Source organism: Meleagris gallopavo, chromosome 1 (genome assembly GCF_000146605.3).
Source record: "Meleagris gallopavo isolate NT-WF06-2002-E0010 breed Aviagen turkey brand Nicholas breeding stock chromosome 1, Turkey_5.1, whole genome shotgun sequence".
NCBI classification, from domain to species: Eukaryota; Metazoa; Chordata; class Aves; order Galliformes; family Phasianidae; genus Meleagris; species Meleagris gallopavo.
The window spans coordinates 60,187,289-60,259,377 of NC_015011.2; the positions used below are offsets into that span (position 1 = coordinate 60,187,289).

The following is a 72,089-nucleotide window of genomic DNA, read 5'->3' on the forward strand; positions in this document are numbered from 1 at the left end:
TTCAGCTTCGGAGACTATTGGAAGATTCAAGAATCTCATGTTGGGAGAGGATCCCATCTCTGTTTTTCCTCAGTAGTTCTTTGTCCTATGAAAGCCACAGATTAATTTATGAACCAGATGAAATCTTGCCAGGGTTATTCCCTGACATAGGACAAACATATATAGGACAAAACTGGGGATTTGAGAACAACAGCTTTTTCCCCAAAGGGAAACTACCTGCCTTGCCCAATTCATTTCTCTGTGTTATTTTCCTCCAATTTATTGTTCGTGAATCGTGCAGTACCTTTGCACTTCCTTTTTTTAGTCAATCCTGGCAAGACTGCAAGCTCTCTACGGTAAATGTCAAGTACGGAGCCAGCATTTTGCACAGGCTCAGATGGAGCCTTGGGGAGGAGCAGCAACTCAAAAGAATCTACCGAGAAAGACACATAACACAGGGAATGAATTAATACATTTCTCAGAAAAATCTCCATTCTGGACTTCACACATCTTGTGCTTTTATAATCTGAAATACTATCTGTTTGCATTCAATCCTCTTTTCTAAACTCTTCAATTACTTCTATCTCCACAGAGTTGCTTGAGAACATGGCTATGTCAGATAAAACAACTCTATGGATACAACCGCATATCACATACAACAAAACACAGAGATGGAAGATGGGAACTCTTCTGCGGCAGTTCGAAGAAATGCAATGAACACTGAGTCAGAAATGCTGAATGTTCTCAAATTCCACTGCCATTAATTTGTAAGAAATATCTTGGAGGATAAGGTTTCTGAAGTTTGCTTGCAGTCCAACAAACACTATCAATGAGGTATACAGAAGAACACAAATGAGCTCTAAGAGCATTTTTGGCATCTCATTTTCTGTGGGTTTTTAATGTCAGATCGAGTTTCAGTTTTTTCTCAGAAGTTTCACCCTTGCCCTCTTCTATTCCATTAACTGCCTCTTTGTACTTCAGCTCCACTTCTCATCTCAGGGCCTCAGAATGTGCTACAAGTCTTAGCGTATTAAAACAAACCTATTTTGGAAGTAGGTAAGTACCGTATAGGCATCGCACAAGTCCAGACACAGTGATTAAATACCAGCAAGTCAGTCTCACAATAGATTAGTGGCAGTGCCAGAAACAGGATCCAGAATGCCCAACTCTTTCCTCTCCGCTTCACTTTTAAGTCAAGACAAAAGACTTTGAAATAAGAAAGGGGCTAAAACATGCCAGACACGAAGCGTCGTGATTATCTGGTTTACATGAGCAGTTGAGCAAAGGCACCTCCTATGAGATGCTCACAGTGCTCAGCACAGTGTGCTCTAAAGCAGAATGCTTAGTCCTGAGACATGCTGTTGGATGCTGCACATATGGAAATGGTAAGTCAATTAAGATATCCCATTTAATTAAGTGCAACTGATTTCTTTTGAGAGACATAGCCAAAAATCCTTTCTTTAATCCTGTACAAAATTAGTATCTAACCACTGTTAAGAATTTTGATACTGCACAGTATGAGATATACTAAACATGCCACTGGCAGCTCTAAGCTGACCTGCAGGAGTATCTTAAATGTAATTGTTGAGAGTTTGGAAGAAGTTTCAGGATTTTACATCTAGATATACCCACCCTTTAGAATTTAATTTCTAAGAAAAGTGTCTAGAAAACTGGTGGTAAGAGCCCAGCAGGACTGGGGAATTCCTGTCACTGCTTGTTCACATAGCATTACTTTGCATACTGCAGAACTGCGTGTTGCTTGGTAGCATCCCCTGAAACTTGATAAGCACATCCTCAGAGACAGAAAGGGTGATAAAACACCTAATTAAACAGAGACAAAAACATATTTGTTTGAACATAAATACATAACAGTCATCAACTGTCAATGCTTTTTTGATAAAATGACTCATCTTTCTCTCTCAGCCTCTAAGGGTTTTCCCAAGCCCTCAGGGAGCCTCAAATACTTAGTCATACTGGGAAGACACCAAATCTTGAATTTTGTTATGTTTGCATTTCCAGCTTGATCCATAATCCATTTCCAGTTTGATCCATAAGTAAGTTATCCAATGGTTGTGCACAGGATTGAAAACGAGATCAAACCTGAAGACAACACTACTGAAATTTGTCAGCAATGCACATACACCAATCTTTAATAAATAACAAGTAACTAAACTTTCTAAAAAAACGTGCCTTGGACTTCTACTACTGCTTCCAGCCTCAGTCCCCAAACTAAGGCAATTCTCACTAAGGCAATTCTTCCTAGCAAACTGGGGAACTAAACAGAGAAATAGGGAGATTAACGTGCACAGAAAAAAAGTTGTTTGATTTAAATACCCTCTAATGCAGAAGTACCCAACAGGGTTATTACAGAACCTGCACCTCAAAACCACTACCACGTACAGGAAAAACTGTTAGATAAAATATTCAAGGAATTCTGAAACAGATACTCTAGAAACAAACATGAGGACATAAGGTCTCCTCCACACATTCCGCAACCTCCAGCTACAATCAACTTCTCCATATCTCAGATACTGTCAGAAAACATGAGACCCAATCTCTTCGTAATTATAAAAGTGAACTGGACTAACTACAGAATGAAATCTATCTTACTAAGGCTTATTCAGGATTTTCCACCTGCTCCCACAGAGTGTGATTAAAATAGGTTTTTAGAGCTGTCAACACAGATGCTGACAAAATGTTGCTTCCTACAACAGTGGCAAAGCAGGAGCAAAACAGCTGCGTATTTGATCAATCTTTCCTTTCTTCATTTCCAGTAGAAGCCAGCAGACGGGAGTATAATCAATCAGTTTTATTTCCAGGTCATTATTACTTCACGCTTGTGTCTTGAAAGCAAGTCAAAATTCATCTGCAACTTCAATACCATCAAGTTACGTCTGAGAAATTCGTGGTGTTTTTCATATGCAGATGCATGAAGCTGTGTTATAAGGTAATGAAAGTTTAAAGCTCAGGAAATAGTTCAGTACAGAGAAGCTGTCTTCACTACAGCAGGGGTACAGAACAATCCAGGAGTGTATTTCTGGACTCCTGGAAGGAGTCCAGTGTTGCAGACAGTGGGTGGAGAAAAGGAACAGGGGAAAAGAGGTTATTAGGTCACCTAATCCGAGACCCAGTGAACACCGCTAAGCTTCACTCTTCTTAACACATCTCTTCTGGCACAGAATCTTATAATCTGCAAATTTAATTTTTTACTTCTGCTCAAACAAGTAACAGAGTTGTTTTTTTATTATTTAGTTAATTATCGGAGAGTCCGTTATCCAGGAATATTGGCAAATCAGTGACATATTACCTATCATTTTCCCTTTTGTTAGGAACATCTTGGATGTTTGAGCTCTCTCCAAATGTTTTGATCAGCTCTATCATTTGTTGCCTGGCCTTGTTTCTATTTTCTGGAAGAAGCTGAGTGTGGGAAGGCTGAAGAGCCCTTAAAGGATAATCTGGCTAAAGATAACATCACTTTGCAGGCATAACTTTTGTCCTGGAATCTATTAAAGGCATGTTACCTCAAAGGGCCACTGGGATGAGGCACACCCAGGAAATGGCCAGGAGAAAAAGGAGAGAAAGGCCACACTATGCTAAAATCACCTTGACTTTGGCTCTGACTTTCCCCCCTTTCTAACATGAAATACATTCTTTGTACTGTAAAATTCTGTAGATATTAATGTCTAAGAGTTGATCATCCAAAAGTAAGCCAAACAGCAACCACTTTTGTGTTAAGAAAGACAGCTACTTTCTCTACTACATAAGACTTCGGAGAGCTAATTCATCATGGCATCCAACTCTCAACATTCATTCCTAGCAGCCCTCTGGAATCCCTCATCTCAGCAGGAGGCATCAGACATGGTGGTTCCCAATGTGCACGTAACACAACAGTGAACCAAGGACACTTCCATCTAACAGCACTTGAGGAATCTATCAATAAAAATCATGTCTAGTTTCTTTGTTTTTTTTTAAAATCTGCTCTTCCAATCCCAGCTTGGATCCCAGAAAATGTTTTCATCATTAAAGAACAAATAACAAGGAACTAGAAATTTTATCATATATAATGAAAACGTTTGGAATACCAACTGTTTTCAGTTTCCCATTCAAATTGGGATCAATTTCAAAAGATAGCTTCCAAATGGATATCTTCTTTCATCTACTGAGCTAACCACTCTCTCTTCTGTTGCAATTTATTGCAGATTTTCATAATTACCGGATCTCAGGATATATTTAGATAATAACCACATTCTCATTTTTTTTTTTTTTCCTCCAAGAAGATGAAGTGCTGCAAATGGAACAGACTCAAATTTGAAGCCTGTGGTTACAAGAAAATATACTGGGGAATACTTGTCCTAGGTAAAAGTTCTATACTCTCCAGAAAACATCAGCATCTGTTCTCTCAATTCTTAGTGTCTGCATTTATCCCACATACTCTTGCTTAACTTGCAAAGCAACAGAATGTTCCAAGCAATTCAGAGCTTCATACCTTACTGCGAGTTTTTTTGAACCTAAGAAAATTCTGTTATATAGGTATATCTAGGATGGATTCTATCAACATCTAGGATGGATTCCAAAAGACATATATATGATTAAAATAGCTTACATATCAATTCTGGTGTTTTAAATCATCGAGTTACCGAAGTCTGAAAGTATCTGAAACATCTCTTGGGTAGAGAAGTCCTATTTTTGAACACTACTACCCCCAGGGCAATTAGATGAACTTCTGTAACAGTATATAGGACAGTTATGAAATTTTCCAAAGAAAAAAAAACACAGACTTCTGGGATGACAGCAACACGAGAAATGTCAGACTAAACATACATTTTTGAGAGGAGATGTAAGTAACTAAACAAAGCACCCAAGTGCTGTCTCATCCATAAAGAGCATCTGCCCTGTTTTCTTTGGAAAGCCTAAGCTAAGCTCTACATCCCCATGATCAGCTCAGCAACTGCTACTCCACCTTCTTCCATAAATATACTTCACAGAAGCAGGAGAATGGGCTCATTGTTGACTCAGTGGTATCCATTCCGTCTCTTCAAATATTTTCCATTTGGTTTTTGTTGTTGTTTTGGGTTGTTTGCTTGTTTTTTGTTTGTTTGGGTTTTTAATTTTCTTTTCCTCCCCCTGTTTTCCTTTTGTATTTGAAGATACAATATGAAGTGCATATCTTAGTATTTCACGCTGCCGCCCATAAGCAGATGGTTAAATCATTACTTTAATCATGGCTTTAATCGGTGCAGAGATGAGCATGTATTGACTCATACTTTTCACAGTATCTCATGCGTTCTCACCGTTGTTACAGAAATTAGAGGAAAAGATCTACATTACTTTCTACCTTATGAGATGAAGAAACTAAGTCTAACATATGAAAACTTGTACACAACCAGCTTTCTACACTACCCTAGTGGTGCGTGCTGCAAAGGAAATGGTCTATGCCAATGCTTCTCTTGACAAAACTGCTACCAAAATGATGAAGCAAGCTGTTTTTGGATGGATGCGTGGTGGAAAATACCTTAATATTCCTTAAAGCTTAACTCTTGCAATGAAGTTCCCAAACTCCTGCAAAGGCTAACTAGTTCACCTATTATGGAGCTAACCTGTTTCTCAAGGGAATGAAACATCCACATTTCCCACATACTGATCAATGGGCCAGTACCTCAAATGTATTAAAGTCATTCACACACCCAGTTATAATACATTGTTTTAAAACTAGTCCTTAATACAGAACCAGTTATATAGTGAAGTTGAATCCTCTGTTTTCAACTTTATAAATAAATAGAAGTAATTTAGCATCCACATAAGATTTTCTGTGGATTATTTATTGGGCGACTGAAAGTGAGGGTGATAATTACAAAGAAGTACATATGCCTGCTCATTTACCTTATCTGTAAGACATCATCTGAAATCTATTTAACAACTGCTACAAGTTCTAAATAATGCTAAAGACTCTCAAAAGTGATGGACGTAAGTTAGAGACTGTGTAAGTCAGGATCCTAGAATAGCATATTCTGAAAAATCGACATTTTCTCTTTACAGGACTACAGGCAAAGAAGCATTTACACTCAGCAAGAGCATGGCTCAACCCAAACCTACTTTTCTTCCTCATTTTCAAGCCATTTCATTTGCACAACAAAGGTTAAAAATAATCATATTTGACATAGTGTGTTACTTGGGGCTTTACTTACAGATTTTCTTCTAGAGTAAATAATTTTCAGGTAAATCTTAGGTTGACATGGGAGGGAGGAGGACGGGTGGTGGTGAAGAGAAAAATGCCTGAAAGAGGTTAATTTTGTTTCACAAACAAAACTAGGGTGTCTAACACAAAGTGACTTTGAGGTGGTGCTTTTCTCCAAAGAAGAAAACCTTAGTTGTAGCAGAATTGGCGTTTCATGTGTAGTTCTACAACCCACTGTTTAAACGTAACTATACAGGCCAAATCAACCCCTATGTTTCACAATTAGATGCTCAAAGGATAACTGACTTTCCATGCTCTCAGTTGCTAGTGGTGCACTAAGGAGCATGAGAAAGCATGAGATAAGACAGAATTATTCTCTAATGCAGACTCATCCGGTTTACCTTTGAGAACTGGAAAGCTCAGAACTATGATACAGCTCCACATGTTGGCCATGGGGATAACATAACAAAACAGTCTATCAGTGGTTTTGAGGAATGAAGGTCATTTCCTCGTGCCTGTCCTGAGAGGAGAGAGCCATCCAGATGGAACATAAGACACTGGATTTGGCTACAAGGCTCCACGTTTCCTCATTTTATGCCTTTCCATAGAAAGAAACACAGCTGCTGCTGTGCAAACAAGAGGAAACAAATCCTGCCAAAAAGCTTACCTGTCACACCAGATGCAAAGGCTATGCCTCCCTATTCCTCAGTGTTGGCTTACACTTGCTCACACTCTTCATCTCCCTCCTCTCCTCCCCTCACAGATGTATTTCACTGCCCTGTCTACAGAGAACTTTGGCCCGCAACAAGGTACACTGAACAAGCTCCCAAATCAACAAAAATCCATGAAGCCACAACACTGACAGCATTTCTACAGCAAAACAGTAGAACATTTAGTATGGGGGTCCTTAACAGCTTTTCTACGGACATGTGTAATGCTGTCTGGGCAGTGCATGCCCTGCATGTTGAGCAAACCACAACATGGCAGCAAAAGAAAAAAAATTAACATTTAATTTAGCCTGTGTCTGCCAGAGCTTAACTGCCCTTCTAAGTCTCTGTAGTACTCTGCAGTTACACGTGCCATGGAGCTCCCCAGGACGTCTTTGGAAGACTATTCAAGCTTGCTAGATCTATTCATTTCACTCTCCCCCAAACACTTATCCCCCACAGCATTCCTAACCTGAGCAAATGGAAGGAGGAGGGAGGTGACAAAGAAAAACTCAGAAACCTGAAGGTTGTTTGGAATTTATTCCCTTGAACATTTCACACAATTGAACAAATAATGTCTTGATTTCACAGCAACAAGAAAACCAAGTATTACATAATTTAAGGAGACACACACCCAAAACAAAAACAGGTTAAAAACAACTGCATAAATAAAAATCTTCAACGAAGCTATACAACGGAGACATGAAGCCTTTCTGAGCACTAATTATCTCACTTGAATATCAACTGTCACCAAGCCTACTTTATACAAACTCCCTCCGTTTCTCTGAGGGAAACTTAATCTCCTCAGAACTGTTATTTCTTAGAGTCTACTTTTCAAAACAAAACAAGCAAAAAAAAAAAAGACCCCAAAAAACAACCCACAGATGTTATAATTCTGTAATTAAAAAAAAAAATCCAACACCTTTACACAGCATTCTTTTTCTAAGTTTAATGAAACTCTTAAAAGTGCCCAGAAAAATTCATATCACCCTTCAGAAATTACACATACAAGCAATAAACAAATATTTCAGTGGAACAAGTCTACAGGTCTGAAAGCTAGAGAGAAAGGTGGAAGAGGGAGGTCTTTTACTCCCAAGAAAAAGTGTTCTTAGCAGGATCCAGCCACGAGCACAAACCAACCACATCGCTATTTTGCAAACCCTTTCTCGGTCCCCAGATCATTTTCTTGGGTTTTTCAGCGAAGCTCTATTAGGTCAGCTGCTTCTCAACCCCTTAGAACAAATAAACCAGCAATTCACATCTTTGCTTTTCCAAATTTTCTGGGCTTCAAATTCTCTTTTCATTTACACCAAAGCCACCCAAATCCTGATAAGAACACCGACAAGGAACATGATGGACTAGGAACAGTCAAGCACATCCCCCAAGAGAGCTCCCTGGCTTGCTATTGAGCAATGATTCATTGGGCACTGAACCTTGGTCCTAATCATGCAACCCACACACTCTCCTCAGCTTCCAAAAATACAGGGGTCTGATTCTTAAGTTTACATTTTAAATATTCCAGCTCAGAAAAATAAATCTAACATTAGATCTCTCTGGAGCCGTATGAGGCCCTGTGAAAGGGTTCATTACCATGTGCCCTGTCCTGCAGAACACAACTCCACTGTGCCTCCAAACAGAAAACTTCAAGGCACGGTAGAAGAGGAACTATCTTTCCTCTCAGTTTGGTGGTGCATCTTGAAACATGCTTTTTTTAATTATTATTATTTAATTATTTTGTGGAACAGAGGAGGAGGGGAAGGTGTATGGATGTGTTTGCAAATGCAGTTTAGCGATTTAAAATGAAGGCACCACAAACTAAGCAGTACGCCACAGAATTAGCTTACTGTACTGTCTGTAATGTAGTGCTTATGACACATCAATTTAAAACAAGTATGTAAAACAAATCTGAATAATAACGAAAAGGAGTGGCCAATTGGAAGCCTTCGTGAAGATAGATTTATATGCACAAGTAAACCGTTTTGCTTTGAGATGAAATATTTTCAGAAGGCACGTTCAATGTATATAGAACTGTAAAGGGACAACATCAATGAACAAGAAGCCAGTTTATATACAGAAATGCATAGAAAAATGATTTGTACTTCCTTAGGCATAGAAATATTTGCAAATAATACTGTATGCATTCATAAAGATTTGTGTAAACTCTATGGACAGTCATGATCCTTTTGAAAATGGGGCTCAGATATTACTTGAAAGGGCATAGCGTTCAGAGGAAGCAGCCACCCTTTTTTCGATCACCTGGTCACCAAAAGAGCTCTCATGTAACGTCCACTTCTGCTTATTAAATGCAACACATTACATGTTTAAGAGTCTACCACAAATGGTTTGCTCATAACATTGCTCCCTGAAAACGTTTAAGGCACATCCATAGGAGGATCCTTAACCTTTCGTGTTGCACCCATCTCATATATAGGATATACTTTTGAGACTGTAAAGCAGGAGACCTAATGCCTCTACTTTGTATTGAAATTTCCAGGTTTGCATACTACTTACAGTGCTCACAGTGAGTTTCTTACATTTTTTGCAGCTCAAGTAACTACTGCAAAGATCTCATGACTTGTATTTTATTGCTGAGCATTTTGAAGTATGAGTTTCCCTAGCAGGTCTTTCCTTTATGAAATTCCTACTGCTGATAGGGTCAGAAATATATTGCTGTGAGAACACAAGCCTGGAATAGGAAACATAACAAAACATCACCACCTAAAGTGCCCCAAAGAGCATTATCATAAAGCTGATATGAGTAAAGACTGTTCCAAGTCCATCTGTCAAGAAAGAGCTGAAAGTTTGAAAATGTGTTCTTACAGACCTTTAGAACAAACAGAAAAAAAAAGCATTTACATTAAAAGCACATTCAAATCATATAAAGTACTGTAAATAATATTCAAAAAAATCCAAGACACGGTGGTTACAGATTATGAAAGGGAGAGACAGTTGAGGAGCAAAGTGTTTTTTTCCCTTGGCAACAGCAGCAATTTTGGCACAAAGGCAAATGCAGAAGATAGAAAGAGGCAGACAGAGTACAAAGAATTACAGAATCTAAGACAAGCATGCCACAGTTGAGCAGAACCAAAAGCGAAGTACCAGCTTTCCCCAACTTCCCTTCCCAGGAGAGAATGGCATCAACCACTCAAAAGCTTGTTGCCACTTCCCCATCCAAGGGGGCTGATCAGTACTGCAGGAGCCAGTTAGAACTAAGCTCCCTGAAAACATCCCTCGTGACTCTACATAAGATGGGCTTCCTGGCAAACCAGGCAAACCTTCGTAAGAACGATGTTTCTAGAAGACTGCTAAAAAACTCAACTTGCTTCTCACAAATTGTACCCTATAATTACAGTCACTGCAATACAAGGGATAGAGAGCCAGTGAGGGACTGACATCTTTAGCAAAGTTAATGCATGCCTGTCAGGTTAGCACCGCATCACAAGAAAGTGCTTGTTGTGACCAACTGTACCTAAGCTGACCAAAGCTGCTGAACGTCATTTTGAGTTCAACCAGATTTTAATTATTAATCTGGCTACAAAAAGAAGAGGACAGATTTGGCGGTAAAGGAGGTACTGAATGTAGGGGGAAAACCTGGAAAATTTACATTTGTTTGGGATTCTGTGGCAACTAAGAAGCAGGCCTGCCACAGCTTGTCATAACAGTCACTGAACAAGCCAATTCAGGACTGAATTTAACTCAGAGGGTACAAAACTTAAAACCAGGGGGCTTTTGTCTTGTGCACTGATTAATTGATGTTTCTGCTGTACAGCTTCCTTTTGCATTCTAAGCTATTTTTAGAACTCCATCAAAAATTAAACCTACACATTTCACATTTAATCGTTTCAGAGGCAAATTACACTCCTCATCAACGTCTGCCTCACTAGTAAGACTGACTCAGATCTCAAGGTATGAAATCACTACTACCCAACCTCAGTCGCTGGTACTTGCCTTAAAAGAGGCCAAAGAGTTTTCAGATATACAACCAGTTCATGGTAAGTCTACCGAATGGGCAAAGCAGAGCGTGGGAAACTATCTCCAGTTCAGAGAGCTTTTTGCTTAAGGTATTCTTCTATACTTTACTGAAAGCAGAATGCCTATAGTTTCTCACTTAGAGAAGTTAATAAATTACAAGAAAGCATATATGCACATAGTTCAAAGTCAGTTGTTAAATAAAGATGCAATCTTAGAGACTCCCTTTGATTATTCAGAAATAGTATCTTATTCTTCCACTGTATCATGAAGCTTTGCAATTCAAAAGCTGAGGTATTGTGGGGTTTTTTGTTTGTTTTTTTTTTTCAAGCCATACAGAACTGTAAACACATTGCAAGTTTCCTCATCTACTGTGCAAGAACTGGAGCTAAAGAGAGGTACCTACAGCACATGACCGTTAAACTGACTAATGGAGAACTGGCCTGCCTTAATGACACTGTAGCTTGCTTTTAAAATATATGGCATTTAGCCTCCCCTCCTGCTTCTTAACCCTTGTTAATCCAGTAGTTTTAAAATATACTTACAACTTGCTTCATAAAGAAAATGAGATCTCAGCTATAAATGGTATTTTCTAGCAGAAAGAGGGAGACAACAGAAGCAGTAGGTAACTCTTCAACCATTAAAGGTGTTTCAATCATGCACACACAACAACATATTACATTGCCTTAAAGATGAACTAGTTTCATCCAGCTGAATATGCCCTAATGATGTACTTTGCACAGTACAAGAGCCAAAGCTTTAAAGCTCCAAAATATTTAAAAACAATGCTACAGTTAGGCACATCAAACTGGAGACCTAGATTTCAAGTCTTGCTGTTCGATAAAATGGTGTCTGTTCTACTTTTCTTCTCTAGAAATATTACAGCTCTTGTAACTGTGCCATCGCAGGTGCCAACTATGTCACCACTACATAAGGAAAGATAGAAATACCTGGCCTAACATTTGTCCTACTTACTGATCACGTAGATGCTGTCTGCTGAAGGCTCATCTAGAAATGCAAATAATTAAATTTGATCTGTTGGAAGGACTAAATCAAGGAAAGGAGACCGACAGCAACTGTACTGAAAAACTAATTGATATACACAGCTAAACTCTCTTTCTTCCACTTCTCATCACCAATAGCTTCAACCCATAAACCACTTTTCCTATGATATAGTCTGTGAATTAACAGCTCCAAGAAATATCTTTTTCACACATCTTAAAGAATATGCTCTATATTAAAAAAAATCATAAAACCAAAAGCTCTTCACCTTTAGAGTAAACAATTTTAACCCCGCCTACAGTACAAAAAAATGCTGTCATTATCCCACCTGTCAATGGCATTCTGGACCTGTCATTTTTCATTACATTTTTCTCTCCTTCATTCTGCCATATGGAAATTCCATGCCATTAACAAACAAAACAGCGAGTGTAACTACATTTAAAGAGTCAACAACACACAGTAAGAATGACTTTCTGTGTTCAGTTACCATCTTAGAAATGCTTGTAAGAATATTATGTCAAATATAAGCATGATTTTTATCTGCCTGTATTTTTTTAATGTTTTTTCTCAATTAGCATTGTGAAGACATTCATTTCTAAATTTTTCCTTTAAGTATGTTCTCCCTCTAAAAGCACCTAATTTCCTGTTTTCATAGCATTCTAGAACCAATATTAGAACCAAATCTCATTCTGACATCACTAAGTGAGCATGTAGGGGCTGGGCAAACGAGCATTTGTAGCAGAGTCACTTCTCCCATGTTAGAAGGAATTAGAATTTTAACTTAATAGGCAAAAATACTTCACAGTGAGACACACACATTCACTACCTCGTTCCCAAAGCCATGGCCAGGAGCAGCACAGAATCTGGCAGTAAGGGAAAAGCACCATGACCTGTCAGCACCACGAAATTCAAGAAGTTTAAGGAATCCCATCCCATTAGCTGTCACAGACACCCAGAATTCCAAAGGAGACACAATCCAGAGATAATGGGATCTTCCCTTTCAAGTACCAGATTAGTGAACAGAAATTTGGGAGAATGAGAAACCACTCCCAAATTTCAAGCAAACACAGAAATCCAATTTGAGAATTATTCCAGTGTATCAGAACTTGTAACTTGAGTCAACATTGTGGTACATACATTACAGACAAAGCTCTTTATCTGGGTCCACTCAGAGGAGACCCTTAACTGAGGATCTGTGTTTTCCTGGAACTATTTCAGACAGTGTCCTTTAAAGAAATGAGAATATCTAGGCCCCCAAAGCCACAATGCAAAATAACACATTGAGAACTTCACATAACACACGAAATTCACACGGCACCCCAATTCACAAGAGTTATACAGCTTATAAAGTTGGGTCACGTTAATTCTTAATGGTCAGCAGACTGGCCACAGAACTCCCCTAAGATCTGCACGAGAACTTCTGACTGGACATAGAGAAAGGGAACCCCAAAAGCCATCAGCTGACACATGAAAAAGGAGTCCAAAGGGTTCTGGGCTACCTGGTGCCCAATCCAGGAAACTGTGCTTTGCAGTCGCTGGCTTGCCACCCTAACTCTGTCAAAGAAGCCGAGAGAGTACTGCACCACCCTGCTAAAGAAGGAAGCGGAGCTACCTGGGGCCCTCTCTGCTGAGGAGGAGATGGAATTTGCCCGTCCACTTCCATCACTTGCCATGGTGTCCTGGAGAGGTCCTTTGGTTTCCTGGAAGAATGAGGAAGTGAATTAAATCCATACTAAAATTGCAAGCACCTTGAAAATACTCTTTTCGTATGAGGTTGTATGTACTGAACACAATGAACTAGGAAGACATCCTTTTGGCAATTAAGATACCCCTTGTTCACTGTATAAAGGCAAGGTCTGAATCAAACATGCTCCTTCTCAATAGGCTTAAAACCCCAAAAAACAAGCTGGATATCCAAGAAAGTCAAAGCAGTAGGATCCCTGAAGTCTGCTCATCTGGGATACATAACATGTTTCACTTTTGGTCTTTCCTTTTGGCTGGAAGAATGGCACAAATTTTGAGATGGATCCCTAGCCCTTCCAAAAATGTGCACAGTTCTAGCTTGTACTAACAAAACTTGACAGGCAAGCAGAAAGATCACCACCACCACCACCACAAAGGAAAACATCATCTAACAGGGAAAGTCAGTTTGTAGCATTCAATCTTAACAGAACTTCAATGCAAAGAGACTACCACAGAGCTTGCTCACATCGAGAATGCAAAAATTCTGAAAAGTGAGTTGAGGAGACAAATTAAGTCTAATATGCCCTGGATTATAAAGACAAAAGCAGAGACACCTTTCTGTATTACACTGTAGGTCTTGGGCCTATGTTTAAAACACAAATGCTTCCATTACAATAATATAGGGAAAAGGTTACCCTTTCTTTCCATACGAGTTCACACTGACAGACAGCAAACATTCAGAAAAGACAGAACATCATCTTTATAGTCTATGCAAGTGTGAGTTAGAACTTCAAGTTTCAGAAGAAATGCAAATAATTTGTTTAATCTTAAGGAAAAGCAAAACCAGCAACGTAAGTTATTTAGTCTCTACATGGACTAAATAAGCATTTCAGTATAACAAGAATACAAATGAAAATACTGTTCTGAGTGGATCAGTAATCGTTTTATAATAAGAACCATGAAAAGAGAAGTGATAGTTGCAAGCTTTTAATGAAAATTTATAGAACTGTAGGACATTATGACATAACAATGCCATTTGATGCATTCTGAATTTTTCTAGCTTCACAAAAAGAAAAACATATTTAGTCTTTCAGTGTTAAGAATCAACATGCCAGATGAAAAGAATGAGTTACCTTTCCTGACACTGCTGGCCTCTTCCTTTGAGCATAACCGGAGAGTCGGTAACAGTAGTGGGGCTTACAGTAGAATTTACCTGCAGACGGAACATTAATGATGGTCAACAATGAGAACACATCACCTTAACACAATATAAATGTCCATCTCACTGCAACTTATTTTCCGTTGTCTTTCCTTTCTCTAGTTTAATCAGTATGCACTGAGACAAGCACTATCTGAAGTTTTAACTCCAGCCCTCCTCTCTCCCCTGCCTAACTAGCTTCCCTTTCATTGGGTGCCTGACAGCCACTGAGCATAATATCCTATCAAACACCAAAGCAAAGCTGTGAGGCTTGTGTGGTATCACATGCTAACAATGCGGCAGTGTGTGAGGAACAAAGAAATCATCACATGAAAAGCTGGCAGAAGCACTTTTGGAAAAAGCAAGAATGAATACAACCAGCAGAGGAAAGAGGGAGAGAAGGGCATTAACTCCCAAAGAACCATCTCCGAAAACGGATCGTAGTTACTTGCAGAAAGGGCCATCGAGCAATGAGTCATTTTCACAAGTAAGACCTGTTGTGACACTAATGTTTTAGTAACACTCCAGAAGTCTAGATGGGTTTTCACCAGTATCTGAACACTATCCTAAAGACAAAGCAGCACTAGTGATACCCCAATGCAAATAATAATAATAGAAGCAAATTGATGACACAGTTATCTTCCCATGTACTTTTGCTACTGTATCCTGCTAAGTGTATGCAGCTCACAGCATACCTTCTAAGATCCTGTTCCTACAACCTTCCTAACACATTTCAAATCTATACTCTGACCTTTGCTGCCTTCCACAGTTTCTCTGAGCTGGTACTAGCACAATATTTTCTAATGATTTGTTTTATGACAGAAAGGTGGTAAATGCTATCTTTTCAAAACTGCCTGCTTAAATAAACATTTATTAATGTGGAGTCTTTCAAATTGTTTCAGGGGGAAACATCTGACAAGGGAAACAACAGCAAAACCCTTACATACTCAGGCTTTGAACCCGATGCTGACTGTAAAACACTACAGGACACTCTCAGTCGGAGGAGCTAGATGAACAGCAACTGCATGCATATATATTGTCTTTTCTTTCAAAACAAATCCAGAATGAAACATGAGCTACATTTTCACAATGATTAGTGACAATAACACATGTTTCTATGTGGTCACATTTGGTATGTATACATATGAAATCGTTAACCGGAATCAATGCTGTAGATGTGCTGAGACTCCAAGCTTTGTGTTTGTTTCATTGTGAGCTGTCTGGCCATAAGTGTGTACATAAGCTGGTCGGCGGAGAGAATCGCTAAGTCTGGTGGCAAAAACTGTTTCAGCACATACAACAGACAGAAGAGCTCAGCTTGCTACAGCACATTTAATCAGGTACCCCATGACTTCGGAATGCACAAAATAAGAGCAGTGCTCAATAACTGCCTTGTCCCAGCTTTGATAATTGACCAAGCTGTTGATTTTACACATAGATTTCAAAATTATCACTGGCCCCTTTAAACTTACAAGTCAAGTCCGCTGTCATTCTGGACAAGTAATAATGGGTTTTCTATTCCTTACTGGGTGCCTGGTTTGATGATTCTAAATTCCTCAATTCTTTGTGATCCAAGCCCATTACTAAAGGTCACTATATAATTCATCTTCAGTAGAAATATTATGTTGGTTCTGTTTGCCCCATAAGCCTAGCTGATGTATCCATGGCCACTGTCAGTATTTTCAAAAATATTCAACGCAGATATCCATCAATTTTAGAACTTTTCAGTCTGCAGAGAGTATTCTGAAGTTTCATCCTGCAGCATACAGCTTACAATTTTTACTTCATCTTTAACTCAATCAATGTGGAAAAATATCATTTTTTTGTAGTACTTTTTCCTGTTATTTTTATTTCTACATCATCATTTCTGGTGTAGAAGCCTCTCCATCTAATATCTCTCTAGTTTTACATCATTTTGTACATATTTTATTACCGAGATCAGAGCAAAGATAAATGACAGCTGTGAAAGAAGGTAAAAGTTATACTTCTTGATATACATAAAGTTTTATCTAAGACACCTTACTTCTTCAGAAAATGTGAATTTTCTGCTAACAAGCAACAAATATAACACTGCCACTCTTTGAAGGATGTTACTCTTCAAAAGTGACTTGCAATTTGAAATTATAATTTTCAACATGCTCATCTTCTGGGTGCTAAAGTAAGTTTCAACTGCTGCCATACTGTCTGGTTTCTCAGATCTGTTTTGTATATCTAATGCTTTCCTTTTAATCCTTTGAATATTGGACTTTCTTAACTGAGTCATCAATAAATTTATTAATTTGGTAATCATATTTCTTGCTCCTCAGTCTATCAGACACAGAAAGAAAAAATTATTTTTCTCAACTTTCAGTAACTAATTCTTTCTCCATATATTTAGCATTGACCTATCCCTACTCAACTTACATGTCCTATTTTTCCACACTAAAATATAACTTAGTCTGTAATTATCAATTATCATAGCTGATTATAATCATAGTTGATTATAAACTTCTTCTTTTGTTATATCTAAAATGTAGAATTTTACTGCTGTGTTCTCTTAAAAAGTAAAAGGTGATTATGTCTGCCTGCAACATGTTATGTTCTCTCAAACAAAACCAAACTAAATTTAAAACTAAACTCATTTAAAACTGTTTCTTCATTTAAATGTCATCGAAGGAATGAAAGGATCTAGCCTTAAAAGATAGCTGCTAAACCATTTTAAAGCCTTCAAATACTATTTGTTTCTTTCCATTCCAGCAGCTATTCTTACATTAACTCCTCACAGCTCTCAGCATTACCTGGCCACAGAGCTTTAACAATTTGAGAAGATATCTCTGGAACTGAAGTTACTCCATCTCTTAACTCACCAAATAATTTCTAAGCACACAGCGAGCTGTGAAATCACTTGACAAACTTCCAGGACAGTTAAGAGAATTCTTACAAAAAGGCAATTTCTCTTACCATCTTCAATATCATAGGCGTAAGATGACAACCGCAGAGTGGTGGCACAGTATTCACACTTGAAGCAACTGCGGTGGAAGAACTTGCCTTCAGCACTCAGCCTTTCCATCACATAGACTCGCTTGCGGCAGAAGTAACAGACATCACTGCCTCCCAGGTTCTGGGGGAACTCCTTTTTGAGTGAGCCCTAGACAGATACAGGCGTGATTAAATTTGTGTGTGTCCATTCTCAACACGAGATCATGGTCATATTTTCTCTTCATCTTTGCAGGCATGGGAGCATCTGGATGCTGCTGTTCTTTGACACATGGATGCTGCAGTGCTGTGACACAATTCAGATTTAGCCAGGAAACCAAAAACTGACCTTGAAGTCCAGTGAAGAAGGTCCTAGAATGTCATGCCTATATATGTGAGGAGTAAATTAGGCTCTGGATGGAAAAGTGGACACAAGTACTATTAACAGTGACCTTGAAATAAATGACTGAGGGAGGCATATGATAGAAAGGCAAAACCGTTAAGAAACCCTCAAACTGCAATTCTTAGACCAAAACTAGTACCTCCTCTAATAAACAACGTTAAAGTAGCCACAATGGAACAAATACATCTTCACAAATATGACCACCAGTTTGTCAACTGGTTGTAGCCAATCCTTGAGTGCTGAGATTAGATTTCAGCAATTTTGCAAGGAAAATGAGGACAAGAGAGAGGGTGGATGGAGAAAGGGAAGTTGAGTCTTTTACAAAGCTACTATGGATCCACCAGCTGTACTAACAACTGGACACTCACAGTACTTCAGATCTACAGTACATCTAATCACAAACACACATCATCTTCTGCACATCATCTTACCAGTTCCTTCTTGTCTAGAAGGGTTTTGGGTTGCTCTTTCCTTTGAAGCTGATTGGCTATCTGCTCAGCCAATGAGCTCACTCCGCCTGTGTACATCTTTATATACTTCTACCAGATGGATGGAGTAAAACAAAAGGGAAGTGAGAAAAGAAAAAGAAATAAAATTATAAAAATGACTAAAATGATAATAGGTTAGGTGGTGAAAAGGTGCAGAGAGGTGAAACCATGCCAAGACAGTGGACAATATGGAGTGACAAGTAGTAACAGCAATGCTAGTGTCATCAGTAATCACTGGAACAGTCCAATATCAACTGCAACTATGAAAAAGAAGGTTTGCGTTTTGCATTCTCTAAGTGCTCTAGAAATACTATGATGATGAAGAAAGCCAAGTTTTTTCTAGCTTATGGGGTACTTTGCACCTGGAAACCTGAGCAGATTCATTTCTCAAAGATGAAACCAAATATAGACAAAGATTTGAGGTTCCAGGTAAAATTGGTATCAGAATCAAAGATATTTTGGAAGACATGTCGTAGAGTCTAATGTAACATGCTGATTGCAACAGTTTATTTATATGATTAGCATCTGAAAAGAATTAATTTAAAGTGCATTCACAGAGTAGGAAGAAATCCTTAGCTCAGGAACTCACAGTCATTCAAAACTATCATTTTTCCAAAGTTAAAAATACATAGAAGTTTATATGGAAAATGATGGCAAGAATCTCATCCAACACTTTAAAGCCATACCTGCAAACATCTGGAACATGTATTCACTCAACACTGAACATGGCTTTATGATTCGGCTTTTCTCCATCACGGGTATTGACTGATGCAATAACTGCGGATAGCTAAAAACTCTCCAGTATTTTGAGAAACCTAGGCATGTTGGCAGTTACACTAGATGGTCTAAAATGAGTGTTTGCAAGCCATGTTCAGTCACTGCAGGAGCAGAGGAAGTGATTTTCAATGGAAATAATTTCAGCCATCATCAGTAATTACACGATTAAGAGAATTATGTGCTTACATCCGTGTTAGCTTAATCACACTGCAAACACCACGAATTTGACTCAGCAGAGCAGCAAAGAGCACGCCAAGCAATTTTCCTTTTCCAAACTAAGAAGTATTATGAATGTTCCTAGCTGGAGTCTCCTCAGGAAATGAAGGAGCAGAAAGACACTGCCTTCTGACAAGTGCAAAATCACTAGGATAACAGTATCTTGAAGTAAAAGACTGAACTCTTCTCTCAAAATTCCCATTACCATACTAGAACTAGTTATTTCCCATAACTAACAACGCAGTATATGTTTCACAAGTGTGGTTATTAGCCTTTTAGAAATGTTTAAGACCTTCATATATTCAGACACGAGAAAAGCAGGAAGCATCACAAAAATCTGAAATCCATCACAGAATGGTATTTCAGAGGGAAAAGGGTCTGAAAATGGCATGCTTGGCCATCAGAGATTGTAGCTGCTATCACTGAAGTCCTAATTCCTCAAGAGCTATGTCACTACAATAAAGGAGGTTTATTTCTGCCCACAAAGAATTTATACTCATTCCTCTTACAAGCTTGTCTCCTAAATCCAGCCCAAAATGTCGAGCACTTGCAGTACTTACGTATGCAAGTAATAACACAATTTGTCTTATAGAATTTTCAAACTTTTCCAGGGGAAGCAAGTGCTTTCAACAGACATTTTCTTTCAGTTGAAACTGCATTTCAACTAAACAGGTTCGATTTGAAACCTTCATCCAAGCTTAACTGCAGGTGCTTCAGGATCTTTAAATTTCTATCAGCACATATAAAGTTCTGTGCCTGAAAACTGATTATGCTAATCTTAACTCACAACATCTGAGACTATTTGGTGCTGGAAATGTAATTGCTCAAATTTTGATTTTAGGTTCTGTGATTCTGATTTCTCTATCTACACATGGCAACTGGTCTAATAGTGGATTTTAAATGGAGGATTTCAACTTTCCTTGGGAAAATGTCTTCAAGATATGCAACGTTCTGAAACATTTTCAACAGTGAGCAAAGAACCACTTCAGCTTAGGTCAAATCAAACTCCTTTTGTTTTCCAGCACGACAACTGCAACTAGATGACATTCCTAGTGATTTTTCAGCAAGCCAAAGTATTCTCTATTTCATACTATAGATGAAGCATATACACACAAGCCCATTCTGTACTTTGGCCCAGAATCTCAACAAAAGCAGCAAGCAAAACAAAAAAGCTTTATTCCAAAGCTAGACTATTAGTGCTCAAAAAAAAACAAAAACAAAAAACAACAAACAATTTGAGAGCAAGATGAACCAGAAGCTTTTACATTTGCACCAAAAGTTACATATACTTAGTTTCAAACTGCTTTATGGTTGACAACAAGCTATGCCACAGGCTGCCTGATTTCTCAGTTGTGCATGAATATGCACAGACATTGCATTTTGCAGGTGAAGTGTTGCAAGCCTAGCCATCTCTTGTGGTTTGTCCTTGGCCGGTGAGCCCAGGGTGGGTAAGTGACACAGCTGAGTGCACCTAGCAATGCTCAGGCCAATGCTACCTGTCGAAGAGAGTCAGATGAAGGTGAAGAAGGGCGATTAGAAGAACGGAGGCTAAGGGAGAGCTCCCACTGGTCAACAAAGAATCGGCGAGATGGCTCAGTCTCAGGCTAAAAAATAAAATGAGAATCACAACAATCATACATAGATATGAAGGAAAACCAGGTGAAAATAAAAACAAAAATTCAGGCCCTTCTGCCCACCACAAAAGAAAAAAAAAGAATTCTTAATGACATTTGTAGGACAACTTAGAAAAAAAATGTCCAGTGCATCTTCAATTTCTCCCTAGTGAGGCAGAGTATGTTATTCTTAATTTGTCCTTTATTATGTTTTAAGTCACTGAGGGCCATTTGGAAGCAGTTACCTACTTCCACAGATGTCCAGCCTTCTGTAACCCAACCAACTAAGCCACTGGCACAGATCCCAGATCAATTTCCTCTGTTCCTCCTGTATCTCCTGTTGTTCCGTATTACTGGCTCAAGACACTAGGATTCTATTTCAGGCCACATGAGACCTCTTCTACATTTTAACTATAAATGCAAAAAAAAAAAAAAAAGATCCTGCTCTCCTTGGAGGTGGGAGAAATTAACTTGTAACTGTTGCCAACAAGCATCACCAGATTTCCAGTATAAAATTTAATGTAGCAGATTTGAAACACCACAGTAAAAATAACTAAACAATATAATGTAATCTGCTATTTCTGTTTACCAAGTGGCAAATCTCTAACTGAGAATATCCATCCTTCTGAAATGGGCCCTTCACAGGAGGAAGAAGATATGGGCTCCTAACATACTCTTCTCATTACCTTTATGGCTAACTAATGCCCACCTTCCAATACACTTAATGTAAATAGGAAAAAAAAAAAAATGGTAGCGAGGTATATCAGGCAATACTGGTAGGAACTGTGTATTCCTTAAAATTACTATCTGGAAGAAAAAAATATGTAAATTTCAAACATTTGATTTCTTTTAAAAGAAAATTATGTTTTGCACTACAAAAAGGACAAAAATAAATGTCATGAAGCTACATGACTCACAAAAATAGTAATTTGTAGCCACTTAGAAAATTCTAGCTTGTTGATTAAACCTATTGAGCACAATAAAAAATAGGTGGGTTTTCAGAAATATAACAGTATATTAAAACACTGATCACAGAATCTGTGATTCTGTGATTTTCTGTACTTAAGATCATCCATATTTAATCAAATTGCTTTTCTGAAAATTTCCTACTTTCCCTGAGCTTTCTTAGTACTCTACTTTTTCTCGATTTCTTTCCCTAAATCCCACACTATGATCTGTCATTGTCTGCAGTGTTCCAACATCTGTTTCCATCTTAATCTCTGCCTTACTCTCTTTATCCTTTCCTCTACTTTGTGTTCTCCATCTTCACTATATTTTCTCTCCTCCTTAATTCTACACTGTATAGAATTAAGATTTTTTTCTCTGCAATGCAATACTGTTAATCTTCTCCACCCTCAAAATGAGCCTGAAAGTGCGAGATAGCAAGAAGGTAGGAAGTAGGTGTCTGGGTCCAGATGTTAACTTCTGTACCATTATTTCTACACAGTAATGAAACACATACGAGCATGCTATCCTCAGATCATGCCTGAGATCTTCATTTGTGTCACCCATTAACAAATAGATGCTGGTATGTTTAAAGCAGTCCCCTTACCAACACTTACATGGTTTCTTCTGTGTCTCCAACATCCTATCTCAAATCCAGCCAAAGGTTCACTCTTCCTTCCTGGAGAACAGCTTCACTGATTTTAATTATCAAATCAGCAAAGACTGCATCCCCAAAGAACAGCAGTTAAAAGTGACTTATTTGTTACACATTTCCCTTTGAGATGTCTTGGAAAAGTTATGTCCACCAGTAAAAGTTATAGGACTGTTTATACTCCTGTTCAAGAAGACAGTTTAATTTTGCATAATTAAATCAAAACCATAAATTCTGCAAAAAAAAATCAGTTAAGTTGATAGTGTTTTCTAAAAGTACTCTCCAGTTTGCCAAAGGCTGCTGAAGATAACCAAAAACAGAAATGGGGCAAGGAACGAGAACAAAAGAAGCCACAGTTCAAACTGGCACACTCCCATAAGTCTGAGAAGACAAACAGGAGAAAAAATTAAGCACAAAAACAAACCGAAAGTATACAGCTGAATCAAAGAAAATCGGCACAAGCCACCAACTCTGCTGTTGGAAATAATAATGCAGGAAGTATGGGCACAAAAGTCGTACTTCAGAGCCAGGAGTTATGCTTGGAAAAGGCATGTATTCTTGCTTCCAGCAGCAAATAAAATTGGGGAGCAACTGACTGGTAAACGAGCACTGTGAGATGATTTGATCTGGAGTCCAGCTCGTTTTTCAGCATGTGCTCTGAAGCTTGGAGGCTGCTTTTTACCCTATTGATTACACTGTTTTGTATAACAGAAGCATTCATCAAGGAGACTATTAAAGCTGTCAAGTCTGATAAAAAAATACTACACGAAATAAACTTGCTCTTTCGTTTTTATCCACAGGACTGTGAGCAGCAACGGTCCCTGTATTTCGGTGAGCTCTTCTACCCGTGTGACCCCAGATGCCAGCAGTCCCCACACTGACCCACTGGTACAGCAGCTCATAGACAGCGGGGCTGTAGGTACCTGATGCCTCGCTGCAGGCCTGGGCTCCAGGAGGGCAGCCAGCTGACATGCCCTTTGTTCAACATTCTCAGGCACTTGGTCATCAGAAAATAAACGAGGAGATCTCTGTGAGATAAGGAAGGACGGAGGAAGTAAATAAACCAGAGGAAAAAAATAAAAAGGCCCCAAAGGAAAGCCAGACAAAAGGTATGAAATTCACATGCAGAGCAGTGAAAGAAGCTCCCCTCTGAAGACTGTTTTCATTTCTATTGTGTACTGGATTACTATTCTAATGAAGTGCTAAATGTTGACCTTCCAGGCCAGGAGAAAAAAACAGCTGAATTAGACATTATTCACAGCTCTCCCACTGCTGCAACAAGCACAGAGCCGCTCTCCGGCACTGCCATCCAAAGAACTCCCACCACTCTACATCAAGATGTGGCTTTATCATGCACAAAGGAACTGATTCACCAACTCATTCCATTACAGTTCTTTTTTTGTCAAGGATTTCCTTTACACATCTAAATCCGCATATATTTGTGTTTCTCAGATCTTCTGCACAGAAACACACATTTTTAGGGTAATGGATTTCAGTTTTCATAAAAAATGAATTAGTCTCCTTAAAGGTGCTGGTAGTATGTAAAAAGAGATTGCTGTACTCACCCACCAACGAGAGGATGGTTAACGAGACTGGCTGGTTGATGCAAAGCATAGCAAAATCAAACTACCACAGAAGTTTCAACGCTGCTTCTGCACTTGTCTGAATTGCCATGTCAACACACCACAGGCACAACATTTCACACCTCTGCTATTCTGGTCCTTCGTATCAGTCTTGCTAACATGGAAAAAAGACCTGGCTTGGGGCCTGCTGTACAGAGCAGGAGTATCACTTGCAACACCACGTAGCCTTCAGCTAATATGTTTGCAGCATTCAAAAGTAAATGGAGCGGGATCTACAAGCGAGTGTGAAGAAACCTCAGGCTTGATCTGTCAAGAAAGCCAGAGTGCTGCTACATGTTGTTAACTGTTCTTCAAAGCAGAACAGAAAACTGGGTTCACACCCAATCAGTGAGAAACACTTTTCCCATTCAAACGCATTAATAATGCTCTCTATTTTCAGCTGCTTTCAGTTCCACCTACTCCTCTCTACTAGATCATTTTCAATAAAACTAGGGCCTATTATAAAGCTGCGGGTTCTGTGTCACTGCAGACACACACTCATTCATTTTCCACTGCCTGTCAGAAAACATTCGGCCCACAAGTGCCTTTTGTGTAGAACGCATTTTAAGTTGTAACAGTTTCATAGCTGGCTATCATTTATGACTTCATTCATTAAAAGCCTTTACTGGAATGTCAATTAATTTGCCAATGTGAATTCAAATCAGCTCGTTCTTTTGAATGCTTCTCTCTCCTTTTCCCATGCTTCTGCATAATACTGAACCACTTAGCCCGTTGAATATTCCATTAATAAGAAGGCTTCAAAGTCTCCATACTACATAATGCCTCATCTTTGGCCTGTAGGAGGCAGGATGGAATGCCAGTTGTTTAACCATCCAGAAAGCAAGCAGCAAACACAATGCAACTGTGTTCGCATGAATTAGCACAAAACATAACTTTTCTTGTTCTGCTACAGCCATAGCATACTCCAATAAAGAGGTGTAAGAGAAAAAGAAGAACGGGAAGAGCTCAAGTGCCAAATATACATGGCAAAATAAAAGCGTATAGCAAACTGTTGATAAAGGCTTGTTAAGCATTTATATAGACATCACACAGAAATAGTCACTCCTAATTGCAGTTGCAGCGTGTTAACAGCAGCATTAGGTAAGTGTGTTTCATTACGTGGTACATCTGCCTCCTGAATTGCACACATCCCATCACACGGCATTGTGTCATCAGCATCCATGCCATTTGTTCATGCTGTTTACCCTTTCCTGTCTGGGACTCTGCTCCCCAGGATATCCAGCATCAGGATCCCTGTATCTCTGCAGGCAACAAATTATGAGCTTAATAACAATCACAGACCAATTTCCTAGTCAAATAGACTTCGTCTTACTTTGTTGATAATGCAAGCAGCAAAGAAGTCATAATGAAAGATAAGTATTTTATTAAGAAGAATATTCTAAAACTGACAATAATAACTTGGCTCCCATAGGGAAGATTTAAGTCTCTATATATTCATATTAACTCATTTAACCACAGTTAGTGCAATAAAGATAGTAAGATACTCAGTACAACTCATATTGTGATGTTAGGTCAAAGGAAGTAAATAAAAGATTAAAAGAAGTGGCAGAAAGACTCCATTAGCAATGCAGAGAGAGAGTTTTTAAACGACATCAGAGTGAGAAGGACAAAGATCCACCTGACTTGTCATGAGGCCTTGGGCCAAGACAACTTCAGAAAAATAAGGGGAAAAAAACCTCTCCAAAGGCAATCCCTCAACTGGCTCTAATGGATTAGCTCTGTAGCACAGGATACATATATTCCTCAGAATTAAAAGGAGGAAGCTTTTTTTTTTTTTATTTTTTTAAGCAAAGAGGCACACAAAAATTTTCCTATGAGACACAACACAGAAAATAGTGAAAGAATAGTTGGACCTCAGCAGCAGTAAATTCTCACGACTGAACTAGGCAAGTGAAAGACAGGACAAACAAAACACTTGGAGAAGAGAGGGAGGGGAGACAACTAAAGGGTCCTCAGTTACTGAAAGCTCCTTTTTTCATATGGAAAATGATTGCCCTATAGTAGGTTGAAAGGTAAATTTTACCACTGCCTTCACTTTTCTATCTGCAAACATGAGGAAAAACTGTTGTTTTCTCATAAAATCTTAAAAAGACTTTGACAAGAGAAAGGCTGCTAGCTATCTAATGATACAGTTCCCCATTACAGTCAATCCAGTTTAGCTGTGGATTTTGCCCATTCTACGCAGATGTGCATCCCTGAACCCTTCCTTGCACCACACTGTCCACAGTGTGCCAAAAATATATATATATATATTTTTTTTTGTTAGGACAGTTTTAAATCAGATCAACAAGCAGCCCTGATTTGTCTTGTGGGTGCACAGTCTGACACAGGAGAGCTGGCAGAGTATGTATGGGTCAGAAAGAAATGACCCTTTTCTACTCTCCTTAAAGGTAACATGCATTTATAGGGTTGATAGGCAAACAGAAAAGAAACATTATCAATCTTTGGGGAAATTTACTTGTGTAATTCCTACTGAATGTATGGGATGTCTCAGGAACTGCAGCTGCCTTTTTAAAACCTAAAGATTAGTTCAAGTTTGATGGAGTGGGATTTATTACTGCAGCAGGAAAAAGAAACAAAAATAGATACAATTGAGGAAGCAGAATGACTGCGTACAACAAACAAACAGGCATTTAAAGATTTCAGGTAATATTTAACTAGAAAGACAACAAATACACGTGTACACACATCTGGCTGCACATGTATATGCTGTGTGCAGAACAAGGCTTACACTGAACCCAAACTAAGACAGATAGAATGCAAAGTCTTGTTGAGACAAAGGACTGAGTGTGGGGGAAACAGAAGGATCAAATCAGGCATACGCAGGGCACAACAACAGTTCAAAAAGTAAACTTGAAAGAGTTTCATGGATAAAAGAGGAAATTCTCAGTCACACTTGTATAAACAAAAAGCAGAGATGGAGAAAACTTGCAGTTTCCATCTCTGAACTACTCCAAAAAGATTTAACTTCTGTGTAGAAAAAAGGAGTTTTTGCTTAGGCAGAAGCAACCCATTGAATTTCTAAGCGCATGTATACACTTTAAGGGGTAGACTTGACCCTTCAATTTCATTTCTACTTTGCTTCAACTCAAAACTGAAGAAGGCTACTGTGATTACCAATTACCCTACATGAAATCCCAGAATCTCCAGTGCGTCAGATAATAGTGAGATAACACTATACAGTGTGTCTAATATAAGAGTTTGATGAAGCCTTATCTACATACGAGAAAAGGAAAATTGGAAATGTATTTATAAATGGGATATCTGGTAATTGATTTAGTCACTTGTACAAGCAGTAATGAAGAGAGAGGGACAGAGCATGCAGAGGGAATCACCTGCAGCCTGGGATACGGTGGAGAGGAAGGTGGAGTGGAAGAAGAGAGCATGATCACTTTTTTGGGGCAGGTCCGCGAACGTTCCTTACTCCTCATCTTTTTTTAAAAAAGAAAAAGAAATAAAAAATCGTAATAATGGTAGGAAGGCTAAGATAACATTTCCATTCATTGACTTTGGGAGGATAGGCCAGAATATGTAAGCTGAGAGATACTGCAATCTTCTGCTCACACCTCTTACTAATGATCTAAAGCCATTACTTTACTGAAGCTGAAAGAGGTAGATTTTTCTCCTGTATTCATGTGATCACGTCTGATTGGCAGAATCTTCTGCAGACAGCCAATAAACATGTAGTTACAGCAATAACCAATCTAAACCAACCATTTCTGACTCACAGACAAATGTACAACTTGGAACTCTCAACAGCGGAATTGGACTGCACTTTTTGCTTCACAAAAAATACTTATTGCTGTGCTCTGCAGAGTTTAAAAATATCCACTGTGTTGACTTAATTAGTCTTGTTTGCAGTTCATTAGCAATATAATTCAGGTCACAGTGCTCTGTTCTCCATCTTCTATGCCTTCTACAGATATTAAACCATCTCAGGTAAATTAAACTGCACTTTGCCATTCTACTAGAACAGAAATACTGCTGCTTTAAAGGCAGTATGTAGACAGCTAGTAATTTGCAGACTGCACAATGCAGATCTGTCCCCATTTTTATACACCAAAAGAACATGCCTTCATAATTCTTTACGTCATTGTTATGGATAATCTTTTAACATATCTTCTGCCTATTCTTTTTACCAGAGCAAATCTGGTAATTGTTGCACTGAAAAAAAAAAAAAAAAAAAGACTTGTGTACCTGGAACCACTGTTAGATAGCCTTTAAAGAAACAGCATGCTGTTTAAAGATATATAGATGTACATTATGGTCCTGACAGTTGAGCTGGCACTAACGTCTTTTGGATGTTCTCTTCCCCTTCAGCAAAAAAGTAAATTCTAATTCAAACAGATGCTACAAACAGCTTAAACTAAGCCACATGACTTTGCACTGAAGTGGATGAGGAACATTTATATGCTCAGCCTTGAAGGTACTAATTTCAAGCAGAAAGGCTGGCAACATTTTTAACCACTACAGCTGTTCGTAGACTGTCATCTAACAACAGCCTAATTTGCATTTCAGATTTCAGTATATTCACAAGGTTGTGTAATTTTCCACAGCAGATCATAATATATAGCATTATATAGGATGTAAGATCCATTCCTGAGCATGCAAATACAAAGATGGCTATAGGAATGAGGAAACAAAAACATATCAACATATTCAAATGAGAAATTAATTAGGAAAAACAGTATTGGTAATGTAAGCTCTCTTCTGCTGAGATTTCAGCTCCAACTGACTGTGGTCATTTCATTCACTACATGCCTTCAAAAATCATAATTATACAGAGCTATTGAGAAGCATTTTTACTGCTGTGCTTCTATCGTATTTCAGGGAAGCACCTCGAAAGAACAAGCATCAGATCTCCAGAGGCAGAAGAGATCCGCATTATACAGCATGTGATTTCTGTCTTACAAGCTACATATCAGATGTCTTTGCACACATCAGTGATTTCAGCTTGTGCATTACACTCTTCTTGTTGTGAGGACATCTCTGAAATAGGCAGAAAACTGCTGAAAACTGTAAGCTGAGGGTCTGGAAAATCAGGACAAGATTCAGTTTAATAGGCTAATTTCCCATACCACATCCAAACAGTCATATATTCTTCTGGATAGACTACATGGCTTCGTGATCCCAGATGCGAAGCTCAAAAAACATGACTGCCCAAACGCAGTGAAAACGGAAAGCAATAGTACACAATATGGAAGATGTTTTTGCACAGCAAGGAGTTAATTTGAGATTAACCACCATACCATAAAACACAATCCAGACTTTTTAAGGGATATTATGATCATATAAAAACTTCCACATATTTCTACTGTGCATGTACACAAACGTTATCTTAATGCATTACTAAATGCTGCTGAGGTGCTCCTAATAGCATGAGCAAGCTTTGACAATACAGATGAACGTTCTCAATGTGCAGTTCAACAAAGATACTGCAGTCCAACTCATGAGGAAAATGCAGGCCACACTGAATGCACAGAAGCAGATTGAAGAGGTTTCTTATGTTTCAAGGTTATGCCTTTGAAAGAGAGATAGCAAGAAAGTCTTGTGATGAAAGTAAAAACTGCTTCAGACTAGATTCTGCCAGGACTTTTAACAGAATTTTGTTGTACCAAGCCACCCCTATCCTAGCTCTGCAATGCACCCAGAGACACTCTGCATTATGATCTGATTGCACTGCTGGTCTGATAACTCTTTTAACTCTAGAGCAAAGCAAGATCTTGGACTTAAACTGATAAGCAAGTACAGCTAAGGAAATTCATCTGTCAGCCATTGGCAGACCATAGCCCAAGGCAGATGCAAATCCTCCACCAAAAAAGGTGGTCCAAGATGCAGGACCAAACCTATCAATCACAGCATAGGAAACTGCCCTTCTCCTAAGAACCCCTTAGGACCTCAACGTCACCCCGCCTGTGGCCAAGAATATTAGGCAGTTAGTTGTTTCCCTCGTCACTACTTCGTCCCCTTGAAAATAGCTTTGCTCCTCTTCAAAAGACTCCTCAGTAGAAGGCTTCCACTATGTGATATACATTATGCGGAGTCACTGAAGGAAGATTCTGCTTCTGAACTCTTGATACCTGCGCCAAACAAGAGAACCCTCTCCCATACCTTCATGAGCAGCTCTTCCTAAATCAGCTCTTTACAGCAAACACAAATGTTTCCTGAAGAGTTTGTCAGGAGCCATACCACTCCATTATAGCATCTCCACAAGACGTACAGGCATCCAGCACCAATTCCACTGCTGGTGATCTGTGTAACTAGTGCTTAATGTTACCGTAGAAGGCTGTTCTAGTACTCTAGTAACACAGTCTCACAGCTATCAGATTCCACATGCCTAAGCAATTAGAATTAGCAATCTCAGCAGTCAGCTGAAGCACTGCTTCAACAACAACTTCCTGCAGGATGGATTTCTGTCCCAACTTAGCAAAACTTGCTATTTGTTTCACTGGATGGCTTCTAGCCTCTCCTGATCTCCCATGAGTCCAGAATAAATAGTTCCAAAGGCTTTTGGATAGAGACAAGTGATGTTCTTCATTTCCCCAAAAGTCCTAAGAAACCTCTGGAATAGGGACATTATGAACTGTTTCTTCGATCCTAATTTTGCAGACTGTGCACCTTGGAGATCCACTTTTACTCTTCTACATTTCACTGTCAGATGAAAACCACTGCAAAATCCAGCATGAAATCTGCACCCTAATCTGCACCAAGAACCAACCATCTTCTGTTGACACAGTAGAGCTCATAAGATTAAGCAAATACTTCAGAAGCAATTATGAATGGAAAAGTACCCAAAGACAGCTGACAATGTCATGTTAAATAAAAAAAAGTTCTTGGAAAGTACAATAATTAAAGTTTTTTTCAAGGATCTGCCCTACATTGCCGTGTACGTGGAGACGGCTATCAATGTTGAGGGAGACCAGAGGACTTTTTTCTCTCCTTTTCAATAAATTGTGTAGTTCCAAACAAGAACAAAACCAAGAATAAACTACTTTTGAGAAGAAAATCATCATCATAAAAATGGAAAACAAAAGTTTGTTCTTTTTGATCATTTGCAAAAGGAAGACAATAAGAACTTCTGTGTTTCATAGTAAAGACTAGATTACAAGACCTTCATAAAGTTTCAACAGTATTTCAAATACAGCTCTCAAGGCTGCAGGGATGGGATCTTCCCCTAGTACAAAATCACAAATCTTAAATCATCTGAACTGAGAAATACAACCAATGCAATTCAGTTTTCCTTTTATTGTAAGGTAGAGGGCACCACCAGCAGTGCTCATCAACTGCACTGGTATTGTACAGCTGTCTACAGTTCCTCTCCACCATTTCTCCCCTATATGGAGATGCACTCTTAAAATCTGAAATCTGTCTTATTCATGGATGATGAGACACTTGAAAATACTCATTTGCTTATAAAGGAAATTTTGAAGAGAAGGTAGAAGAATAAACAAGTCAGGAAAACAAAACACAGTGTCGACATTTTTAAGACAGTCCTAATGACAACAATTCCCCTGCTTTGAGTCTTCTTTGGAAAAATCTTCTAGATGATAGCACTGGAAAGAAATCTTGGCACTGGCCATGACGTGAAGCACTACTTGCACTGAATACCTTAAGCATAAAGTATATCATGAATCCATAAACATGCAGAAAAGTCAGCTTCCAAAGTAGTGTCGTTTTCTTCCTCTTGACTCCATAGTACGCACTGATTAAACTGCAACTAGAAGGAAACAGGTGCTTCTCTAAATTATGACTGCCAGAAAAATATATCTCAGCACTCTCAGAAACAAGAGTGTGATTTTCACAGGGAAAGATGGAAGAAGAGGAAGCAATAAGATAAGTATTCTGTTTGTCTGACAAGACTGATTGTCACAAACTTTACTTTTGAAAGTGTGCTGCTGAAAAAAACCCACAGGTAATGATGAGTCAAAACACACCAGAGAGAAAATAAAATGCTACCTACTGATTTTTCTTCTGTTGATCCATATTCTGTCACTCTGTGTGGCAGAAAGTCTAAAATATACTTAATCTACAGTACTACAGGAATTTGCAACTCAATGAAGACGATAAAGTGGCCAGGAAAGCTGGGTCACAAAGAAAGGGAAACCACAATAACTGAAAAATCTCTTCTAACTGCAGAACATGTAAGATTTCACGTGAATAGAAAAACTAATAACCAATTTTACTTTTTATACTAATGATGAGCTTCAATAATTACAGATTCCACAAGACTTTTAATCTTGCTGGCTGCAATAATTGCCTACATACTCTCTATTATTTTCCACAAGAATAATATAGAAATACCTCAGACAATACAACATCTGCATCTGCAGGCAAAGTTTCTTATGAAGCAACCACTGAAGCCCTAGAAAGCTAGAACAAGCGTAACAGGCAGGCTTTGATTTTATTCATTATAAATTAAACTGTTAAAAATAAGAAACTCACATTAAGAAGATTGGTTTTGCTGGAAAAGGATTGGTTTAAAAAAAAGGACAGTGAGAGCTGGCATTGGGTGCAGGCAACAGATCATATTCATAATCAATTTCTTTACCTGTTTCCACTGGGGTATAGGAGCTAGACGGCCCTGCTCTCGTCTGCTGGATGGTTGATTGTGAACGCGTTCTTGATAAGGCAGGACAGGTTGCTGCATGCAGGTTGCAGGGCGAGTGGGTTGGGAGCAAGGGGGAATGATACAACAGCAACAAAAATTTCAAGAAAGCCAAAGAAATGGGAGATACAATCAGACAGACAAACATTTAAGAAAAAAACAGAGGTAGGGGAGAATTCATTTAGCAAGTCATATATGAAAAGGGAGAAGACATTTAAAAAAAAAAAAAGGAGGGGGAAATGCACTTTTTTTTGGACCTGCCCTTTGTTTTCATTCTTTCTTCAATTCAGCCTGGTTATTCAAGACAGCATGCAGCGGCTAAGGAAACATTTTTCTGGTAAACAGTAGGATAAATGTCACCATTTTGAGATTATGCTGTTGCTACTAACAGTGGTATGCAATGTAGCATATGTATACCTAAATTCAACTTAAAGTAGTTAGATAAGGTCCCATTCACAATCTGGCCACAGCAGCTCAGAGTTTGACACAAGCTATTAAGATGAAGTAACCATTACAGCAAGAACTCAGGCATTTAAACCATACTGAGCCTTATACTGCTGACGCTGCACTGCTAGCAGTATCGTGGAGTGACTCAACATAACTTCAGATATGACTACCTTGCAGTTGCAGTAGTTCAGATATTTTACTGAATAACCAGCAGTCTTCAGAAAGCCTCATTTGAATTGATATAAACATTCTGATTGTGAAGAACCTCCCAGGTATTTACCTGCTATGCTTATGTACAGATAGAAAACTTAATCACAGTCACAAGCATAAACACATGAATGAAAATGTTCAATTTAGAAACTAAATTAGAATTCTTAAAGGTTAGAAATGGGATTTTCCTGGACAGCTTTTCCATCAGCAATAGCAGTTATAAAAAAAAACCTAATTACTTGTAAGATATTTTTGAAAGAGATTATAAAACATCATACTGGCAGTAACAAGGAAGTGGACTTTCATTATGAAGTTCACTATCTCATACTCCTAAATTTAATTTTTCTCTATTGAATAACCTTCACTCCTCCCTAGGAGAGCCTTTGCAGTAGAAGGGCACCACTAGCATCCAGTCCTGAGGAATGCATGTTATTACTCACAATTTTCTGTCATGATTACAAAATACTAGGATTTATTGACCATCTCCTACCTGTCTTCGTAATGTTGAGGATTGTACCGGTGCATTCTCCTCAAACTTGGCCAGTAGCTGGGTTGCCATGGACTTGACTTTGTTCTGATTCCCAATGGCAGCATCAATTCTCCTCTCTGTCAGGGCACTCACCAATGTAGGTCTTTCTTCTCTGTAGCTTCGAGGAATGTCCTCCTATCAGTCAGTGAGATCAACATTTAACAAGTACATCCGAATCACCTTTTCCACTCTTCCTCTTTGCTGTACTAGGGTTCTACGCTGTAGAAAACAAACCTGCCACTCTGCATTTAAAAGCTCGCATTTTAATTTTTTTGGCATGTCATCAAAAGCTCTGATAAACTTTTCTCATTATTCCAACCTTACTTGATACATTTACCTACCAAAGAACACCAAACACCCTCAGAAATCCACTGACATAAAGCAAATGGTTATCACCACAACTTCACAGACAGTTCCAAGTATTAAATTTTAGCTCACTTATACCTGTTTGGCTATAAGCACTTGATTTGAAGGACTACTTTGTGGAGCATACTGGATATGTATGCATTTTGCACTACCTGAGACTACAGCTCAAATATGAATGAAACTTCCGATTCCTGAATGACTTTACTAAATGAAGTTTTATTCTTGGTGCACTCATCAAATCAAAGTAAATTGCAGTAAAAATAGAATATGAAGGAAATGCAGCTTAGATTATAGATTTCATTTCTAGTATACTCTCTAAACATCAATAAAGTATTTTCCCTACAAATAGAACAAAGAATAAACTTTGAAGAATAATTTTAATTTAGAAATTCTCAAATAAGGCCTATATGGTTATAAAACATAAAAGGATTGAAATGAGAACGAAGAATGTACCATATATATTTTTCTCCTTTACACCTTCCTCATTGTAATACTTACATCCTCAGATTGGCTGGTTTTCCTCCTCTTTCCTGCACCGTCCAATTCCTTTTCTTTTTTGTCCTGAAAATAGAGGGAGGAGGAATGAAAACAAGGATAAAGACTCTCATATATTTCTGGCCCGAGGTAAATGTCATCAGTGCACTTAAGCTTTGCAACACAACTAATTAATTCTCTAAGGTCATTCTCCATCTGTTTAAGGAAAGGGTTTGTTGTTGCTTCTTCTGTTTGATTTTGTTTGTTTGTTTTTCTCTTTATTTTCCTTGGGGATTTCTAGCATTCATATTGGAAAGTCTACCTGATTGAAGTATATCCCCAAATTCTTCTAAAAATCTAGGATTTTAAGACTGAAGTATACCACAAACTGAGAATGCACATTACCAATGTAATTCTGCAATTATAAAGGTCATGTATTGTCAAGAGCTGATGAACATCTGGTTTTCAGTAGATACATGGCAGACAGAAAGACATATTCATTTCTAGTACCACCTACTTGGACAGCAGCCTAGCAAATACAAGACTTATCAGGCCTGTGGTATGGTTACCTTTGGAGTGCGTTTCCGAGATATACTTTGTCCCAATTTACTGAGAAAAGAGATTGGAGATTTGGTACTGGCAATTAGGGCGGCCTTTTCTTCTGCATTCAGATCCACGCTATCTGTAAGAAGAAATCGGAGAAGGAATGCCAAGAAATTATTTCTGAAGTGCTGTTATTAAATACATAACATAATGCTTTTTTCATTTTGCCAAAATCAATTCTCCCTCTAGGTTTTGTAACGATTCAGAGTACTGTGTTTGTTCACTTTCATATTTGAAGAGCATCATCATCAGTATTAATAAAATGAGTTCAGAGTTTTGGAAATAATACCTAATCAATAACTCGCTATATTTTTTAAAGGCTATTAAACACATCTTTTTTTCACCAGAATTATATACTTGAATATCTTAGGACACTATAAGATCATCAATAACAAACAAACAAACAAACAAATTACTGCATTATTAAGAGTTAGAGATGGACAATTTTTGCTTCTGTAAGGCAATTACATTCTTCAGTTATAATCTGTCTTTCATTCTTGCCTCTCATTGGTCTGGAATTACTCTCACCATTCATGGGTGGTAAATAATAGCTATAAACCTTGGCCAGAATTTTGAAATTACCTACTAAAAAATTACTAACAAGGCATCTCACATTAGTGAAGACTGATGAACCCCTAATAACAACAAGAAAGCAGAGAAGTTGCCTAGTAGTGCTGAAGTGATTTTAAACTTTTGAGAACATTAGTTTGAATGTATTAATTCCTCGTTTTGTTCCTGATATTGCTAACATGGTTAGCAGCAAAAACGATATCAACAATAAGAAGGTAACTTTTTGTTACATAGTTAGTGAGTAACAAGTTATACGCTCATGTGGAAAAAGCATGAAAATAACACATATTCATTATGCAGCTGTCTTTAAAGATCATACACCTGCACCAAATTCCTTACCACTAGAAGGGATGGTGTCTTTGAACATCTCATAGAACTGCGTGAGGTACATCACCATTGAGAGTTTATCTGGTTCCCCGACAGATGCCATTTCCTTTCCAGTCATAATGGGAGATATTCCAAACTCTTTTTCAGCAATGTCAAAGGCCAGCTGGTTATTCTTCTCCACATTGTGTTCATCCAAAGAATCAAAGTCTCTGCAACAGGCAGGAAGAGGGTATGCAATGAATCAAGTGGAAAACAGTCTTCTGAAAGGATTCAGGTGCTGTTTTTTTAAAATCTCTCAAATTTACTTGCCAATAAATTATTTTGTATTGTAGAGTTGATGAACTTTGCTCAAACTTTCTCTTTTTTTAATTGTTACTCTTTTAATAAACCTATTTTTTTTTCCCCTTTTAAGGACCTACTGGTACCTCTGCCAGCAAGTGTTTTCCCATTCTAGAATGGGGTAGCTATTTTACCCACTACAAAGTTTACAGGTGCAACCTCCCTGTTCAGACAGTGAGTCACTACTTCTATAAGGGGCAGCCTCAACTTTAAAAAGTGTTACTGTCAAAAAGGAGATTATGAAGGCCTGTGTAGAGACTTGTTCACTAGAAATTTAACTCAACCCATCAACTATTCCTGACTAATTCCACAGAGAGAAGAGTTTTTCTGACAATAAAGCATTCTAGTCTGTACCAATTTGAACTTTCATTCTGTCAAATCATCCATAAAGGAAAATGACAACATGTTTACCTTCATATTCATTAAGCTATTACAACCTTCCACTCCGCTGGTGAATCACTTGTACATTAGCTTCCATCAAACTTAACTGAATTCATTTCAGTCCATTTCTTCATTAGTCACAAATGCATTGCCTCAGTCTCAGTAGTACTGGTTTGAAATAAAACTACTGTTCTGCCCTCCCCAAATCTTCAAAAGAGCAAATTACTTACATTAAGTCTGGGCGGTATCTGTGGATAATGGCACACAAAGCTAAGCCACTTTTCCATGACATCGTGAGATCTGTCACATTTACACCAGCATACCCGTCTGTCTGCCTCTGGCACCAACTGAGCAATTTACTAGAGCGAGCTACAGACTCTGTAAGAAATCATGCTGTTAAGTAGAAATTCACAAAATCTCTTTTCTGAATTCTAGCTACATCATAAAAAATAGAAATCAACAAATAAAACTTTCACGTAAAGGATAAGCTCCTTCTACAACGGGAAGCATGGGACAAAACTACTGTTATTTTTTTAAAGACTATCACATCTAATTTAGATGCAAGAAAGGATTTTTCAGTCGCTAAAAAGTATTTACCAAAGTTATAACTTGACATATAATTCACCCTAAAAAAGCCCAAGTAATTATAAAAAAAATTACAAATGCTTGTTTTAAATATGACCTAAAGATTAAAGAGTAGTACAATATTCTCTGAAGCCCAGATACAGTATTTCCAATGGAAGAACTGCAAAAGTACTTTTGCAACTCTTTCTTTTCTATTGAAAGTTTTCCATTAGAAGTACTGACCTATTTTGACCTTGCCTTACTGCAAGATCTGACAAGATTACAGCCTAAAGGGATATGGTTGCAGGCCAAAGAACATATCCAAAGACTACGTAGATTTTGAGCAGTGAAAGGAAGCTCAGTAGCAAAGCGCTATTGAGGGAGTCCCCAAACACTATCTGGACAGAATAATGCAAGTAAAGTGATGTTTCACTTAATTAAGCTATGAGATGAGATTAACTAAAGAAAAGTATGACCATGAAAGACTGTAATAGATATACCTTCTGTTATTTTTATTAGAATTTTAGGTTTATGATTAGAGTGAATTCAGAATAGCCTTCTGCACTTTAAGTATGGATATTGTTAAAGGATAAAAGACATAAAGAAAAATGCTTGTATAAGGAAATATGCTCTAAAATTTTAACAGCATTATAGAGGAGGGAAATTAGGCAAATAAAAGTATATTTGCATGTTAATTGAAACTTGAATGACTAGGAAAAAAAATCAGATTTTTGACAAAATAATTGCTTTATCTAAACCAAATGAAGCTGGCTAAACAATACAGCACAGCCCTGTTACTCTACATGCACTGCACTGATGTGGCATCTGAGTATCACAAGGAATGGAGCAGTAACCAGGCCTACCATTCCGAGTCAGCTTTGGTGTCCTGGAGTTCACAAAATTCTCTATTTCCAGGTGTATATCTTTCAAATCTCCTGTATTATACAAGTGGCGTACCTAAAATGATACAAAAAATTAAAAGTGACCAACACACTGCGTACCCAATGGATACAAAAAGAGCAGGACAAGCAGCAGCTATCCCAAGGCAAAAGAAGAAGTATTTTTATGTAACAGAAATCTCTAGCCCAAGAAGCCCAGAACAAGGAACAACTTGTCACTACTGAACAGTCTAGCTGACTGATGCTGCTCAGTGAGTACAAGATTGCAATCATAAACTGGTACTAGAAAATGCAGGCAAAATCAAAAATACAACTGAATTAAAAGCACACTTTTAAGACTTCAAAACTTTAAACAAGATAGGAATTTAGTAAAGAGGTCAACTCTTGACTGATATATCTGCATTTCACTCCTTCCAAGTTATACCGCCACACTCAGGTCACTATCCCTAAAATACTAGCATAGATTCACCTAACAAATGACAGTGCAGAATAAAAACATTCAGAAGCACCACTTCTCTCCAGTTACCTGCTGTGGCCGTAAGAAGTTGACGTTGATATTGGGATACCGAGTGGCTGGATCAATGCTATAATGGCTGAAGTTTTTACTCACATTCTCAGGGGTGGTCTGAGGCAGTAGTCTATAAATGCTTTCCCTTGGAAAAAAAAATAATCTTTTTATTTTGTGTTTGTTGGGTTTTTTTAAATAGAAAAGATGCAACGCTATTGATACCACTAAATCAATTCTGGAGAGAAAAAACTTCAATAGCTCAGAATTCTTATACATGTATTTAAATTTGCAATATAATACAACTCCAAAAATCAAAAGGAAGGAAGAAAATAATACACTGACCACAACTAAAGGGGTTCCCCACTACAGGAAAACACTGACACTCTGAAATGACTAAGAAAGAAGGCTACCAAGGGGATTGGAGTACTCAGCCTGTGGGGAGAGGCTAAGGAAAGTGGATTTGGCCAGCATGAAGAAAAGAAGGCTGAGGAGGGTTCTTATTGCTCTCTCCAAATGTCTAATGATGTCTGGCAACAACTGCAACATGATTAACTTCACCATTTTTCAAAATTCAAAAAAGTAGAATATTAAATATTTAACATAGAGTTTAAAAAATTATACTACAACTCCTGATAGAAGTTGCAGTTGTTTAAAATAGGTTCTTACACATTGCTTAAACTTACTCCATTTTTTAAAGACTCAAGTTCTGATTCTAAGCAATGATCTTATGTCACCAGAACAAGTCTCACCAAAAGATGATAAAAACATCAACAGCATGATACTCCAAAGAAAGAAAAAAAGACAAGACGTTCTTTGGCTCACATGAAACAAAGTGACCAATTATCTGAAATAAAAAACAGGTCATAGCTTCTTTGAGAGAAAATTGTAAAAGATATTTACAAGATAATAAGGGAGAGCAAAAATTTTTCTTTCTCTTTTTAAAGGCACCTTCATCTGGCTTACTATTGCAATGCTTGTGACAGTAAGTTAGGCTCGCTTCCTCTATATATTACCAATAAGCACCAAGAGACTCTCCACCTAATCAGTTTTGTACAACTAGGACCAAGAACAGCTGCAACATTTATTTTTCTTCTATTAATATACTTTAGTTTATCAGCTGCTATGGATACTTTTCTTTAATTCAGTTATAGCTACAAGCACCCTCTAAAACAGCAGGAATCTGTATCTCATATTTTACCTATGTATTTGTACTAGAAGGGACTAGAATGAATGACAAGATATTGGAGGATTAGATTAGAACTCAAAATGTAAGCATTTTTTTCTATTACCTCTCTGCAAGAACTTCCAAAGGACTTGCTCCGAGTGACCAACTTCGTACCATCCAAGCAGAGTCCATTGCAGCTAAAAATCCTCTCGCTATTCCAGTTCCCATTGGCCAAAATGGCTAACATTATAGTTTACAAAAAGGAGACAAGGAAGGAAAAGCATTAGTTAGGGAAAGCTTTAAATTAATATCAAGAATATAGTCAGGGAATAATCTGCTGAGAAATTTTAGCTCAGTAATTAGCTTAAAGCTCTACTCCCACTGGGCTAGAGGAAGCCAGATGTATCATGAATTGTCCATGAGGACTCCAATAGCCAAACTCTCCTTTATTTCCAACAACAGCTCATTGTCTAGAGTGCCTTAAAAGCTACTTTTCAATGCTGTACTTTTTAACCAACTAGCAAATGCTAATTATTAACAGGCTTAGAGCAGGTTCCCATACAGAGTGTAATTGCCTCAATAAGAAGCACATGGAACAGATATAATTTCAGAGACATTTCTGCACATATTTTCTTAAGCAAGATCGTTTCCATACTAGACATTCTGTTTTCCCAGGACTCCTACCCTTCATACAAATCTCTTACTTTGTTATACAATAAACAGCAGCACACCTCATAATAACTATCTTATAGGCAGTGCATATTTCAGTGATGGGTGCAATGGTTTGTACTTATGCTTCAATAAGTTTAAAAGACAAACCTCCAAGAGACTGTCCCCAACCAGTGCCACAAGTAACTGGTGGCCATTCTGCTCTCGCACCAGTGCTGCATTCTCTGATGCATACATGCACGTGAAGTCAAACATTGCCACATCTGGCTGCCCATAGTGGTTGATGGCGAAGTCCAGTGACGGCAGCTGCTGATTAGTGGAAAAGTCAGCTGCTTCTCTGGCATAGTTTAGCAAAGCTTCCTGGTCCACATTCTCCCGTGAGAGTAATAATTCCGTATCAGCATAATCCTGACAAAGAGAAACAAGTAAAAGTGAGACAGCCAAATCCACAAGGTTTTATATATATATATATAAAAGTTGGCATTAAATTTTATACAAATCCGCTGATAAAGGTCTGCCCTTTCATTCTTACATTCCTAGCAATGTGTGTAATTTGGAGGAAAAATCTGTAAATACTACCGGCATTTCTGAGTGTGAAAAGGCTAAGAAACTTCTGAGCTTTTCACCTCAAACAAAGGAGCAAGACTTCAATCTTTTTGCATTCACTCGTAGATAAGTTACTTTTACATTTGCTTCTGTCAGAATTAGACACAGTTAAACTTTCTTTACTCTGTTTTTTCACTTTATAAATGGAAAGCCCAAATAAGCCAACAAAAGTTATTTTTGTGTACTCTTTCTTAGCATGCACAAAACCCCCACATTGACAAGTTTGGATGGTGTAACGTTCTTGTAATACTCAAATAGCTGAAAATGCTTCAGAAGGGCATTAACCACAAATGTTTGTGTTCTAAAATATACCTGTGTAATAACATTATGCGGTGCAAGATGAGTGTTCCTTCAATGTATTAAAAGCAAAATTTTCCAAAATCTTAGTATATAAAAGTTAATACCCACATGTCGTATTACGCCTTTATCCAGCAAGCTCTGTTTTTTGGCAGTCATGACAAAGTAGTGTGTATCATCCTTATAGTAGACGATGTTCTCTAAGTCAATACCTTGTGACAGAACAAAAGATAATGAAGGAACAAGCAACAAATTAGCTCTATTGAAAGAAAGTGAATTGAAACTATATGGTTAGAAGATCTTAAGAGAGAATGTCAGGCACCCTCCTTCCACGCTTTCAATGAGTTTAAAATCTGTATCTTCAACAAAACCAGAAACAGAGCATTTCTTTTGAAAAACATATTTATCATCACACTAAGTTTTGTATTCAGATGTGGAATGCAGGAAACAAAACTCAGGATTCAGGCTTCTCTTACGAACGGCTCAGATTTCCTGAAAATCCTTAGGGAAAGAAGTTCTGAACAAAAATGACACACAGCTGAATGATACACATTTGCTCTGTACGGACGTACAGAACAGCTGTAAAAATGAGGGAAGTTAGATTTCAAAGAGAGACAGAAATTGCCTGACTTCCTTGCACACGGCTTTTGTTTACTGACTAAATATTGTGATACCTGAGTTAGAAAAGTTGTAATAATAAGGACAAATAGCTTAAGTGGAAATTTGACAATTGCTGACATACCGGTGGCTTCTCGTAGATCCTGGAAGAACTTCTGGTTGAATATGAAAGCCACACCACTGATCTCTTCTACTTTGGCTTCAGCTGTGGTGTTACGATTGATGAAGTTTGCTGTGATAGCAATTGCTAGCTTACCACGGAACTCTTTTCGGCGAAACCCTACAGGAAAGATAAAGGAGCAACACTGAAAAACAGAGCACAGCGTCAGAGAAGGCTCAGCACACCGCAGAGCAGTGCCCTCAAAAATAAAGGAGGTTGGACCTGATGTATTACGAACTACTCCACCAAAAAAGCAAAAATTGCTTCATCTGAAAAACAAATGTTCTTGTTTAGGAAAAAGGCTCCCCATTCTTTCTTATCTCTTTCCCTAATACTGCAACTCGCATAACAAATAGTAAGAGAAAATTCTCTACTACACAGTAGTACACTCAATGCTTTCAGCTCCTACTCCCAAAATTGAGTTGCAACACTATGCAACTAATGAAAAATTGTGGGAAAGATTATTCAAGTCAAAATACTTCATTTTTGTGCCAGTGTATAGGAAGAGGAAAAAGACAACCCAAGTGCCTTTGTTAAGCATAGATTTCTACATGGACTTTTTGTTTCCTTTACAACTAGTCAAATCTCTTGATTTTGATTGGGATTTTGAACGCCACTTTTGTTCGTGTCTACTCTAACTAATTTAAGAATTAGTTATATTTTAAAGTGAATTATGGACACATCATTACCTTCTAAAGTGTTCCTTCTGCCATCCCCTCCAATGATCACTTCAAATTCATACTCTGATACTGGATGGGTTTTTGGATGGACCAATGCACGCCAACCTATTCCTGTCAATAAACTCTAGATTAATGACAACGTAAAACAGTGTGCATAGTAGAATAGATGTATAAAAACACTTTTTGCTATCCATAAACCCTTTTTTACACGGCCAGTAAAGATATACTGCAGGATAGTTATATTACTGACAGGGCTATTGCTGACTTTCATAACCACTCCATACATATCAGAGAATGCACTATGGTCGACAGAGAGCCCCAGTAAACCCTCCCTGATTATCTTCAAGGATCACTAAAACCTTTATAGGTTCTTTATTAGGTATTCAATTAACAGGATGCCAAAAGACAAACAAGCCACCACTTCCCACAGTGATCAGACAAAAGATTTCACAAAGATGCAAAAAGCATAACAAAGACCATTTGCTGGTATAAATATCCTCAGTAAACACAAATAAAGGAGTTGTTTTAAAAAAGTATTTCTTAATTGTAATAAATAGGCTTAAATATGTTAAGAGACATTAGGAACGACTGTGTCTTGGATTATTTTTGCTCAGTACTTCAGGTGATTTTGTTTTACTAGAAAGAAGAAAGCTTATAAAGAAGTCAAGCAAAAGTCTGTTGAAGATAACTGCCATTAATGGAACACGAGAAAAGGAGGAGTCATAACATTAAGGAGCAAGAGTGTATGTATCTGACCATAATTTCCCCTTTCTCTACAACCCATTTCAACTCTACTTGCTTTCATTTTCCTGATCCTCCGGAGGGTAAACAAGCCCTTGAAATTCCACATTGACATGGATTTCTATTCCCAAGATCAAGGCAACCTTCAGAAGGATAAGCTGGAGTTGACGGATACCTGAAAAAAAAAAAATGACAATAAAAATAACAGAAAAAGGAAAGAACACAAGTACACACATCCCCATTTGACATTACTAAACTGATTTAAAGGCTAGCTGCTGCTTTCTTCTTCCCACTGTGTTCTCAGCACTTCATCCAGGCAGCACTGGTGGGTAATAACACGGCATAAGAAACTCACATATAGCAGAAACTGCAGCTCTTCTCAAAGAAGGTAAATACTTTTTTAATGTTTCAGTCTCAAAATCAGCAACAAAGGAAACAACTAGAATATGCACTGCAGGAGAGGCAGGAAAGAGAGCACCAGCAGGACTGTCCTTCTGTCACAGATGGTAACCAGCCATTTGAACAACTTGTAATACTGAGATGCACCTTAGTTAGTGATGCATCTTGGGTTAGTGAGGGAATATTAAGTTTCTCATCATCTCTTTCCACTTAAGTCAGTGTAGGTAACAGGTACGAAAGTGACTGTGTGCAAACCTGAAGGGAGAATACTGAGGAGGAAACCTCATTGTCATATTTCAGATTTCAAATTGAAATGAAGAAATACTCCACCTAGAAACTAAATTTCAACTGTGCTGAGACACAAAAGACGACAATATAAAGCACTGGAAGAATAAAAGTAAAGGGAAAACAGAAGAGAAAAAGTTGCAAGACTGAAGTGATAAAGGTCTTTCTGTTTCTACCAGTCGTTTTCCCTCAAAAAAGAGCAGCTTACACATTGAACAAGAAGTTAAATCTTATCTACTATGATTGTGCTAATTTCTATTTCCATTTACGTCCTGAGGTGAACACAGACTGATGGCACTAGCCTGCTTGGTAAGTTTTTTTGGGGAAAAAAATAAATTGAAAAATGGCAATTTCTGCTCTCAGAAAGCAGAAGATATAAAAGGTAATAGGCACGCTAAAAGATATATATTACATGTTTGATCATGCCATGGCACAATCTATTTCTTTCGTATTATACCATACTGATACAAGAGCAGTGACAGGTGCAGGATGCATTTTCATGAGATGCTCCATGTCTCAGCCACCTCACCCTTTTCAAGAACAAGTGCTGCCATGTCAAGCAGCAGCTGTACTTACTGATATGGTCTATGGATCCTGCACAGAATTTGCCATAAAACTTCTTGGCGCCAAGACCCCTCAGGTCATGTATGGTAAATGGCCACAAATGCAGAACGTTATTGCGGGAAAAGGCATCCCTCTTTTCTATGACCACCACCTTGGCTCCCAGGAATGACAGGTCGATGGCTGTACGAAGGCCACAGGGTCCAGCCCCAATTATCAGACACTGCAAAACAACCAACCACAAAGTAACTGTACGGTTCAAAGAGGAAAAGGGTATTTTCAACCCTTCTTTTAAGGGATTAAGACCATAGCATAATGCTCTCCAAGCTATGTAAGCACCTGGAAAGCAGCAATATTTCTGAAGGTTTCTCTCTCCAGTTCCAACCACATCTTTTCTGTTTTTAAGAAAAAGTGAAGTAGCCTTTTCTTCTCATCTCCCAAAGCCTGAGTTAGCCTTTTTCAGAAAATCTTCAGGAACGCTGGAAATTCCTCATCAACACTGAGCAGCACAGCAACGGTTCAGGCAGATAAATGCAAAGGTTTTACATACATGATCATTTAGATTAGCACAGACGACGCTCTGACTTATACCCATGCTGACTCTTCTACTATTGCAACAAAGGAACCTCCAAGGTAAGTAAATACAATGTAAAAGTGAACTTCGTGTAATTAGACCTTTTTTATCAAAATACGTTTTCTTTAACCTTTTTCAAATCAAAGATATTTCATCTTCTCCCATCTTTCTCCACTCTATTCACAAACACTTTCAGAGGCTAATAAATGACTTGAGAAACACTTGCATATCCAGTGCTGGAAGTACTTCTGAAGAAACAAAGGAACACAGCAAGATATTTTATTTCGAGATTAAAAATCCAAGATACTCAACTGCCCACAGAAACTGAAGTCCACAGAGAAAGCTGGCATGTGTGTGTGTATTCACAGTAATATAGTGCATAGTTCATTTTGTCATATCAATTTTGTACTGGTTTTCTATTGATTATGAACCAGACACACTGGATAAAGACTCGCCAACGTGGTGACTGTTTCTGCTACGTGAATACTTTCCAGATCCCTAAGTACACTTAAAGCTGGAAAACAAAGCTCTTTAAGAAATTCTTAAGTATGCTAAAACTTCATCAGAACCTACCCTTCTGATTACACAGCCTATCCCAAAACAAAGCTCTTTGTTTTCTGATAGTCCCCATAAGCCAGCTTATATAGTTCCCCCACATTTTAAACTTGCTGTTCGCTGGGTTACAGATTCTTCAAATAATGTGAAAATGCAAATACAAAGCCTGAATGATAAATAAAAGCGTACAGTTTGCAACGGTAAAGAGTTAACAACTAACATGCAAATGCTAAACAAGGCTACTGTATAAGATAACAATGCATATAAATCTGAGGGCAGAGATACAAGTCCAGAGAAAAGGGAAGGGAAGGATAACTGCAGTTTATTTAGTAGCTTTGGGAACTTGAAGGCATAAATACAAAATGCTAGCCCGACCACTAAGGTATCAGCAGTGCAATTAAAAACCAGACTTACATACTGAACAGGTGTCCAAGTTGTAATTTGTTAAAAGCGATAATCAATTAGGAACTACTGCATTCTTCCAATTCAATATTGTTTTCTTTGTGGTTAAGTGTAACTCTCAAACACCACTTAGTCTTTCATTTTTTAAGCTTGTAAGAGAATGAGCTGAGTGTGTCATATTTAAATAGGTAATTTATCTAGAGCTTTACGTGTTCTGGATCTAAAATACAATACACAGCGAAGCAATTCACGACGAAGGTTGCCACCTTTTTTTTTTTACCTCTACAAAAACATTAAATGGTGTTGTTGTAAAACACAGCAAGCTTTAAGCACAATTAAAAACAAAAGAAAAGACTCTTCCGTTTTTTACTCTTACTGACTCTTCCAGTTTCAGATCTCTTGTAGAAACCTAAGTTCTGATATTTGCATGGGCAGCGATTAGCATGAAACCTTAATCATAGCCAAGTAACTGTCATCCCTTCTTCCTTTGCTCCACAATGACTCCAAGCAACTGCTACAGCACTGTGCACTGTTGCAATCTCACTCCTCACAATCAATTCTTGCTCAAGATCTTTCAGATAAGTTATATTCAGTTTCCAATAACAACACCACAGTAAAGTAACATTAAATGCAAACAAATCCTGAACTCTCCAGTTCTCAAGTGGAGAATTACCTTTCTGTTCTCTTTTGAGCTGCTCAAGCTAAATAAATAAAGGAGCTAATATAAATTTTTGATGACTACTTACATTTGGACAAATCATCACATCCAAGCCTTGCTTTCATGAACTATACCCCCAACCACCTGAATTCCAGTTAACCTAGACACTGGCCATGTGATGCACCCAGTACCAGTTCTGGCTGGGACACTTCACCCCTGCATGATTTTAAATAGACAAGCAGCAATTAAACTCTAGAGAATGAGATCTCATATGATCAAGTACAGAAGCTGAGCTTACTAAAGAAATGACTGACAGCAGTTTTAAGAATATGGGTAAAATTTTGATCTTTGTTCTAAATTCTATCATTTCCACACGCCCACCTTAATTTCTGTGTTGTATTTCTTTTTTTAAATTAGTGTTTGCAAATTACATTAAAAATTAGGAATATAAAACTGAGATGGGAAACATCAAATCAGAAATGATTCGGTTCTCCACTTTGAATAGCACTTAGAATAGTTTACTTCCTACGAATTACAAATTTAACGGCAGAAGCTGTTAGGATCAGAAGCAAGTAATTAAGAGAGATATATGAAAAATATGAAAAAATACACTTGAATATCATTTCTTTACATAAAAAAGCAACGAAGTTTGTATTTAGTGGCATACAAAAATCATTTATCATAACAAGTACGTATTCTTTAAGATGTACTAACAAAAAATAATTTCTGAAATTTCCCTTCCTCTCAGCTGGCTGATTTCAATACTCAAAATGACTCAAATCTCAAATCAACAGTTCTGCGCGTTCATGGGTTAAGACATATACGCATGGAATTTATTTAACTTATCCACCCTTTTTGGTTGCATTTCAAAAGAGCATCTCACCAGCAGCTTCTCAATAACACTGGCAAATAAGACTTCCCTCCTCTTCCTCTTTTCCTTCACTCTCCCTCCTTGCCAAGTACACATAAGAGAGCTGCCCATTCCTTCCTTTGATAGGACCCAGTTCAGTGTGAATCCCATTGACCAACACTACCTATCTGCCTTATTGTTTTCATAGTTGATCTGCATTCCACCTGTTAACTGCAATTGGATGTAACAATTACAAACATTTTGAGGAAAGCATTATTTTCACAAGACATAGAACAATGCATCTTGATCTGATGGTAATTATTATAGGTATTATTGTAGCAATTACTTACAAATGTCACTATCTATACGAAAATTGCAAGTAGGAAGTGAAACAATCAAGGAAATAATATAACTTTCTAATATCTAGCTGAAAGTAAACCTGAGTCCATATATCTGAAATGACCCATTATATCCCAAATAGGATATATTTCCCTCTCAGTTCTCTTCTATAGGAACTAGTATTTAATTCTTTGTATTACTTCTTTCTGCAGAAAAGTTCATGTACAAGGGAAAGAGAAGCACCTATTGTCCTAAATGAAGGAGGGGAGAATCCTGTTCTAATTTTATCATAGTTCACACTATCTTTCTTTATTTTTTAAAGTAAAAGTATATGATCAATTGAGAAAATAACTTATTCCATAAACATTTCGATGAATGGCACAAATGTATTTCAGTAACAGAGCAAATAAAAAAATAAAGCTCATACTGTAGAGTTCAACTAGAGCGTACATAGCACACAACATATCAGCTTGCAACAACCCACGTAAAATAAACTGGAGACAGTGAGTGAAAGCAGGAACTCCTTACAGTAAATACCACACATATCAATCCTTTTAAATGAACTGATATGAGTTTCCACAGCATTTGTATTTTAGTGAGTTGATTTTTTTTCTCATAAATACAAGAAATTGCTTTCTAAATAATGCTGAACTGAATATTTACCGATTTGGCACACTTTGTTTGAGAGTAGTGAGAAATTTCCAAACACATATATTGGCATCTAGACCCAACAACAATTTTCATATCCTAGCTATTATCTTGTGTTTCAAAGTAAAACAAAATAAAATAAAATTATAACTCAACCTCACGTATGGCGTTGATGTCACAACATAGAACACAGAGATCTGCAGACTGATTCTCCTGAATAAACTGCAAATATTCTGGATTTCCACTTAGCTTCCCCTTTCCCTGTTCAGGTGAATCGAATTTGGTAGATGCAAACAGAATTTTCATTCAGAATAAAATGAAAACAAATGGCTGTATTGTAAATAACATGAATGAGTACATTTCTGAATCCTCCCCAGGCTTATACTGGTACTAGACAAATATCTTTCAACATTCAGCTATTTTTCTTGTGTATTCCAGAAACAAACTGGGTAACAGCTGTTTTGATTCCCACAAATAGGTCTCTTACAGAGGATCACTTTCCTTACCTTTGTGTTGGCGCATGCTTTCCCCTTCTTATAGTCCTTATGGCTGCCCCTTTTATCCAATTTGGCCCACAAGGCTTTGGCTTTCCAGTAATTTAGCTTGGACTTGAGTTTGTGATAGAAAGAACGGTAGTCCTTGGGCTTTAGTTCTAGGTAGTCACAGAGCTCCTGGAAAGCCTTGAGAGTCCCCTTGCACGTTGAAGCCTGGACAAATCTGTCGAAGAGAACGTGAGCCTGGTTCACCTTCTCGTTCTTACTCTCCTCCATGCTTCACGCTCGGCAGCTGCCCTGCAGGGCAGCCGTTCTCTTCCAGTCTGCCAGATTTCCCAGTGTTGCTCTGCTGAGCCACTTTCACCTCTGGCTTACAAGCATTATTAACCTATAAAATAAAAAGAAAAAAATGTAACTGAGTTTGCTCTTATTTTTTTTCTTTCCAAAATTATCTCTGTGTCTGAGCTGAGGTCCAGATTCTCAGTAACGAATAAAGAAAGCATCAGTCCTAAATAAGTTAACAAACCAATACCCCGGGCAGTCCTGCTGAGCTGACTGAAGCACAGCCTCTCTTCAGACACTGGGACATGTCTTTTCTATCAGAGCACAAAATACTTTACCTGAGCCATACAACCTGTGAGTTTGAAGGCCTGCCTCTGTGCCCTGCCATAATAAAAATGATGATACTGCAGTACTAGAATGAGGTTAAACCTAAGAGCAATCAAATGCTTAAGACGTCAAGACTGAATAAAAATGCCGGCCTGTGCTGCATCAAGCAGTATAAATATCTGCTTCACCTAGAGCCATTTCCTGTATCAGTAAGCAAGTAGCCCAAGAGAGAAATGGAGCTGTAGTACTATCCATGTGGGGTTCTCAGGCTGTTTCCTCTGCTCTGTGGTTTTCAACATTGTTTGATACGCGGATCCCCACATTTCAGGTGGTAGTTGGGATCTTTGGCAGATGAAATACAGTGATGAGAAGCCTGCTACTCTTAGTTGCTTTCCTAGGATCCCACAGAAGTATAGAATTGTTTGGAACACAAACAACAATTTTCTTTAAAGAAAAGCTCTTCCACTTTATATATAATAAATCTTTCTTTTATAGACATACACATATAAACGCATACATACAAATAAGGTATAAACAATTACTCTAAGAAAGAATATTTCTGTTTATCTTCAGGTAGGACAGTAGCATGAGAACATACACTGGAACTGTGGAAAGGAAAACAGTTTTGAGGTACATTTTCCTTTGTTTTTTTGCAAAGGGCATTAAGGTAAAAAAGGAAGTATGTGGACTCGGATAAAAGCTTTTAGATTCTCACCAGCTCTTTTCCCACTTCCAGCAGACAGGAAGCCAAGGCAAACATTACAGCTCATGTCTCTCTTCCCCTCCGCCAGGACAGATCTGCAGCAGTTTATGTGGGCACTCCTGCTTCCCAGCCAAGCATGGCATTTATTGCTTACATTTACAAATAGCACAGGAGACCCAGAAACCTTTACATACATCCCTAAACCGTTTGGTATTAGAAATAAAAGTTCCTGCAGAAGCCACAGCGTAACGACAGGTTATACCAGTCAGTGTATTTCTGACTTTATTAAGACAGCTGCCTTAGAAGACTCAGCACAAACGAGGATGTTTTTCTAAATAGCTGATGGACATTGACGTTGTCCACAGCAGTACTGCTCATTAAGCAGTACGGAATTAACTTCTTTCCTTACTTTTAATCTTAACTTCACTATCAAGTGTGCTTCAGGCTTGCACCTAAGGGGGACCACCATGCTTTGGTGCTTTAAGCCTGCACCTCCTGTTCCCAAGAATGCTATAAAGAGCCCCAACAAATCTCCTCTTACGTTGAAGGAGCAATTTCAGTGCATCTGATAACGGGGATGAAATAAAATACCTACAGTCTAAATCCATACACCTCATTTACCAGCACAATACTTCAAGTATTCTGCTCATTTCCCCCATCCCTGACACTCTACCACCCAAAACCTCTACAGCAACACTTCAGATGATGGACACAGCACTTCCTAAGAATAACCCCCAGAAACTACACAGCCTAAATGCAGCAGAGTGGCAATTTAAGCTGGTTGGTCCACAAACTAATACTGATAAACCCGGACGCAAGGACAGCCTGAGTCTCATTTCCTGCTCTTCCTTCTCTTGTGCTGTATTGAATCCTGTTGTATTTTCAAAAAAAGAACGAAGTGACACCGATTCTGCACTGCGCAGAGAGATCTGTGAATTAAAATCCAGCCTTCTGTCACCACAGGAACTTAGTGCTTTGTGTTCAAGGCTGGCCAAGTCAGGAGACAGTCCTGCAAAAGCAGGTCAATTTGTGAAGCACAACCAGAGCAGCACATTAATTTTGCCTACATCCCATCTCACACTGGCTGTTAAGTAAGTTATGCCCACAGGTCAAATACAGGGGCTTCAGTCACTGTAATTAGTCACTCCTCAAAACTCTGCATTCTTGATGTATACGCCCAAAGCCCTCGGAACCTGTGAGCAACATGTCAGAGAGCATGGAAATTACAGGAGGGAAAGCAAGGGCAGGCAGGAATTATTTGCCACGTTTCCAGGGTATTTGTGTGCCTTGCTGGCCCTGCTGCAAGTCTGCAGCATCCTGCATGTTTTGTCTCGAGGCAGCTGATTGCTGACTCAGAAGCTCTGCAAATCCCTTGGCCAAAGCGCTGGGAAAGAAAGACAAAATCTGTGAAAAAATGCATGCAAAAGCAGCGTTCATGTTGCTATTTACAATAATAGCAAGGGGTTGTTACTGACTCATAGCTGAAAGTACGCTCAGAATCTCCGCTCCTGCGCAGGATAAAAGAATCCAATGAAGAACAGAAACAAAGGATGAATAATTCCGGGTGGTGCTTCCTTCCCCTTCACGTGCAGTCACCACTGGCACATGAATATTTTACCAAACACATACATGATAAAGAAAGTCCAATGCCTGCATAATTCACCCCAACTTGTATCAAATGGAAGAAATAGGAAAGGATTTTGCAAGTGACGCACACTGCGATTTTGGATACACAAATTCAACTTCCTGCAGTGCTGCAAATCCTATATCCCAAATACATACCTCCTGTACAGGAATCATCCTCCTGCATATTCAATCCGGATTTAGTTAAAAGTGTTCACTCAACTAATGTTTTGGGCCTGGAAAAGTAAAATATTTTGGTATGGGAATGTATTTTCCAGCATTCTCCTACATTTTTTTTCCAGCAGTAACTATTGACTTAATTCCATCTAAACTCACAGATTGTTCTTTCTGGCTCAAAACAGCATTTTGAGCAAATAAAACATTCGCCACTTCTGAGTGAGAGATCTTTTGAGCACAATGCCAGTATTTTCTTACATTTTGATTATTTCACAGCTAGGCAAACAGTGCAGATGCACCCTTGACAGACAAACCTCTGAGGGGCTAGTGATCAATAAACTACAGTACTGTATGAAATCTAAACGACTAATAGCTCCAAGAGCCCCAATTTCCATTGATTTCATCCTTTCCATCGTATTTCCAATTGCCCAGCAACATCCCATGCCCCGGTCTCCCCTTCATGGCCCCTTACCTTCTGCCTAAGACTCAGTAAATTACTCTGGAAACTCTGAGATTAGCGTAGTACTGCAGCCAGTACACACTTGCAACTTGGCTAGCAAAAGCCTAAGAACAGATTACTGTTAAGCTATGCTGCAGACAGTGGGGACACCTATTTTTGTCTCTCTCCCCTAGCCAGCCACCAGTTTTCTTGTAGGAAATGAATTACCTTCAAGACTTTTACTCCGTCAAATCTGGATGAAATGGTTCAGAAGTTATTAAGGATGAATTGAAAAGCAGATGGACAAATGACTGAATCCTGTAAGCCTCCCCTCTTTAGGAAACCACACTAACAAAAGTCTTTATTCCAGCAAATGAAGGAGCTCTGCTTTCTTTTCAGGATTTGATTTATTTATACTTTTGGCTAAAACTGAAGAAATGATCTTTGCTACAATATGCTGATCACATTGTAAGTGATCCCAGATAACAAGAAGTGAGGGCTTAAGTTGGCTGTAAGGGCTGGGGAACAGATGGCAAAAAAGAGGACAACTTTGACAAGAAAAGATAAAAAGCATTGGCAATTATTTTAGCTCCGTATCATGCAGACAAGAAATGGGAAAGCAGGAGGACAAAAGGGTGGAGCTGCCATTGTGTGCAGCTTCCCTTTTAGACCAGATGGAAAAAAGAAATGTCAGTACCACACACAGTCAAGTTTGAAGATGGTATTTAGACCTACTCTCATTCATAACATTAAACGCTCAAGCAAATACAGTGGACAATAAATGTTTGCTGTTTATGCACCTATCAAAACCTGGTTTGAGGAGCTTCTGCACACCACGCAGGGATGAATCATTTGGGTCTCCCATCTGTTTGCTTTCTAACTCCGCCAAGCTAGATCAAAAGTGGGAGAAAGAGGGATCAGATGTGAACTTGCTGCAAACACAAGAATCCGTTCCTCACAAGATGATCAAACTATATATACAAACAGGTCACAAATTGTCACAGAGAAAGCTCAATTCAGTAATAATTTGAAAAGAAAGGCAAATTATATCAAAGAACATGGAAACAAACACAGAGGCATCTGCAGATATTTGGTTCCCAAATTCACATCAAGGTATTGAATAAAAATATGTAGATTGTTCATTCTTAATCCTTTCTTAAGTGCCAAAAAATGTTTACTGAAACATTAGAACTACAAAATAAGACCTTTTATCTACATAAATTCAACAAATGTACTACTCTGCCGCTCTGTCATACACCACTCTTTGATCAAATCAGGGTCCCTACAGTGAGTGAACATCAGCATCCAAAAATGAGGCCAAAAAACAGATCAGATGTCTTCTTTTCTTCCTTTGATAAAAAATAATGCCCCAGAATGTTCTACTTGGGATTTTCCTTCTGGTATTTGGGGAAAAGCTGCTTATCTTAAGCACTGGAAGTTTTATGTATTTGACCATTTTAGACAGTTTCCTTGAATCATAAAGCAAAAACTCCACAGACAAAAAAGAAGAAAGAAAAAGGCATGATACCATGGAATAGGAAGAGGTAACTACCCCCTTATTACATGGGAAAGGAATGATAGGCCGTCACACTGTATAACAAACTTCAAGAATGACTAGCTTAGAGTTCCTGAACATACCCATGACACAGCCACATACCAGGGAGACCCCTCATAGCACAAGTCTTCACATGGGGCCAACAGTAACCAGTGCAGTATTCCTTCTCACCTAGAACCAACTTGTTAACCGCATGCTTGAGAAGCTGAGGACATCCAAGGCATATCTTGGAACTCTCACCATTCTGTAAAGAACCACGTTGTTACCCATAAATAAAATTTATTTCCCAAAAGAAGAGTTAAGTACTTCTTCCTAGAATCAAAACTGTGAGGATAAACATTTTTGGAATGTGTTTATTAGGGCGTATTATATGGGCAACTTTCCCTTTAAAAGCCTTCCAAAACCCCAAGACATCAGACAGCAAAGGCTGCATTCGTTATCTGTATGGTGAAGTTCATGCATATCCTACAAAGTCTATTAAATTCTTCCTGGTACAGACGCTACCATGATAGCGCACTAAAGACATGCAGCTACACATCATCATCACTGTTTTATACGCCATATGGCAACAAGGTGCTCAGCGACAAGCCTACTGCTCTGAAAGGAAGGCAGCACTCACTTCCAAAACATTTCTTCACAACAATTACTTCTCGGTACTTTCTTACTGCTACAGCACAGTGCCAGCTTCTGCTTCCAACTCCTCCCAGATTTTACCATTGTAAATACCAGAGGATGCTAACCCTACCAAAGGACTCGCCCCATCTCACAGCTTGCCACGTCCTCCTTGCCTCAGAAACCTTAGGAACTAATCCTGCAAGAGCAACGCTTCCCTTTACAAGTCTCCCAAACCCCCAGATACTCGACAGCAAAGGCTTCATTTGTTACCTGCATGGTGAAATTCATGCATCTCTCACAAGCCCCAGGGAGAAAACAGGAACCCTTAAAACACAAATCCTCATGTTTCAGTACAGGGAGCCCTCAGTCTACAGACATGCCCATAAGACCATACCTCACACCTGTAGGAAGTCAGACCATTGGTATTTTCTGATGAGCCATACATACGTAACTTGTAAGTCAAGCATACAATCATTTTGCACTAGGTGAGGGAGATCTTAGTGCTGGGCTGAAACACCTGGAGGCTTCTTACTCCACCTCTTACTAGGTAAGGAGGTTGAATGCCATTCTCTCATTTGAACCGCCTTGAAGCTGATCCTGATGTTACCTTTCAACATGGAAAATCATCCTGAAGTTAGTTCTATCTAGTTTGCAAGCTGGACTTTACTCCTGGAGTTCTTCAAATGCTATCTGAGGACAGCTCCAATATAAAAAAAAAGAAAAAAAAAGCCCTGTAAGAAATGACTGGAATGACACTTTCACAATACTTTATGATTCCAAATTGACAAAAAAAAAACAAGTCAGTTGGCTTAGCACAGCCAGACAGAAAAGCTTTTGATATCATACAGGGTACAGATTTTCATCTTTCTAAGCCAACATGCTATGGCACAAGAAAAAAAGGTTTTCAGAAAAGCTGTACTGAACATTAGAGGAAAAAAAGCATTGTTCTGACCCAATTGGAAAGTTAAAGCAGAATGAAGACTGCAGGCTACGCACGCACTGTAGAGACCTCTGCAGCCCAGCAATACAACTCCTCTGAGATTTTCAGGTTCTGCCAGCACTCTGATCACCCCAAGCTATCGCATGGCATGATGGAACAAACAAAGCCCAGATTTTAAAAAACATAAGAGATCTCACAAAAGAAATTAACCATCTAATAAAACTCACTTTTTTTTTTTTTTTAATTATATGAATGAAGGTCAGACCTGTCTGAATCTTCTACCAAAACAGGCTGCAACAATCACAAAAGATAATGTAGGAAAAAAACAACGTGGACAAAAAGACAGATACATATGATCTGCAAGTAACAAGAGGGAAAAAATTACTGTCCTTTAAGGAGCTTATCAAATGTTTCTTACAAAATCTAGAAAGCAAAACAGCCTAACATCTAATGTAGTACGTGCCTGCACTACAGAAGCTCATGCCTCCAATTACACGCGCTTGTCTCCACCTCTGCGCTTCAGATCTTCCTTTCATCATCTAATTCTGCATATGCAGGCAGGTAAAGGTTACTCATCACAAGAAGCACGTGGTCCAATCTTGGCTGAACTTAACAAAGTCACCTTCATTTGGGTCACCAAGGGAGACATCTTAACATTCAGAAGCAAACTCGAAAATTTGTCATTTCTGTCAGCATTTATTCCAGTCAAAGCAGGTGGCTGCCTGGACTTCTAACTCCAGGGCTCCCTCCCCAGGGGTATGGTAAATACCAGACTCTCACAGTCCAAAGAGCAAATATTCCAGTTACAGATCTTAAAAATGTACATGGAAAAGCAAGTTTCGTGTGTGCTGCTTCCAACTTTCAGCTTTTATAGAAGTGGAAAAAAGGAAAGTGGTTTCTTGAAGGGGGAGAAAGGAGATATAAAACAGGATTAAAAGATTCCTAATTCCAAACTATACACATACTCAACTAGCTAAGGCATCGCAAATAAAGTATATTGCACAGGGCAGTTCAAATGGATATTTAATAGATCTATCTTGTGTTTCTGCAGAGGAATACTATACTGTATATAGAAAGCAGATCTACTTAAAATTTTTTGAGTTGTTTTTCTAAAGCAGACATTGCAAGACTATTTGGGGAGCCAAGAAACCTATATGAAGACATTTGAATAAAAAAGCCGTAAAAAATTCTCCAACCCACAAACCACTTCATTTAGAGGCTGCTGAACTTTATAAACAAAACAAACCTCAATGCTTATTCTATGAAAAACCCAGGAAGGGTTGGGACCATACTATAACCCGTGGGTGCAACCTTAGCCTTTATAATTGCTAGGTAAAGTATACACAGAAAGCTCAGAAAACACCCCAGGAATTGCACCTCAAACCCAGAGCTTGCCTCCTTTCACTGACTGAATAGATCCAAGAGCAACACCTCAAGGGCTCAGCTGCAGAACAGGACCAGACTTCACTCACTACTTGTTGCATGCCTTCGCTTGTCACTTAGCGTTGGTCTATCCAGCACTCTCTATCGCAGATACGTCCCTATCTTCCACTGCCCCCAGCACACACACTGCCAGCAAACCCAAGCTCCATCAGCCAAGCCAACTCCCTCAGGTTTCATTGCTGCCAAACAAAATCAGCCGCACGATATCTTGTACCCTACTTATTACCCCAGCTCAGGACATTCAGTTTTTCTCTTTCCTTAAAAGTTGTGCATGAAAATGCATGCTGTGTAGTCCCTCTACATATGTAAACCAGAAATGACAGTCAAGGAAAAGGAACTTGATCCAGAGAAGGTGAAGCAGGTTGCTTCTTGATACTCCACGGGCCACCACAAGTCTCTTTTGTCCTTGCATGTTAATTAGTCATTAGATTAGACTATAATATACTATTAAGCAATTTCACTTTATTTTGCAAAAGCAGAGTTACAAACCTCAGCAAGAGCAATACTGGTTGAACAGAGTCTGAATAGGATGCAAAACAGGATTTGAAGGAAAGTAGGAAGAGACTCAATGATTTTTAGCGGGTCCCTTCCAACTCATATATACTATGATTCTATGAACTGCTCCACAGATTCACTGTGAAGCTAACACCTGTATTCATGATGGAACTCACTTGTGCATGGGGCTTCTAGGTAACAAAGAAGATACTGAATATCTTCAATGAACACAGTGATAAATCCCAACTCACAAGACCAAGGGAAGAAAAGAGAAACACACACACACAAATCCCATAGCTTTTATTTCAAAAATGAGATCCTTCCACCGAGCTCTCATTCACAGGTCTCACAAACATCTTCTATCACGTCTCCTGGGCTGAATTCCTGTAGATCAAAAAAACACCTCTATCGTACCCTTTCGCCAAAGCATTTCCTTACTGTACTTAGAGCTTGGAGTTCTTGATTTGACAGTACCTTAAACTGAGTTTAAGACACTTTTCTTGACAAACCTAGTCATGTAAATCTTTTCTCTTCTAAAGGTAAGAACAGCCAACCCTTTGCACTCTGGCACATACCACCATCTCTAATCACAACAACAGTAAATATATTATTAATAAAAACTCCAATCCCTAGCAGCTAATAAACTTCACTGCGAGACTGTCAAGCAACAACTGATCAAATCAAATGCCCCATTACACAATCCTGGGTCTAACACATCTTTCATTTTCTTCATAGGTAACAGGAAAGCTTTTACCAGGAGACAGGAAAAGTTATAAGCAAAAACTTAGTTGACATTTCGGCTGCTCTATCACAAACAGGCAGAATCAAGAAGTTACATTTTCTCACGCTACAAAACATACCAAAACTTCCACAGGTAATCCCGATTATAGGTGGAGTTCTGAGTATAGCAAAAACAAAACTCAGAGTGTTGAGCTTTCTGTTCTTGTCATAAGTTAGTTCCATTTGTACATACTGTTACATAGCTTAAAAATAGTAACCACGCAGTATGTTCCCCACTTGGCTGGACATTTGACTCTCAGTAAATGCTGAACCAGTTTCAATTGGCCAGATAACGATTCCCCTCAAGCCCCCAAACGCACAAGAGATGCCTCTCTCAGCAAACACAGTGCCAAGCTCAATGCCTAGAGCAAATGAAAATCTGTTAGGAAATCAGTTACAGAGGAAAGAGGTGGAGGCGGTTTTGTGATTTGCTCTCCTCTCCCTGAGGCTTTGGCAAGCACAGTTTCTGAAATAAGATGGCACTCATCATTTCCAGAGGCAAACATTACCAGTCTGCTCAAATACAGCTGCTCTGGTGGGGACATGAAAAGACTTGGTATGAATTAGTCAGAGATTTAATCCAATCTAAGTGTAAGGATGCCATTCAGCAGAATTTGTTCCTAGCAGTGAGCACACATAAAAGCTTCTCTTTGCCTTTCATCCTCAAGGACTTTCTATCTAGTCTTTTTAATTCCATCCTTCTTTGGATACAGGCCATTCCTCTGCAAGGGTATCTGGGGGTCTGAGGCAGATATCCTTAGCTGAACTTCCCAGCTACCCTGCAGAAACAGGTGAGGGGATGAGCATTCTTTTCACTTAATGCAGTTCTGAAAGATCCCATCAAGGGAGCTACAGTACCTTTTTGTGCAAGACATCTACACACATCACTTTATCAGCCCACCATTGCAGGTCACAGAGAACTCTCTGCAGTTAAACAATTCCCCTCCAGTGAGCTCTGACAGCCCCTAGGCCCTGTGCTTTGCCACTGTGCTCTCTGCAAGCTGGAATTCGTCTTACGGGGAATTCCAGGATCTTCACTGACAGACAATTCAATTCTGGACGTTGGGCTCAAACTGAAGAATTTCCATAATTCCTCATTTCGTAACATGAACCTCCATCTGGTATTTGAGCATCAGCCAGACCGGTCTTTTTTCAAAATGCTTTTAAATGCAGCAAGAAAGGGCACAAGAGACTGAAGCAACAGTGATGAATCTTTCAGTAAGGAACACCAAGAAGTTGCTGCCAACTTAGGTAATAACTTCAGAATCAGAAAGTATATATAATTTCAGAAAAAGACTGAAATTAAGAAATACTTCCTTCAGTTGTTTTTTTTTTCCAGCTGCTGCCTTCAGGCTCAGTCTGCTGCTGACTGATAGCACAGCACAGCTCTGCAAACATGGGGAGACCAGCAGCTGTGGTAGAATGTCAGTGTGAAGCGGCTTCTTTCGTGGAAGCCTGCTCAGTGCTCCTATACAATCTTCCACATGGTTACTAAAAGGTCCATTCCAGATAGAGCAGCCTGAGGCTCTCAACATCCAGAAACCCCTCTCTCTACAGTTGCTCACCAGTAGTAAACAATTCAGTATTTGTATATTCACCATTAGTTACATTGATGTATACACCGCTATCAAGGGCAGTTTTTGTCCAATGTGAAGACTGAAGTAATGTAAAGAATTTATTCCTAATTAGATTAGAAGCCACCACTGCAATTTGAATCACAGAATCATTAGGGTTGGAAAGACCTTTAAGATCATTCAGTCCAACCACCAGCCCATCTCCACCATGCCCACTAATCATGTCCCTCAGTGTCACATCTGCACAGTGCTTGAGCACCTCCAGGGACAGTGACACCACCATCTGCCTGGACAGCCTGAGCCAGAGCACCACTGCTCTTTTGAAGAATAAGTTTTCCCTAATGTCCAATCTGAACTTCTCCTAGTGCAACTTGGGGCCATTCCCTTTCCTATCACTATTATCTGACAGAAGAGGCAGACCCTCACCTCGCTACAACTCACTTTTAGGTTGTTGTAGAGAGCATTCGATAACATGACTATTTCTCGTATCTACTGCGAAGGAAGAAAGATGCCAGGGAAGCTCAACAGATTTAGGCAAATGGAAGGGTTCAGCATCTCAGCCAGAATCAAGGTCCTTGGGCAACACACCCCTTCACCAGACCAGTACAGTATGGGTGGTGTGATCTCAAGTCCAGTGGCCATCTGTCTCTGGGAAGGCTCCTGCACCCTACCCCAAGCCACATGCTCTCACCCTTTTTTTTGCCCTCACACTGGTGATTCTCTGTCCTTGGAGTGACCCAGAGCACAAGGTAGGTCTGCAGAAAAAAAACCAAAATTGTTAGTTCTCCACTGCTTTTGGTCTCTAAACCAGCATACTGAAGGATCTCATTGGGAAGGAGAGGATGTGATAGTTGTCATTGTAGAGAAAGAGAAACATCCCTTATATGCATGATATCCTTGATATTTATATGCTCCCCGTCTCCCGTATCCCTCCCTGTGTGTACAGCTGTTTCTGTCCTAGGCAGGACTGTGCAGCAATTGGGTTTGAGGTGGGAGGGTTTAGGTTTTTTGCTCTTTCTTTCTGCAAGGAGGTGCACGTAATGTTATGAAGGACTATCGCTGTAACGAGCATTTCGCCAGGTAGGTTGTCTAATAATATTGCATATTAGGATGAACACTGCATGGTTTTGCTCCTTTCCTGACATTTCATTAATTTTATTTGTACATTCTAGTTCTTTCCACAGAATACAGTTAAAAATGAAGTTAATCCCAAAAGAAGGCCCATCACATCCGCCGTTTGTTATAAAACATGAACACTGCCTATCCCCCCCACCCTAGCTCCTTCCTCTTCCAACTACAATTTGCTCCTTTTTGTTCCAGAGGCAGATGCTCTGATATGGTACAGCATTCAGGCTCAGCACCACTCCTTTTCCCAGCTGAATAGCATCAAGGATAAGCGGTCTTTCATGTATAGGGACTTCAGTTTTATGTTATGCAAGTGTGATGCATTCAGTAGAATACACAATGCTCCAATACAGGCTATTAATGTTTCACAGTGCACTTATTAGCAATGAGAGCAGAGCCGCATTCATCTCCGAATGAGCTTCTTGGAGGATTCAAGAAGACACGTGGGAAATCAGCTAACCTCGAGTCCTAACTACAGGAACAAGCGGGATGAAACACTGTCAGGGCCATCAAACACCCATCTGGACAAAGTGGAAAAGAAGCAAGTGTGATATTTGGCTGCAGCACACTCTCCAAAGGAAATGTGATGTTAATATCGCTGGTTAGGAGACTGATAAAAAGGTTCAACTGAAAGTGCACACAGTTCTTTCTCACAAAGAGGTACAGGAGGAGCATTCAGCTCATCAAACTAACAACAATGATATAGGCCAGATCTTTCAATTTTTCCCTGCTTCCCACCCCTTTTCTGTCAGGATAGTTAAAATGTGTGTAAGGTTTCAGGCTGCAACACAATGCTTGAAACCAAGGAGATGAGGTTCTAGAGCACTCTCCCATGAAAAAGGAGCAACACAACAGAAGACTCCATTTGTTAACAGCATGCAGGTTTCTGAGACTGGAAAGAAACACATCACAAACCACAACTCGATTTTAGTGTACATACACAGATGTGACAGCATACGCACAATTAATGTCCCAACTCAGAATCAAATAATCTAAACCATGATCACAAACATTACTGAAGGTTTATAATGCTGTGTAAAATTATCAGCTTTCAAGGCCTTCAGGTTCATGAAGACAGATCTTCCTCTGTAGAAGTAGCTGATCTTGTAGCCATTTCTGTAACTGTCTGTCCTCTAACTGACCTACGTGTTGTGTGGGGTGTGAAGAAGGGGGAGGGTAATGATCCTCATGTATTTGAAACTTCATTTCCTTGCCAGGATGAAGAAATATTACATCTTCCCCTATTTTAAAAAGTAACAGCTTTAAAAGCTGAAGAACGGAATGGACTTAGGGAATTTTGCTTGTGTGTAGGGCTGAAAGAAACAATGTCATTAACAAAGTTACTGGGAAAGAGAGGAAATGGATTCATTAAAATTATTATTGTTATTATTATTATTAAGAAAATGGTTTTAGTAGTTCACAAGTGTCCAGCAGCAATATACTAAAAGCTGCTGGTACAATTATTCTGCATGTTGACTTTGGAAAATAAAATTTGAGTGTTGTTTTCCCCCAAAGGCACAGAGACACTATGCAAAGAAATGCTATAGGCCACTTATGCCACATCTGTGTTTGTTCCTGCAGCTAATAAAGGAATGTAAGATGACTACAAGCTATACAAGTAAAATGAATTCACCACATTATATTAGGGAGTTTAAAGGATAAGTACTGCTCCATTGCTCCAAGCATGTACTACAGAGCCCAGGAGTCCAAAATCTCAAAAGAAAAGTTATTATTCAACACGTGTTTGACTTGCTCTTAAAAATACTTAAGATACACTAACAGTATAGATAATTCAGGACTGCTCCAACTCGGCCCTGAGCAAGCTTGATTTTTCCTTTTCCATATATGCCACAGAGCGTTGACTTCATTTCCATTAGTCTCCTGGTTACCCCAGTGGATGTAACAAAAATGTAGCCACTAAGTAGATCAGTAGGATCCTAAATTTACCAGAAAGATCAGTGTTTGTGTGTCTATAAATCCAGTCCAGAGGTGATGGCACATTTATAAGCACTTACAAATTATAGATTGAGATGTGCTAATATCTTAGAGAAACAGAACAAAAAAGCAGCAAGCTTACAGCACCTAGCTGTAAGAAACATGGAACTGAACTGCGTCCCCGACAAACAAAATATAGTAGTGTTCACTGAATGGAAAAGGAGGTCCCTTCTGTAGTTTGAGTCCCCACTTGTTAATAGTGCTTCTGGGTGCCCCTCTGTCCATTATACTCACTGTCCTTGGAGAAAGCATGCTGCTAGCACCAAGTATGGAGCTTGCCTTTATAAAGATTATGCCATGTAACCCTAAGGTTATTCAACATTTAGTATTTCAGTAACTCACAAGACACACTGTAGAGAATGCTAGTGGCTTCTGTTGTATTTGACCCAGAACACCCCATGTTTGCATGTCAGGCATTAGACTCCCATGTAGCTCCAGTCTGGACGACATGGCAATTTGCTTGCAGGACAGAGCCATTTAATAATTACACCACATTTCATTAACATTATATAAAGTAAATTAAGAGCAGAGTGAGGCCTAATCAAAATGGCCAAGATAGGTACCTTGCTATTCAATGCTGCTCTCCCAAGAAGAATTCAAAGCAGCCAGAGAGAAGCTGACTGTACTACGCAACAGTTACTTGCTGCAAGGTAGACATGGATGGAAACATCTGCAAACAAACTCAATCCATACTTTAAGTGTTTTGTCTGTTTTTTCCATCCCACCTAATCACTAAAAAAATCACATACCAACCTGCACCCATAATGACTACAATCCCATCATGGGTCAGTCCAACAAATTCTAGGTTAAATAAATCTCCCCAGACTCAGCAAGCCTTGAGAATAGATGACAGCAACAAGTAAACAAAACCCATCCCTCTTTCACATAAAAAAATAAATCAATAAGATGCTATCTGGCTGGAGCATCCAGGCAGGATGGATCATTCTCAAAACTCTCCTACAGACAGGATTTAGCAAGTAAACTTTCAGCATGCTCTTTTGGCTTCTTCCACTGAATGTAAGTTGAAATCCACTCATGGAAAAACAGCACACGGGCATGAAAATTCTTCTGTTCCAATTAGGCTACACTCAACAAGAGTCAGTACTCAGAGTTGACCCTGGCAGTATGTGACTGGAGGCCTGCCACGCCAATAGCTTCTCCAGTACATTTGGCTGCAGAAGAAATAAGAATATTTTGGAAAGGGGAAGTATTCATGTTTCCTTTCTCTTCTACATTAAGTATGTTGTTTTGGATGTTGATTAAGGCAGCGCACCAATCCGCCCTGTTTAAAACTCTTATTTAAGAAGTGGGTCAAATTAAAAATTTGGGAGCCTAATAGCCACAGAATAGTAGAGGTTGGAAAGAGTCTGTGGAAATTGCTTGGTGCAATCCCACTGCTCAAAGCAGTCAGCTGAAGCAGGTTACTGAGGGCTGCACTCAGCCAGGTTTTGAATATCTCCAAGGATGGAGTCATGGGGAACACTTTAAACCTAATGTAATATCCCTTACAGACAGATCTGCATATTTAACCTCCAGGCAGATTATTTTTTATGTAACAGGAAAGCAATTGTAGCGAAGAAATGCTCAAGTCTCGGCAGATATCACCCTAAAAGGTAAAGCCAAGAGAGCGAAAAGCAGCAAGTCATTTTTTCCCCTATATTCACGAAACTCATAAACTCCTCAGATTTCCTTCTCGCCTTGAAACAAAGTGTAATGTTCATTCCCAGGCCTCATGGAACATTAAACAAGAGAGCTTAACCTACGAAGATAACACAGAACTATTGTCTAGTTTTTGGGATTTGTAGCTGTGAATTTCATCTCACACACTTCTTTCTAAACAAAGGTAAAACTAAGCCTGCAGGCTCAACTAAGCTACCCTCTCCTCAAATAGAGTTCTTGCTGGTCAAGTTTGGAGACATCTGAATTGGCAGCATACAAACTCTAGCAAAATCAGAAAAATAACACTGTCAAGACTACTGAGTCTATCATGTTGCTCCAGATGTTGACATAGGACATGGAGCTTCTTAAGGACTGCAGTATGAAAGAGACACCTAATGACATCAAAATGGTATTTTTAAACCAGTGGTTGCAAATAAACATTTCCAAGAGCAGAGTAGAATTCCTGGCAGTGGGGCTATAGGGAATAGCTGTTCAATTGGCAACCAAACCACAAGGTTTTAAATAGAGAGTTCAAAGGCAGAGATTATTCCCTTATCCTCTGCTGTCAGTGCAGCAAAGCTGTGAGGAAATGTAATACTGATATACAGTTGGGAAGCAAAAATGTTTACCTTTAAAGTTAATTTCTTTTAAGTTTGAATTCACAAAGCCATATCTTGGATTACTTGTAATGTGCAAAGACACAGGAGACGTGTACAATACAGTCAAAGACCTATCATCCCATTTTAGTGCAATCAGGCTTTGGCTCTTGCAGGGTTGTCATTTTAGTTTTGCTATATGACAAATGCATTCATTTTAATGAGGTTCACCTTCAGATGAGAATCTGTTGTGAGGTTCTGGTGGCAGATTAACTGTTACTTACAAATACTTGGAAAATCAAGCTATTTTGCTGGAGAAAAAAAAAACAGGATCAATCACAAGGGAAGGCAGGTTTAGAAAACAGCAGATTTGTCTCTACAAACAGTTCATTTAGAAGAAAGCCTGATGTCCTGATAATCTATTACACACATGCATGCTGAACGAATGAAATTACCAGGTCAGCCCTCATATGTCCTTGGTCCTTCTTCCTTTCCTTGTTCCCCTGTAGGAGGGTCTGGCAACAAGATTTCAGAAGATTACTAGGTCAAAGTTGGAAGTGCATTTCAGCCAGCAGTCTAAAAGTGAAGTTAATCACCTCAGTACCATTAAGGACTGAGACAGACTGCTTACACTAACTAGCCAATAATTAATCACATGCCATGTAAACACCACCTCTGAGTACACGGGTGAACGAGTCCCCAGCAATTGTTATTTGAGGCAACAGATGCTGGGTGATACTCAGAGAATCTACTGCTCTGCACTGCTCCACACAGCACTGTTTCAGCTTTCAACTAGACAAGACTACTACAAACCCTGAGCAAGAGAAAGCTTTCCTAACTTCATCAGTCTCCCTTCTCACTGCATGCAGTCCAGGTAGCAGTGTAGACAGTGCTGCCACATTACCACCACCCAGGCTGTTTCTTAAATTTATGAACTTATGCCAAAACTTAGAATAAAATATCCCAAGCAGAGATTTCAGCCAAATTTTCAACCAAACCCTGAGTTACAGAACAAGAATTCAAGTTTTTAGGCTAACGAGGCCAGTTGCTGCTTGTGCAAGTGTTCACTGAGCTTCTCCTGCATGTGACATATCTATGGCCGCCCTCCTGTTTGGATAAAAAAGGAAGCCAGTCTGATCACAGGGAAGTGATTTTAAAAAACAAGGCTGGTTTGGTTCTCATTTAAAGAGACATTCTGCAGTTATCAAATAATTCATCTCCTTTGGTCAAGATTTGATTTGAGGGTTTTTTGTTGTTGTTGTTGTTTTTTTAAGTGACTTGTTTCCTCAACAAGTAAATAAAAAACACACCTCAAAGAGATGTGGAAACTCTTGAACACTTTCCTACTCCTGCAGGAAGTTCATCCCCATACAACTCTTCAAGTTCCATTTCAACCCCTGGCCATTAAGACTGAAAAGGGCACAGAACTTTTTAGATTCCTCACCATTGTTAAGTTTAAACAAATTAAGACTTCAATGTTGAGTTCTCAATTTCACTGTTTAATGAGACAAAAGTAGACTGACTTTAGGAGTACAGATTTGTTTATAGCCTTCATTAAAAACTCCAAAAATCTTATCCAAGATGTTAAACGCACGATGGCATTTATAGTTAAGATATTAAACTACACGGTTTATATAGTGTGTTTATATAGTTTAATGTGGCATTTTGGTACAATGCTCAGTTTCGAGATAAGGTAATCAACAGGGTTTTCACAGATTCAAGGCTTAAATCAACTCCCAACAGAATGGCAGGAAAAGCTGTAGCTTTTCTTCTTCTTTCTTCCTTCCTTTGCTTTTAGAAAGGAGAGGGATTCCTTTCAGTACCATCTCTCCAATTCAGATTGCCAAGAACAGTTACAGAGAACAGTTTCTAGGGTTGAGACAGAAGAAGACTTCCAAAATCAGCTGCAAAATTTGTAAGGTTAAGGACACCTCTTAGACTTTTTCAGTCACCAATAGCAGCAGTAGGATGGCACTAGAGATTCCTAAGGTAAAAAAAATAAAAAAGGTTATCCATCACCAGCAAGTGAGCTGCTCTGAACTCTGTAAATGTACCTCAAAAGGAATCCATTGTTACACTTTTCCTATGTTTATAGTATGACGAGAACAGAATAAGGAATACAACCTATTAAGAATTCTTTAATGTCTTGATATGTTTTCATTCTGCATTTCAAAACTCGTTTGAAACACTAAAGTGCACATTTCTTAAAATTGGACATTTGAAACACAACCTCAGTCAAACATAATAAAGAAAATTCAGTACCTGCACCCAAAACAGAAGTACTAACAGACATTTCTGCCTTCAGAAAGGCCAAACATGCTTGCTCACCAAAACCAGTTCCTCATTTTCACATCTTTCTCCTCTAGTCCTGTGGTTTCATTGGGTTTACTCATATCACTCAGTAACATTATGTACTTAATGATACTGCAGAAAGGAACACCACCACTTCTGCGGTTGTAAATTTAGCCACATCCCCTTCCTGTTAAGGCACAATTCAAGGCAATAACTAATAGTACATGCATCCACGATCTCCAGCTGCCAGAATTCATGCGTAAGCCAATTTAGAACCAAGCCACCACAGAAAGAGATTCATTTTACTCCCCTCATTTTGGCTCTAAGAATGAGTTAAACTTGAAGACCTCACCAGCACTACTGTCCCCTAACCTAAGAAACAAGACAAGCCTGTTCAGTAAGATATGATCGAACTCCCCACAGGCTGTGCAATTATCATAACAGAAACAGAAGAGAAAAAGAAACACAAAGTTTGTGACAGACCCACCCCTAAGGCAACAGGGTGATATTCAGCAGTTTTAGGCAAATCAAGAAAACACTCTGTGGATATTCCTACGCTTAGGGAAGGGGCTGCAAGAACAATAGCCTCCCTGGTTTTGCAAAGTCACTGAAAATTGCTGGGTTTTTTTAAAATCAGTGTCTTGACAGAAGAAAAAAAAATTTTTTTTAATATCAATATTTTTAGGAAAAAATCCTTGTAGCTCCCATTCCCTCAATATGTTATGTCCAGGAAAAAATAAAAACCATTTGTTCGTCTGTTTCAGTTGCAGTGCTACCAGGTTTAACTAGAAGCAGCACAAGCAAAGCCGGGAACCCCTGGTCTGCTTACTAACAAAGAAAGAATACAAATCATTCCTCTGCATCTTCCCACTGAGTTCAGACACTCTGGATACTTTAAGGAAATGCCTCTTGAGAAATTCAGACGTTTCACCTTGCTTACCTCTTTAAGAAAGGTTCCAATTGCTCTTTTATTACCACCATGTTCTATTTCAGTATCTAAAACCTCCAGTTTTACCTCCTTTTTTGTTGTGCATATGGCAGCTGCACACTAAGCAGAACTTCATTCCAGAATCTTCATTTGACTTTTAATGACTACAGCTAACTGGCTCCCAGAAAACCTGGAGGAACAGCAATTCAGGCAATCCAGAGGGCTCTTTTGGGAACTGTGACAAAGCAGTAAAGAAAAGCTCACACCCCCACCAGAAATGCTGTGGAACAAACTGAATGTTTGCTCTCATATCAACCTGGCACACTCTCAAGGGAAGTTGTGGAAGTCTGTTGTTCAAAGCATTTAAAATTAAGACTATTTAAAGAAATAACAGCAGAAACAAAGCAGAGCTGTCTAGATTATATTTCCCATCATTTTGAAAGAAAATTAGACAAACACCCACCCATAGCTTTCTTTTTGTGTAAGGGCGATAAATTTGTGAGACATAAAACATCCCAGTGTGAGATGTTTAAGGGCTTACACACAGAAAGTCTGCATTTCAATGTTGTCCGCACTATCCATTAATATTTTCAGGGCTCAAGGGTGCCTGGCAATAGATGAGTTCAAAAGTCAGCACAAATATATGAGATTTTTCTTACCTGAGCGTCCCAAGTCATTCTCCCTTCAAGCCCTCACAGGCAGTTATAGAGCTGTCAACCAGACAGGACAACCTTATTGCTCCTATTTCTTTGGGAATCTCAATTCAGGAAATACCCAGTATCTGTACCAACTGATGGGCGTATTTTCACACAAGATTTTCAGAAAAGGTAGAGTGAAGCATGGGAGAAAAGAGCAAGCATACAGAGGAGACCACTTTCACAGCCCATCTATGGTGGCATATATTATATTGTGTATTTAAAGTTACTGAAGGAAAAAAATGGCTTTATCCAGGTTATGAGCAGTTATTTGTTTCCTGACTAAGTCACTTATTGTGAGAGCTTGTGTTGTCACTCTCTGTGACGGAAAGAAGAACGTCTACTAGCTACTAAAATAACAGCTTTCTGAACTTAAAAAACAAAAACACCACCACAACCAAAACTGCATACTGTCAGACAAAGTAAATTAGAGGCTTACACCTACCACGTATTTAAAGCCAGAAGACACCCAAATCAAAGCTGTGTCATACCACCCATTATGATCCAGTGTAATTGCATTAGTACAACAAACAGTTCTACCTCTGCCAACACTGCCATCCCTCAAAACCAGGAACCACAAGTCAGTATAATCTTGGCAACAAACAACTCTTGTTCTCATGCAAATGCCACAAGTTTACCAGTCATGGCTTTTTTACTTATTTAAAGTCTTCCTTGGGCAGCCAAAAGCATGCCAGAGCTGGATGTGAAAACAGCCACTTCAACCATATCTGCAACTAAATCCCAGGACGCATCTGACCTAAAATCTGAGACATGGCCACAGACAGTACTCAAACATAACCACTGACTTTTGTACTTCCTTTTCCCTCCACATCCCTGCCAGTTTTTCTACATTCACATGCCTTTACTTCACACGACACAGGTTTCAGAACAGTCTTTCAACAATTCCTGGACATTCAGGCCCCACTTTGAAGTCTCCCAGGAGATTCCCCAGGCATCAACCAGGCAAAACCCACACATTCCTACTGGGAATGCATTCGCCCTCCACAGTGGACTGATTTGTCTGTAACGAACAAAACTGACTTGATTCAATGAGACTAGTATAAGCAAAAGGTTACTGTAGCTGTTAAGGTTTTCAGCGTAATCATTTACGTTCAGTGCTACTCATACAGCATACAAGAAAAGAACAAATTAGAGATTTAACTTCACTGGTTAACTCTAGATGTCATGCCTGATCTTTCGGACAGAAAAGACTTGAGAAATTAAAAATAGCCAATGCTAAAAAGCCATTCCTACTCACAGACTGAAAATACAACAATCACAGAACAGTTTTCAATAAAGCTTGTAGTTTTGTTTAAAAAAACATGCATTAAATAAAATACAAAAGAAGTTCCCGGTTCAAGTATTTTTTTTCCTTTTCTTATCCTTACAGTGACTTAGCTTTAAGACCTCTACACAATTTTTGAATTGAGAGTAAGGTTGAAGCATTTACTCACCATTTATATCAACACTTAGAAGAACAGGTACAGGACTAGTATATTGGAAGCATTTATAGCATCTTGCCATGGTGAGCTTCGACCAATGCTCAATTCTAATTAATATAACTTTCGGAAGATTGAGCTTAAGGCCCATTTTCAGTATGAACATCTGGTTATCTGACAAATCACAGAATCCTTAGAGTTGGAAGGGACCTCTGAAGACCATCTAGACCAACTCCCCTGCAATGAACAGGGACACCATAGCTAGGTCAGATTGCTCAGGGCCTGATCCAGCCTTACCCTGAAAGTCTCCAGGGATGGGGCATCAGCCACATCACTAGGTAACCTGTTCCAGTGCCTCACCGCTCTCACTGGAAATGATTTTTTCCTTATATCTAACCTAAATCTACCCTCCTTGAGCTTGAAACCATTTCTCCCTGTTCTATCACCACAGACCCTGCTAAATAGTCTGCCCTGCTCTT

At 38.8% G+C, this 72,089-nt stretch overlaps 1 protein-coding gene across 1 annotated transcript; it reads right to left on the minus strand.

The window, feature by feature from the left end:
* Nucleotides 1-7,366: 7,366 nt before the first annotated feature.
* LOC100548226 (protein-methionine sulfoxide oxidase mical3a) lies at nt 7,367-50,318 on the minus strand. The gene is made up of 24 exons (XM_010713945.3): nt 49,941-50,318; nt 45,424-45,631; nt 44,222-44,338; nt 43,432-43,533; nt 42,707-42,862; nt 42,076-42,176; nt 41,212-41,469; nt 40,517-40,632; nt 39,246-39,372; nt 38,684-38,777; nt 37,487-37,634; nt 36,549-36,745; nt 35,606-35,718; nt 35,061-35,123; nt 34,158-34,331; nt 32,954-33,046; nt 27,741-27,836; nt 25,590-25,646; nt 23,686-23,790; nt 21,049-21,156; nt 18,503-18,610; nt 17,654-17,840; nt 14,649-14,728; nt 7,367-13,532 (listed from the first exon to the last, which is right to left on the minus strand). Exons 1-24 carry the CDS (start codon nt 50,202-50,204, stop codon nt 13,200-13,202), a joined length of 3,405 nt encoding a protein of 1,134 aa, XP_010712247.1. The 5' UTR covers nt 50,205-50,318; the 3' UTR covers nt 7,367-13,199.
* Between the last annotated feature and the right edge of the window lie 21,771 nt (nt 50,319-72,089).

What these genes read in the sequence shown, in the direction of transcription:
- LOC100548226 (XM_010713945.3), bottom strand. Translation starts at nt 50,204, where the DNA reads ATGGAGGAGAGTAAGAACGAGAAGGTGAACCAGGCTCACGTTCTCTTC. An exon ending in TTGGAAGTTCTTGCAGAGAG is followed by an intron (nt 39,373 to 40,516) that starts GTAATAGAAAAA and finishes TTTTTTTCCAAG; the next exon opens with GGAAAGCATTTATAGACTAC. An exon ending in AGACACCATCCCTTCTAGTG is followed by an intron (nt 35,719 to 36,548) that starts GTAAGGAATTTG and finishes TTCTTCTTACAG; the next exon opens with ATAGCGTGGATCTGAATGCA.